The sequence below is a fragment of the Rhyacophila brunnea genome, unplaced genomic scaffold (genome assembly GCF_057557595.1).
Source record: "Rhyacophila brunnea isolate RB1 unplaced genomic scaffold, BYU_Rbru_1.0 scaffold_1, whole genome shotgun sequence".
NCBI classification, from domain to species: Eukaryota; Metazoa; Arthropoda; class Insecta; order Trichoptera; family Rhyacophilidae; genus Rhyacophila; species Rhyacophila brunnea.
In genome coordinates this window covers 28960671-29018601 of record NW_028232751.1, presented here as the reverse complement: position 1 = coordinate 29018601, position 57931 = coordinate 28960671, and the positions used below count along the sequence as shown (strand labels likewise).

The 57931-nt window shown below is 33.9% G+C and overlaps 2 protein-coding genes across 4 annotated transcripts; both read left to right on the top strand.

Annotated features, from left to right (window-relative positions):
• Nucleotides 1–5172: 5172 nt before the first annotated feature.
• rno (PHD finger protein rhinoceros) lies at nucleotides 5173–27621 on the top strand. Of its 3 annotated transcripts, none has more exons than XM_085942911.1 (9): nucleotides 5173–5793; nucleotides 6334–6369; nucleotides 6847–7033; nucleotides 8094–8273; nucleotides 9408–9602; nucleotides 10130–10327; nucleotides 16908–17124; nucleotides 17649–17838; nucleotides 19173–27621. In XM_085942911.1, the coding sequence occupies exons 5-9, from the start codon at nucleotides 9430–9432 to the stop codon at nucleotides 26477–26479; spliced, it is 8085 nt and encodes a 2694-aa protein (XP_085799037.1). In that variant the 5' UTR covers nucleotides 5173–5793; nucleotides 6334–6369; nucleotides 6847–7033; nucleotides 8094–8273; nucleotides 9408–9429; the 3' UTR covers nucleotides 26480–27621. The 3 variants fall into 3 exon arrangements, with proteins under 3 accessions (XP_085799037.1, XP_085799029.1, XP_085799033.1); XM_085942903.1 differs by having other exon boundaries at nucleotides 6766–7033; XM_085942907.1 differs by having other exon boundaries at nucleotides 6334–6378; nucleotides 6766–7033.
• Nucleotides 27622–40456: 12835 nt separating this feature from the next.
• Nucleotides 40457–56813, top strand: LOC147079658 (zinc finger protein 131-like). Its single transcript, XM_085943500.1, has 6 exons — nucleotides 40457–40650; nucleotides 40906–41086; nucleotides 45239–45409; nucleotides 48896–49089; nucleotides 51351–51433; nucleotides 56436–56813. The coding sequence occupies exons 2-6, from the start codon at nucleotides 40907–40909 to the stop codon at nucleotides 56684–56686; spliced, it is 879 nt and encodes a 292-aa protein (XP_085799626.1). The 5' UTR covers nucleotides 40457–40650; nucleotide 40906; the 3' UTR covers nucleotides 56687–56813.
• The last annotated feature ends 1118 nt before the right edge of the window (nucleotides 56814–57931 follow it).

The window sequence follows — 57931 nt, the reverse complement described above, 5'->3', positions numbered from 1 at the left end:
CTTGCTGAAAAATGTCATGAAGACTTTGTTTTACAAGCAGAAAAAAAAATCCATTAAGCGAAACTCAAAATGTATTTGGTTATTCGCTAAATCAAAAACCAACGGGTCTAATATTCCTAGAGAAATGTTCCTTTATGAAAAAACAGCTTCAGATGGCAAATCTATATCGTCGCTGCATATTCAATATATTGTATGTGACGTCTGGCACATTCTGAGATAATCGAAAACAACTTTTAAAAAATAACCAAAAATATTTTGTTATAATTTTTTTTATTAAATTAGACAAAAATATTTCACTCATTATTTAAGTCTAATGCTTAAACAAATAACCCTAAACCTAATTTACCGAGTTTTCGGCACGTATGACTTGACTTATTCCGTGCATAATTTGTGCACATAAGATATATTCTAGACCAGGGATGGCAAACCTTTTAGGTGTGCCAAAATTTCCCAAATAATATTTTTCGATTGTCTGACGTGCCTAACACTTTGCATCAATTTCTTCGTTTCCGCATTAATTGGTAAAAATAATATTAAAAACCGAAAAAAATACGCATAGCTATGTCGTCACTATGTTTTAATATTATAAATAGTACTTATATATATTTATTTGTAACTTTTTTGAAATTTTTTTTTAAATTATTAGGTAAGTAGGTATAATATTATGTATTTTTGTCTTCAAAATAAAACATTCGCGTGCCACTAGTGGTACACGTGCCATAGGTTCACTGTTCTAGACTGTGATACACCCCTGTTACAGGCGGGCTTCTCCCGGTGTAAAATAATCATTTAGTAGTCATAAGTCGAAACGTAACCCTGACCTCTAGAAACGGCTTCATAAAACATCTAATCTGATTCCTTGCTCAACTACGTAATTTAATTTTTTTTTATTCATGAGTAAAGGCCTTCGTCCGGTGCGTGAAAATCACTTACTGGGCGGAGGTGTAATTAAGATAGATTTTAAAGTATAAATGATGATGGATGAAAGAGATAATTTTAAGATTAAAGATAAGTACTTATTCAAATATAATAAATTTTACCGCGCTTGCCGGCAACGTTCAAATTTCCACGCGCCTGTGCCGGGGTGGTCCTCGTGATTCGTCAAATCAAAAAACATCCCGCGATAAAATTTGGCCAATCACGAGAGTCCTTTTTGTTGGATGGCGTGGGTACGCGAAGTTTGAAAAAGAAAAAAAAGTTAGTAAGCGTCCCTTTTCCAACATGTACGAACCTGCGAAACTTATTGTTAAAACAAAATATATAAACGTGTAAAAAAAATGTAAAATATAAGATAATACCAAGTTACGCACGAGACAGACGTGGTTTCATTTAATTTCTCCTCAATTTAAAATATCTTTTTTTGTGAATCCGGGGTTCGATGGACACCTGAGCTAGCCGCCGGAACCCCGGGTATCTCAACTGACACAATATTTTGGGATCCACATTAAAATGGGTTGACACTTTTAGTTTATTTTACAATAAATATCTAATATTATCTTTGTTACAATTTTAATAATATGGTGTATGCTTAAGAAAATTATAAGTACCTAAGAAATTATTTTCTGTCCTACGTGGAGCAAATTATGGATGTCTACAGAGTGGAGGTTATATTAATTAACAGACTTTATTTAAGATAATGGTTGTTACCTAATATTGTGTCTTCGCATTTGACCACACACATTGAAAAAACAACATGCATATTTTGCCAACTACGGGATTGAAGTCATAACCCACTGCTCGGAAATGGGTGTTTACCAATCAAACTTCCACGCATATGGCTCTATACACCACAATATATTTCATTAATAACATTTAATAAATGAAATAAAATCATTATTTTTGCATGGTCATACATAAAAATATAAATTTATTGTATGAATATTGTTTAATAAGAACATTTTAGTAATTATTCTTGCAAAGAAACACATTTCATAGTATTTCAATGTCAGTGACGTCCCGTGGGGGTAGGTAGATTGTTGAATGTCGAAAGTTGGCAATGTACAATCTTACAATCTATAATGTAACTGAAATTATTGCAAACTGCTACATGCGGGACGAAAGTCAAGCTACACGAGGATCCAATGAAATTGGCAGCTGTGGACCTAGTCGAATACATTGCATAAATGAAAAATATCACCACATTGAGCATTTCATTTTTCAACGCGATAATTTTGCCGGGCAGAATAAAAATAAATACATTGCTGCAATGTATTCATATGCCATCGCAAATTCACAACAAATTAAAACGATGACTCATAAATTTTTGATCATTGGGCATTCCCAAAATGAAGGTGATAGTGTCCATTCTACAACACTGAACAACAGAAAAAGTGGACCGATATTTTTGCCCAGCCAGATGATTGCCATTTTTCAAACAAGTAAGAAAACAGGACAACAATACATAGTTAAACCTATGACAACAAACAATTTTTACAACATAAAAACACAGCAGATGAAATCGGTAGAAATTACAACATTGACGAAAATAGAGAAAAAGTTTTGTGGCAGAAGATTAAAGTTATAAAAGTAGACAGGGACTATCCATATATCATTTTTTTTAAACCAGTTATGGATAATTTAGGAAATTGAATGTCAAAGAGGTAAACTTCAAGGTAAGTCTCAATTTATCCAAAGCATAGGTACCTATCAAGAACGGCCAAAAATAACGCCAAATAAAAAGAAGAATTTGCTTTCTCTGTGCACTGCTAAACATCATGAATTTTATTATGATTTTTGCTTCTCTCCTAAGTGATGATTAAAAATTTAAAATGATATATTATAAAAAATTGTATGTACCTAGAAATTTAATTTTCCCATTAAATAAAATAATTAAAGCTTTTTTTGTTTGAACTAATAATTTGTATGTTTCTTGTCTTTTTTTCAATAAATCGTTAAAGAATGCATTGAGTTTTAATATTTTAAAAACCTTCCATTACACTTCCTAACAAATTAGTTAAAAATATTGGAATGATGGCAGGGAATTTTACATAGAAAGTAGGTACCTATTGATTTGGTTCAAATTTTACTATGAAAATTTCTTAATAAGAATAACTCAGAAATATTCGAATATCTTCAATTTTGTCAGCAAATTTTGAAAAAAATAGGTTTTTTCCGTCTGCAGTGCTGAAAAACAGTACCTACTAACTAGATCTTTCGTAATACGTACCAAGTGCGTATCATATTAGGTATGTCTAAAGAAATTACATTTGCATAAGTAGGTAGGTATTTACCTACCTAACAAAAAAACACCTTGCACACTTCAATATTTTCAGAAAATTATCGCATGCTCCGGTTCATAAACTTTTCTATTTCGAGCGCTGCGAGATTATCTATTTTATATAGGTACCTACATAGTTAATTGTTCATTGCGATGTTAAATCGTTGATACGGAAAAGTTTTATTTTTCTAACTTTATCGGTTAAGTTCTTATTCAAAAAAAAAATCCTTAAAAAGTGGTTTCAAATTGAGCTCACTAGGTAATCTTTAAAATATCGTACTCTGTACTGCATTATTTTTTGTAAACCAGTTTACCAAAAAGTGTATACGAAGCAAATAAATAGTGGCCAGTGGATCAGGTTACGAAACATTATATTGAGTCAATGCCGACTCAAGTAGAAAGCCAATATATTCACAACGACTGGTCCTACTTTTTCCGCCCCTCCCGTTGTTGTCTATGAATGGGTGACCTGTCATTGTTCTATAGCAGGGTTTCCCAAACTGTGTTCCGCCGAACCTGAATAGGTGTTCCGCGATCATTTGGAAAGGTTTTATACACTGCAACACATTTAAAGATCTTCTACTAAGTAGAAGTAAAATAAATAAAACTAAAATAATTAAAGAATCTACTTCATATTGAAAGGCGAATGATGATTAATCTTAATTCTTTTTAAAAAATGTCGCCTGCGGCGCTGTTTCACTTCAAGCATACTAAAATTTTATAATATGTGGTTTTGCCATACTTTGCCATAATTTTTGATTATTGTCGATGTTTGACATGTCTATAATTATTGTGCATAATATCCACATAAAAGTGGGTGTATTAAAAATACAAAAAATCGCTAAAAATACCCATAATTTTACCTCGAACACCACTTGGAATATGCAACTGTAGATTGTCACATTGCCTTTAACCTTAGCGATAAGTAGGGGGTCCGCTTCGGGAAGTGGGGGCCATGATCTAGATACAGACGGAGGACCATCTTTTCTCACACCGTGGGCATGAATAAGATGGGGTATTTTGTTTTTAACTGACCGGCTGACAAGTCTCGTCAGTTTAACGACAATTGCCAAAATTGGCAGAACAGTTAGCTGCGCTGATAAATAACCTACAAAATATACTAAATGTTCCGGTAAAATTTTCGGGTTTGCGAAGTGTTCCATTGCAGAAAAAGTTTGGGAAACCCTGTTCTATAGAGTGCTCATACTGACGTGTCTGTTGTGTTCACAAAGTGAATGGTTTGATTTGGATAGATGAGTTACATGATAAACAATACACTAGCATTAACACACGTTCTAAAAATATAATGCATATATCAATGCTACATTTTTTTGGAAATCGATATTACCGCTGGTTTTTGTGTGAAGGACTAGTCTGACTTTGACAGCTGATGAATAACAGGAATGTATATTATTTATATCACTAATAGTTCATATATTTGATTTGAGAATTGTTTATAAATCAATTTGAAACGAGAAAGGGCGAATCAATATGTCAAGCAATCTGGTATCTGATTTTGACAGCTGAACAGTGGACCATTCGTTGTTTGTGGAAAAAGATATGCTCAGGCTTAATTAGTGTAAAGATGGCGCTGATTGAGTAGAAATACGAAACCGTTGGATCATCACAATTAGTGTCTATGACGGCAGATATTCGAAACCGTTGGATCATCAGTAATCATCACAATTGGACATAGTTATGCAGAAAGTAACCATTCCACAAAATTATGTAAGAGGGTTTTCTCTACGTTCTGCTGAAAATAGCCAAGCCACAAAAAAATTATTCTTGAAATAAAATACTATTTCTTATACTATACTTTAGTGTCTATGGTGGCAGATATTCGATACATACAATCACAATGAAGTGTGTCTGAAAACGCATCTTTTATTCACCTAGCGGCAAATCATCAAACCTCTGTATTGATATCGGAGTTTCTCTCATGGTCTATAGAGTCTATAGTCACGGGATATTGCATTCCTAAAAATAGTGTCAATAAGCAGTCTATAAATTTAATTGTTGTTTCATTTATCATTACACCTTTAAGTTATTCTCCAAAAGAAAAATCACAACAAAATTATTGCGAAATTGACAATCCCTTTTGATTCGACGCGGACGTTCTATTCTCTTTTAATTCATAATAAAATATACCTGACAGCAAAGAAGTGCCGTTCGGTTTCTCTGCGCAAGTGAATCGTAGATGGTCACGTGATCTTAATGTATTTACAACAATGGCGCCAAAGAGTTCTCAAGTGAAAGTCATCAGATTTTATGGATTATTCTACAGTTTTAGACTGTTAGTGTTTTTTAGATCGTATTGTGTATGAAAACCCTTACAAATGATGCATTCGTAATATAGCGGCACTTATCTATATTAACACTACTATTGTGCGTTTGTCTATAACCACGTCAGTCTTGTAGGCTGCGGTGCTGCTCTCTCTGTTGTCAGTTAATGCTCTGTGGGCTTACCGAATGGAGTAGATGAGTTCTGTATAAATATTTACTTTAAACGTTTTTTTTTTTACCGAAAATGGACGATTCTGATTGTTTGAGAATTTACGCACTCGAGTGGTAAAAAGGTGAGTTTCTCTCATGTTTGAAAGCTTATGTAGGCCTACTGTTTATTGCTGGGCGGGTATTTGTGTTTACAGTATACATCGTAACAAAATTCCCGTCAGTGGCCCGCCATACATTTTGCCGTTAGCTTCACACAAACGTCAAATTCACGTTTTATCAAAATATTTAGCATTCTATCACTTAGATTTTGCCAATGCTGTCTGTGTGCACTGATAAGACTGTCTCGTTAATGGCAGTATTATGACGGCTGACCACGGAGTTGCATACATAATATTTACTTGATTAAATTGACAACTTGCATAGCTCGATTAGGTATATTAACATCAGTCATATGTAACATAATTTTCATGATTTTACTTCTACAGGATCATTCCATTGATAACATAGATGTTTGTATTCATCATGTTCTATTTATTCATTATTACATTGAATAGTATTCGTGTGTATTTACATCCATTTGTCACATACATACTTAATTATACATGTTAAATTGCTATTTCAATGTATGTATTCATATATCAATCTATTTTGTTTTGTTTCAGATAATCCATACCTACACAAGAAAAGTGCGATATGTAGTAAGTAGAGTGAGTTTTTGTTTATGAGATCCTTGGGTACAGGATGGTTTATGCTAATTTGACTCTTTTCGGCTTGGTTAAAAGACTAATTATTACAATATAATAATATAGAACAAATTTAATAAAGTCATTCACCAATGCAACGAGACTTTCTACAACTGGAAAGCTAATCCATTCTCATTCAGATCATTTATAAAACGATTCATTCTGTGTTTATCCACTTTGTATTATTTAAAAATTGTTTCATTGATAAAAAAATGGTACTTTGTTGTGTCATACGAACACTGGTTCCAGTCATTTTATGTTGGTATTATGTTACATTTATTTGACACCTGCAGGTGGTCATTTGCATTTGTTCGCCAACTATCTTCTGTTATTGAATAGATACATGTTTAGGTTCACAGATAATGCACACTTTAGACTTATTAGAGGATCTTATAAAAGTAAACCCAACTCTGCAATCTATGCGGTTTAAAGGATTTTTAAGTGGATTGTGTTAATGACTTGAGGGTTCAAGTTGTCGTATAATTGTGTGTCACTGTGGCGGAAATAATGACTCGACTCCAAACGCCAGCTACTGCAAGGCCGAGCAAGAATGTGATCCTTTTCTGCCATGGGAGACTCATCCCAAGGCCATAACGGAGGTGGATGAAATAATGATAAGGTTTGTTTTGTTCCAATGGGTTCAACGATATCAAATTTTGCTGACTTGTTATCATCTCCCATTTCCTTTGCCGATGCGACTGTAGATCCTTGGCAGCCGACCCATTTGTTGTAATTGCGACCCATTAATATGAGTTTATTTTATGTTATTATATTGGCGATTTGTCTACGTGGAGTTTTGCTGTTACAAATGTTTTATATATGATTACGTATTGTGTCTTTCCTGTCGAGTTGACAGCATCTTCAGATTGCATTATAACCTTAAAATTATCATGGAAATGTATTGTTCGCCTATTGATCACAACTGCAAGTGGCATATAATTCACATTTTCTTTTTAGGGAATTGGTATACAAACAAATTCTGCCCTTTTACGACATATTTTTAGATGTATTTCTACAAAATGTGTGCGCTTGCGATATTATACATTTACTCATTTGGAGTGATATAATGACGACTATAATTTTGGTTTGTATTTACTGGAAATGAATAAAAAGCGTTGTTAAATTTACTTAGGGTAAATGATATCTATTTTTACTGTAAGCGAAATAGATGCAAATTATTGTCTACCTAATTAGTCAATTAGTAAGGATGATTTTATATTATAAACTAATATTTTCATTTAAATATTATTTATTTTGTCCATTTCAATTTTTATGTTACATTTTGTCATTGGTAATTCTATCTCAACCTGTGTACTTACTATATGCGATATAATATTTTGGTTAATCTATTGAAAATATAAAAATTTATTTCCCATTTATTTTTTAATGGCAGTTATGAATTAGAAATAATGGCCGCACTGTACTAAAAGTAATTCTTCAGTATCTCTTTCATTCAATTTGCAAATGTATTGCAAGAAAGGCATATTAAATTTCATCTCACCTACCACTGCTTACCTACTCATTTTCATTTTGTAGTATTTCTGTGTAGTATTTCCTTCGCGTAAAGACAAATGTGCATTGTTAACAAAAACAATAAATTTCATATCATTTTAGATAAGAGTGGCGCTTCTTATAACTACATTTTCTTTTATACAAGTAAGCTTTTTATACTTCCACAGGTATCAGTTACGACCAAAGTTCCGTCGGACAGTAACGGAGTGATATGCCCTTTCTTTTGATTTGCGGGATAAGAAAAGCCAATCAATGTGGTTATATGGCTTTGATACATTTGTTTGCAAGTCTGTGATACCTGCGACACCGTCACCCATTACAAGGATTCACACTACCTAATTTAAATGGTAAAAAAATAATTGAATTTACAATTTAAATCCTTCAGAATAGATTCGTGTATAGAAATGAACTTCCGCATTCCTGGTTGCGCCAGCCCTTTAAAACTGGTTTTTTAAATATGTTTAAGAACATTTTCCCGAGATTATGTATAGGTAGATTAGTGTAGGTAGATGTCAATGTTTGATTATTTAATTGATGAATCACAAATAGTCTAAATACTACTGGGACAAAAATAGATATGTGGATTTTCTAATACAATTTAAGTATATTTGGTTAAGTTTCCGCTTTGAGTTTGCATTAATTGTTAATGGACATTTGTACCACATATCTATTTTCTTTTACAAATAACGAGACATTGCGTAAATGCAGTTTATCTTAGAGCTGTGATATTTATTAGTAATTCTTAATAGTTTGATTCTATATAATATATATATATATAATTTTAATAGTCCAGTTTCTTGACATTTTTGTAGTTTGTACTGTAATTAAATATAATATATTATTGATAGTCATAAAATCTAAGCATCATGTGCATCTTTGTATTAAACCAATTAAAACCACTTGGCATTTGAAAGTTTGGGCTAACACGCTTTGCTCTTTATTCTTTATCCATTTCCCAAACAACCTTTGTAATTGATTTGACAATGTCGCTTCATTGCATTTTATTTAGCTTGTTGGTCATTTTTCCTTCCTGTCCTTCCTTTTAAATCAAATTTTGGTTACTATGATATTGTGATAATATTAAGTAAAGCCATGGATACACAACACCGAGATATATAAACAGGATAAAAAACACTCGCATAACACACATATTTTGACTGATACTGGCAGTAACATTTGTAACAAAATTATCACTATTGTAATTGAGATGACTACACACTACTCAGGTAGTTGGTAAGTCTGTTTGTTGCTATAGGGAAAAAAAAAATTGTACAAAAAATTTTTTTACGCTCAGTTAATGTTATTAAAAATTAGTTGCGTCCAAATGCCATCAGTTTGACAGTAACAAGAATTAGATGCCACAATTTAATTTAATGAAGCTAAGCTCTATCCACATTGTAAATATTTGTTATTTTCACATAATTTTTGAAGGTAGACAAAAGTTATAACTAGAATTATAATGTCGTTTTGTTTTTTTCCAGGGATTACACAACCGTTTATGCAATGTCGCTACGAGGAAATAAGCGGGCGACTAATCGTGGGGATGATCCGGGGGTGACGAAACGCCGCAAGGCGGAGGTAGAAGAGAGTATGCCGCCTTTACGGCATATTACCGACATGAAGATTACCTCTATTTATAACCGCAATGTCCCCGAACCCCCCGCCGAATTGTTTAGGTGTGTAACATCATGAAATCACTCATTACCATTTGAAACCATTACATTTAGCATAATTAATTTATTTACACACAAAAAATGTTATTTACAGTGTGATACACACTCCTTTAGGCTTCAGCCACACTGAAGTGTTTCGCTTAGTACTAAACTAGGTGCTATACTTGTCTACTAAAAACACTACTACCACATTGCATGCTACGTGGTTAAATACAAATTCAGTTGACATTTGGGAGCGCCCAAGTCAACAATGTCACTCTCATAACTAACCAGAAAGCTACTTCTGACAGAGAATTTACGTTTCAAATTTTTTCATTCTGCCACCCTAAAATGTTTAGTTATTATAGAAGATTGTCGTGATTCAATAAAAGTTAAGAACCCGTCTCTAGATCATAACATTATCTATCTATTTCAAGAATAAAAGCACTAGTATCTAAAGTTTTTGTAGGTAATGTGGTAATTTACCGACTGTATGATTAAGGATTTAGCTTAATTTTGAATTGAAATTTTAATTTCTTTCACCTTTACAGGAAAGATCTTATCAGCGCAATGAAACTACCAGATTCTGAGCCCTTGGTAGCTGATGAATATTGGGTAATAACCGATCCATGGAAGCAGGAGTGGGAAAGAGGGGTCCAAGTTCCTGTCAACCCTGATTCATTACCTGAGCCAACTGTCACTAAGATTGAACAAAACACAGCACTCACCACTGCAAACGAATTCAAATTGTAAGTTTTTTTTATTAAATCAATTAGAATTAGTATCCTATTTATTGTATATTCATATTCGATTAACATTTCTGTAAAGATACTACTTACTATTTATTATGGCGAAATAGATTAATCATTCAATTTCATAAACAATGATATCTATTGTCACTATCGTAATAATGTAATAACGTAAATAGAAGCGACTTCTGTATCAAAAGGTGCTTGCATTGCTTTAGCCATTGATAGGTGACACTCCTATTTATTTTGTTTACATATTCTAGTAACCTTGAAATTGCCTTACATCTGTCATTCTACAATTTTGCAATAGTTGTCAAATGCAATAAAGCGCAATCCCAGTGTAATTTACTAGTGTCAAATTTCAAAACAGACAACTTGTTGAAATTAGTAATGTCATTGACATTATTGTAATGAGTGCTTTTCAATCATAATATTGTGGACATGCACATATTCTAAGTTTTTGGTTACAGGTTTTTGTCTATATATTATTTTATCTGTTTTGAGAGAATTACTATCACAGTGTTTCTCAGTGCCTTCTTCCAATGATAATTTTATATACGGCTAGTATGTCATTAATAATTGCATATAATATATTTGGTTCCATCATATTTAATTGTGAAAAAATTAAGATTGTTTTAATCATTTTGTAATTAATTAATACACTTTTTATATCAACACAACCTTTTTATCAGCTGAGCCAACTTATCTATTTCATAATCGTTCACTGGTTGCATAGGGTAGGGTACAAGTGTTGCGGAAAATATTACATAGGATATCTTAATAAAAATCAATCGTTATTCTATAGGTCAATCAACAATAGTCTCATAGAGGACTGCTGAGTTGGTTGTAAACGTATTCAACAGGTATTTGTCATGATTAAAACCTTCTTTTGAGAGATTCCTGGTTTTGGATAAGTAGACATCACACGTCAGAAATGAAAAATACCATCTCAATTTTAAATGAATAATTTAGTCATTGTTATATATTAAAATATATGTATGTGGCGCGTACGAAGCTATAATGACAGCAATATAACAACACTACACTGTATATCAATGATATATTATGTTTGCAGCAAAATAAGCTCTAAAGGTTACATGTAATTAATTAACAGATAAAAGCATGGGTATACGTTACGTATATGCTTGGATATTTTTTCACAATTTCATTTAGTCAGTGAGCCGCAATAAATGGTATGTCTGGACGTAGATTGTGCACCATTGGATTAGATTGAAAGTAAGCTACATATAACTGGCTTAGTGTGCTAATGACTTGAGTATTTAACGTTAACTGGTCAACGGCTGGTCGGCCCCAAGTGGACACATTGACGCCAGTAGATGTGTTCATAGCAAAAGTTGGGAAATGCCAAACTACCAGCAAGTCCCATCTGCTGGCGTCCCCGCGGCAACCTCCGGGCAATGCAGCGTAAGCCATAGCTAACAGCAGGGGGCGAAGGGCAATAAAACTGGCCTTCTGGCTAAGGGAAGGAAATCTCGGATGACAACCGGCTCTGTAAACTGACGACCCAACATGGAAATGAGTAATCCTCTCTAACTCGAGAATGCGCATTGGGATTTACAATGTTCGCACCCTGCGTACCGCCGGAAAGGACCTGCACGTCACACATATCATGTACACCTACAGTGTGGACATCCTAGGGCTGAGCGAAGTGCGCTAGAAAGAAAGGCCCGCCGGGAGAAAATTGATTGAGGGTTACTCTATTGTCTACTCAGGTCAGGAGCAATATCATCGCCAGGGAGTGGCAGTATTGATGTCGGAGAGAGCGGTCCGTTACCTCGTGAAATAGGAACCAATCTCGGAGAGACTGATACATGCCTCCTTCAAGATGCCTGGTAGCTCCTTGACCGTCTTTCAGTGCTATGCCCCCACTGAGGATGCTTTCTACGATTCTCTCCACGCGGCAGTCTCCACCATCCCCCGAAGAGACCGTGTGATTGTAATGGGGGATTATAATGCTAGAGTAAGAGCAGACCCGGTGCTTGGCCCCACGGTGATGAGACGACACATCCTCGCGGCACACATCTGAATCCAACCTCATTGAGGCGGACTGGAGCCTCATAAAGAGTGCGATTGTGTCATCGACCCATACTGTCCTTGGTACCAGAAGGAGTGAGCAGCCAAAGTGGATGTCTGACGAAACGTGGGTTGAAATTGGAAAGCGAGCCAGGCTAAAAGCCCTAAGAGACAAGGAGACAGACCCCGACCAAACTGAGGACCGCCGGACTGACTATCAGACCCAAGATAGGGTAGTCAAACGATCCGTGCGGTTGGACAAGCGCAATTTTATGAACCGGCAAAATGAAGCGGCATAGGAGGCAGCAAGCAGAAATGACACCAGGAAACTCCTCCGAATCACCCGTGAAGTCTGTGGCAGGTAACCACTAACTCGCGGAGCTATTCGTAGCCCCTGTGGAGCAATAGAGTCTGACGCAGAAGGCGTCGAGAAGATTTGGAAGAATCATTTCTGCGGAGTGCTGAACCGCCCACCCCCTTTGGATCCCTTCGACATATCTGCGGAAGCTTCACTTTTGGGCATTCCCCGAGCGACCGACATTTCCGATTGCCCGCCCACGCACACCGAGATAAAATCAGCTGTGAAAGGGCTCAAGAACAGAAAGGCACCGGGGCGGAGAAATTCCTCAAGTACAGCCTGAGCGCAATCCTGTGCCCTATTTTTCATCTGATGACAAACTTGTGGGAAGAAGAGCGCTGTCCACACTTCACAAAAAAGGTGACCCTCTTAGCTGCGACGATTTCTGAGGCATTACGCTACTCAGTGTTCCGGGAAAGATTTTGGCAAACATCCTCTTGATGAGAATAAGGGACCCAATAAAGCACATCCTCAGGAAAAACCAGACCGGGCCAAATCTACAACCTTCGATGTTTTCTCTAGCAGAGCCATGAGCTGAACAGTCCGATGGCTTGCTGCTTTGTGGTTTATGAGAAGTCCACACCGCCCTTCCCTCCTGGAGGATACTGGGAGCATATGGGATCCCTCCCAAGATCATTGCCATAATCAAATGCCTGCATGAGAATAGCGAATGCTGTGTCAGAATTGGAGACACTGTCACGGAATGGTTCGTGGTCACGACTGGAGTCAGACAGGGTTGTGTCCTTGAACCGTTTCTCATCCACTTTGACTTCATTCTACGAAAGTCAATACCACCCGACCTAGGCATGGCCCCACAGTGAAGCTATGCGACCTGGAATACGCCGATGACGCTGTCCTATTCGATAACTCAATCCATGGCATTCAAGAGACAATCGACAGGTTGCATAACAACTCATCTCGCATTGGTTTGAAAATCAACGCGAAGAAAACATTTTGTGTAATTGATCCAGATTTCCCTCTGATTAGCGACAGACAAAACATCAAGAGCTTCGACAGCTTCAAGTACCTGGGGGTACACATCACGGGAGATGGCATTTTGAAGAGCTCGCTATCTGAGTGGGAATGGCTGGAGTAACAATCAACTCGATGCGGAATGTTTGGGACTCGTACTCGCGATTGTACTCGGTCAAAACCAAATGCCCCCTATTCGACGCTTGCATTCTGACGGTGCTGCTATACGGTAGCGAAACATGGCACCTTATGAAGGCTCAGAGCAACCGTATACCGAGCTTCGAAAACAGATGTTTGCGACGGATGCTGGGTGTGCGGTGGATTGACTTTAGGAGCAACGAGGAGATAAGAGAAAGCACCAAGCAGCCTCTCATCACGCTGAGAGTGAAGAGGCGACGTTGGACCTGGCTCGGCACGTGTTGCGGATGCCAGAAAAGGACCTGAACCTGGCTTGCCTGTTCTTCAAGCCGACCGGATTCCGGCGTCCTGGAAGGCCGCTAATTACTATCTATAGTGTATATACGGCGGAGCTACAGGATGATATTTGACCTGGAGAGCGTTAGGGATTCTTGGAGGTGCCGTGTGGTATCCATATGCTCCAATTAAAGGGCGGATATGGCCGAAGAAGAAAAAGATTTAACATACTCCTTACTGATAATATATAGGGAGCAATGCTGAGCAAATCACATGCGGCCGTCAACACACACGCAAATGTAAAACACATACACACGGGCCAAGCAGACCAAACATGCATTCAAACATTCACATTACATGAAGCGCCTAGTTTCAAAAGCCCCTAAACCGATTTTAGGTAGTTTTGAGAAAAATGAGAAAACTCATCTATTAAATCTGTGAACTTTATGTATTTATTTTTTAATTCGTTACATTCTAAAGAATATTTTAACTTTCCATTTTAGGGGTATTTGAAAAGCACACCCAACCATTTTAGCGGGTTTTTTTACTCTAATTTTTGATCATACATATTGACGGTTTTTGGCATTTTTAAAGTTCAATCTTTGGCCATCATATAGGTAACAAAAATATCCATCTAAATACATATCTAACTCAAAAATTTTCAAAAACCGAAACTAGGCGCTTCACATTATTCAAACTAATGAAGTGGTTTCTCACGTATACTTCAAATTAAAATTTTAATTAAGGGTACGCACTTGAAACTCGTCTATTTCTGAAAAAATCCGTATTTTTGTCTACTTTTTATTTCCATATTTGACATTGACAAAATCTTATGCCGGGTCCACACTGGCAACCTCGTTAGATTTTATGATATTTATTGTAAAATTTCTTAAGCAATTATGATAATTATTGTAAAATTTAATCAGGTTGCCAACAACTTGTTTCCAGTGTGGATACGGCATTAGGTTTATCAGTAGTATTTAATATATATTATGTTGACTACGAATATAAATAAGCTTATAGAAATTTATGTAAAGGTATGCTTCAATACAGCTGTTGTGGGCAGATAGCCAAAATTATGTGCATCTATACTTTGTTAGTCATTGCTAATCTATGGGTGATACGCACCCTTCGTAACCCGGAAATGCCACGTGCATCATGCTGACCTGTAGTATGGACATCAACTATTCCACCAATTGTTACAGTTATGATTGCTCCATAGATAGCCATAGGATTTCTCTTTTGAAAAATTTAAAAGCCATTTATTTAGCAAAATTTATGTGCGAGGTATAAGCATGGTCCACACATCCTGACGCAGAACCCAATGCCAAGATCATTGGCGGGCCCCTTACCTAACGGCATTCATAAAATTAAAAATATGTTCCTAATAGTATTAGTGACATAATACTATTAATGAAATTCAGTTAAATAAAATATATCGGCCGATTGCACAGTAATTACATAATATTATTATTCATATTTTTCGAAATATTGAGAACCAAGATCTACTAAAAGCTGTACAAGTTTTATCGATATTTGTCAAGTAGTTTTTGAGTTATAAACAAACAAATAGACACACCTACTGGCGGCTCTCGACTTTCCTATGTAATTGGTTCCTGAAAATGTGTTCAAAAGTAAAGGTGGGATATGCGTTCTGGACATGGTCGCGATAAGCGAAATTTCGCAATCAACCGGGGGATTCCCTTGTTTGGCCTATCTACGTTTATTGTGCAAAATTTGCGATTACATACTGTCAAGTAATGCATTATAGCACCGTTTTACAGCACTCACTCGCTCGTATTCTTTGTCGTTCACTTCTAAAAACTCCATGCATTGATTGTGAAGAGAAACGGCCTTTTCAATGGGTTTAATACTTGACTTTCGCACGGGAACAGGTTCGGAGACATCATTTTCTAGCGACGTATTGCAGTCCATTTCCTGCAGCTCTTCATTAGCTGTTATGGGTTCGCCGTGTGATTTTAACAAAGACTGAATATCATCTACATCAACACCTTCGATGCCTCCGGATATAGCTATAAGACTTATCTCTGATGATATTTTGAATATCATTTTCATAATTGCAGTGAACTTCAACAATTTCACTGAACAACCTTTTCCAAACACCCTTCATATACGACTGGGTGACTTCATTCAACGCTTCGTCGATGTTTCTGGTAGCTTTCATAATATTAAATTGTTTCCACCAAACCCGCATGGCATCTCTATCACCTCCATCAGTTTCTTCAATGAGTTGAAAGAAGATTTAGACGATCCTTGGATGCTTTAAATCCAGAAGCAATCTTCTCCTCTATGGAAATAAACATACGTCTTGGCATTCGTTTCCAATAGAGTCCCGTCTCATTCACGCTAAAAATTAGATTTGGTGAATAATTTCCCCTTTCCACAATTTCCATTTTTAAAAAAAGATCGCTATATAACGATCTTAAAAAACATCAAAAAGTGTACGTTAAAATATTTATTTATCAATATAATAAAACTAATGAGGTGTATTGGCAATCAGGTGTTTTTTTTATAAACTTGTCAATAGTGGTTGAAGGTGACGGGGAGCAGAGAAGAGTGGAGTGGACTGCATGGAAGTAGCGTACAGTTTTTGCATTATCAACAAAAATCTAATTTTTAAGAAATGTACGAAATAGAGAATTGTTCGAAAGTCCAAGGCTGTCTGTGTTTTATTATTGGTCTTATGATTATTTTATTATAATCTATACTATAGATGATTTTTGCTAGTCAGTAAGTTTGTAATGGTCCTCATGCTAATTTCAATGTAATTTTTTGTTACAGGCATAAGCAAAAGTATGTGAGATTAACACGTGATGTACACTTCAGTGACACAGAGCATTATCTCAGCAGTGCTGTGGCAAGAGCGGAGGCGGCATGTGCCTATGACATGGACGCGTGTGATGCTTCCTGGTTGAAGGCCCTCAACGGTGAACGTGCGCGGTCTGGCTTGCAACCCTTACGGGAAGAGCAGCTTGAACGTGTTATTGAAGAACTAGAGGTATTTATCTCATTGTAATATAGTGTACTATAATGAATTTTCCTATGAAGGCATATCCACGGTATGTTTATGAGGATGGAACAGTTTCTTTTTTGATTAACATACCTATTTATCTACCCCCATCCATACCTTCTAAATATTTTTCTAATAGATATGTGTCTAAGGGTCCCAAATTATGAATGTAGGCCAGTTTGCACAACCTGTGTGGCAGAGTAGAGTAAACCTTCGTGAGATAAATACACTATATATGGGAAGCCATTAAAACAGGTTATAGTAGCTATAGATAGATACATCTACATATTTTTTGTTAAGAGTTTGGTTGTATTTGAACTTTTTTTGGAAATATACACCTCAGTTATATTATATATCATCATCATACCTCATTATATTGATGTTGTTTATTGAATTGATTAGAAACTGATACTTACTGATATTAGAATATCATTTTGGAAAGTATTAGGTAATAGTAACTTTATTTATAAAACTGTAATAGTATGTTGACTTAATGCAATTAATATTTTCAGATTCGCTGTTGGGATAAGATCCAGGCCATCATGAAATCGGAAGAGGGTTTCGGCATCGAATATGATGAAAACGTCATATGTGATGTTTGTAGATCACCAGACTCTGAAGAGGGGAACGAGATGGTTTTTTGTGACTCATGTAACATTTGTGTCCATCAAGCTTGTTATGGGATTACCGCCATTCCTTCCGGTAAATATATTTGATATTTTGTAAGTTAACCTCTTCACCGCGGAGTGGAGCATTTAATTACTATTTAAGTAACATGCTAATAATATTATACTCAATACAGTATAACTCCCTGTGAATTTGAAGTGTCAAGGGACTTTGGAATACTGATTTTGATTTAGAGAATATATATATTTATATCTAATATATATTTTCATTAGGAATTTTGCTAATCGTGACCGTGTCAAAAACTATCCCATGTGATCAACAGGGGATACATTTTATACAGGCTTATCTAACTCGTGGTATGAATTTCACAGTCCTGTAATTTATTGTCTTGAATATTGCACGCGTATTTTTTGACATATTGTCAGTTGAAAGTCTACCATTTAACACAATGGATCGTTTCTTGACCGCACAATGCATAAAAATTTTACAATCATACTATGAAAACTACCGTTTTTGATACTTTTGGTGGATTTTTTGAAAAGAGCATCACTTGTACTAAAATAATCAATAATTAAAACATAAATTTCGTTACAATGGCGTTTGGCCTACTTTGATATCAAGCTACTCATATATTGGGAATATCGTCACTTACTCAGAATTGAAACAGAATTCGTTTTTACCACTTGAAGCGTAAATTGATTCAAATTTTTTATTTTTGCAATTCACCGCGTGCAAGGTACCGTCATACATACACCTACCGGCAGTAAAAAGGTTAAACAAATTCAAACTAGAACTTGGATTAACCTTTATAATCAATATATCGTCGCTTAAGAAACAACACCGCGGAAGTCAATTAATTAAAATTTTCAGGGGAAACAAAACACGTCTCAAAAAATTGAAAATTGATACCTTTTAACTTTTTTTTTTTGTGTTTAGTTAAAAAATTGTTTTTTTTAACTAAACACAAAAAAAAATAAGTTAAAAGGTACCAATTTTCAATTTTTTGAGACGTGTTTTGTTTCCCCTGAAAATTTTAATTAATTGACTTACGCGGTGTTGTTTCTTAAGCGACGATATCTAAAACTTCGAAGAAGAAAAAATTCATAGTTTTTTGTGTTTGGTGCGGTAATAAAGAATAAAGTTATATAATTTTATAAAACTAACTAACATCATCTGTAATATGTATTCTTAATTCAACGAAAACAAATAAGTCAGGATTTAATTGATTTTTAAAAACTTTCTGCAAATTGTATTCTTAGTTGAATGAAAACAAACCAGCTTTTGAGTATTTTTCAGAATAATAGCTAAGACAAGTAAGGAATATGGATTTATGACATTAACCATATATATATATATATATATATTTAATATTTATTGATGAATTCTAACTGAATTATATTGGTTTCCAGGACAATGGCTCTGCAGACCCTGCGAAGCCGGTGTTCGTCCAGTGTGCGCTTTGTGTCCCACTCCCGGTGGTGCCATGAAAAGCACGCCGTCTGGTGATGAATGGGCGCACGTAAGCTGTGTCCTGTGGGTACCTGAAGTATCTATAGGATGCGCAGAGAAGATGGAGCCGATCACTAAAATCTCTGCAATACCGTCATCGCGATGGTCGTTGTTATGTGTTTTGTGTCGTGAACGTTCTGGTACTTGTATTCAATGTTCAGTGAAGACATGCAAAATTGCATATCATGTGACATGTGCTTTTAGACATGGCCTAGAGATGCGTGCTATAATTGAAGATGAACTCGCCGATGATGGAGTGAAGCTTCGATCGTATTGCCAAAAGCATAGTGTCACTATAAAGAAGGAACGAGGCTATGTTGAAGACGAGGATGAATTGAAGAGAAAGAGACGCAAAGATATGACATCCGAAGAAAAGACTCAAGCTCGTGCTATTCGTTTGCATGAAATTGAAGTTGAATTCGACAAACATGTTAGCATCAAAGATATCAGCACTCACTTATTGGATGTTGATCAAGATGGCATTTATTACATTTACAATTATTGGAAATTAAAGAGAAGGGCCGGCCTAAATCGACCCCTTCTGCCACCCAAAGCTGATGAATCAGATATGCTTTCGCATCGACAAGAGCAAGCAGATTTGGATAAGATGAAAATGTTTGTACAACTGCGACAAGATCTTGAAAGAGTGCGTAACCTTTGTTACATGGTAAGTCGCAGAGAGAAGTTATCTAGATCATTTTTCAAGATGCGCGAACAAACATTTCACAAGCAAGTGGCAGTTCTGTCTGGAGAGAATGCATTGTCACCACAAGGTATGACTGCTGTCATTGAAGCCAATCATGGTCCTTCAATATATGACAGACTGTATTCACACCCAGGAGCTGTCCACCATACGTCTGATTTACATTTCTTGGCACAAATTGCCGGAATAGAGTCAGAAGATGAAAAGAAGAAAGACCTCAATGGACTAGTCAAGAATACAAGACTGTCAGAAAATCCATACAAACGTCCGTATTTGAATGGCTCAGCTAGGAGAAGTACCAGTCTGTACAGTGGACTGTCTAGTGGTGCTGAAAGTATACCAGAAAAAGATTCACAACTCGTATCCAAGTATCATGGATCGATTTATTCAACAAGCGATGATGAAACACCGAATATAGTCCCAAGGAAAAAGAAAATTTTTGTTAAAGAAAGAGAATCTGCTGAAAAGCCAAAGGCCTGTGAAAAGAAGAAGACCAGAACATCAGTGGCCTCTCGCAGTAAAATAGACAGCTCAAGTGAAGAAGATATAAATGTCCCTGCTAAGAAAGATTGGCCTAGAAGCCGAACATTACAGCAGATGGAGAGAGAAATGGGAGCTCGTCCCTTATCTGGAACTGACAGTGATGAACTAATGCCGATAAGAAGAACGAGGAAATCAAAGCTTACTGCTGATATTTACTCTGATAGTGAAAATGATAATATTAAGAATGAGGATGATGTGAATGAAGACAAATCTTCAAACGCTACAAGTGATTCACAACAACATCCATTTCGTACGAAAGCTGCTGTCAAAGAATTTATTCCATTACAGAAGACTGCTGGGAAGACACGATCTAAAAAGCTTCTGGCTAAAGATAAACAGCATGAATCTGATGAAGATATCAAGGATAAAGAAAACTTTAAATCTTCTAAGAATAAGGATTATCCTACAGATTTGATAGTCCCACAGCGGCAAGCTGCAAAGAAAGCTTCAGAAAATATGCGTTCTAATACAGTTAATGTCAAAAATAAAGATCAGATTGATGCCATTATAGAGTTAAAACTTCCTCCACCTGTTGAAGAAAGTGTTACTAAACCTAAATCTAAGCAAAAGGTAAAGGAGAAGAGAAGGGATACTAAAGATTCAATAAACAAAGATACTCCTAAGAAGGACAGAAAAGTTTCTACCTCAGGCAATGACGTTTTTGAATTTGAGAAAGATCCCGAGAAGGACAGCCCTGACATATTGGCATATGTACCCCAAAGACAAGCTGCCAAAAAAGCTGCAGAGCACATAAAGAGTGGAATGGCCAAGGGTCCAGGAGCTGAGCCTGTGGTAGAAGAACCAGGAAAGAAGAAAGAAGTTGCCGATGTTGCTAAAAAATTGTCACCGAAGAAAGATGAAGATAAGAAAAAGTCACCGAATAAATCTAGTTCTAGTTCAACTTTCGGCACCAGTAGCAGTAGTAGTTCATCTAGTACTAGTTCTGATGAGGATGTAGGAAAGACTAGAAAAGTTTTAGATAAGAGAAGTATGGTAAAGTCATTGTTTTCACCTCCCAGAAGGATGAGTGTTGACCTGCCCTTTCTTGACAAGGGATCAAAGGTTGCCTCTTCATCCAGTCCATCCAGTGATTCTGAAGCACATAAAGATGTGCACAAGGCCCCCGTTTGTAGTTGGTCGCCTCGTAGGTCCCGCCAAAAGAAATCCAAATCCCCGTCACCTATTCCGAATGCTACCAAAGCAGGTGGTGGCATTATCCGCAAGGCCCCGGACAAGAAGCTCAAAACTTCCGATGGGCAGCCTCACTGCGGGATTTACTCACCGCCTGCTGAGGGAGAGAAATCATCTCGAGCCCGCTTTCCATTGCCTCGGTCTTCAGCACGTACTAGGACCCGAAGTACTACTGCAGGGCCGCGAAATCTGCCTCACCGGAAAGATGCAGGGCAGGGAAAACCAAACAAAACCGAAAAAACCTCCTCCACTACTCAAAAAGATTCCAAAGAGAATTGTCAGTCCAGTAAACTTTCATCTGAGGAATGGAAAACGGACAAGAAGGTAAAACATCAGTTGAAGCGTTCGTCAACTGAAGTTCAGGAAATAAAGAATAAGCAACAGATTGTGCCTCAGTTAGATTTTGATGAAACCAAACAGTTTGTTGATTCTAAAGAAAAATTGTCCAAATATGAACCGGATCCCAGTTCTGATAATTTAAAAGATCAGAATACTGGTAAGGATGATAAAGATGAGTTATCAAAGAAATCATCTAGCCCTATCCCAATTTCTGCAAGTCCTATACTCAAGCCAGAAGTTCGTAAGTCTCCAGAAAGTGATTCTGAAAAACATGTAAAACCAATAATATCCCAATTGATATGTGATGTAGAGAAATCCGATAAGGTTGACGCAGACAGTGGGTTGAAGATTGAAAAGGAACCAACTACTGCTCACGATGAAAAAAGTCCTTGTAAAAGTTCAAGTAGACTTCTTAGCGGCACACATATAATCAAATCACCAAAAACACCACTAGATGTAGAACACAAAATGTCGGAACCTTGCGAAGGCCAAACACCGAAAATGTACAAAGACATAGGTAATAGGGATAATTCAAAAATAACTCAACTCGATTCAGCTGTAAAAGTTTCCACTTTTGAAATAGTTCCTCCTGAATTGAATGAAATGCAGGAGAATGAGCAAAATAGACCAAGTAATAAGGCATCTCTCCTGGCATCTTCATATTCAAATCGTTCAATTTTTTCACCACAGCCTGTAAACAAAGATACTTCCTGTTTAGAACTACTAGACTTTGAGAATGACATATTAGCAGTAGATGAAACAGTGAATGATGATGGGTTTAATATATCACAAGGAAGTGAAGAGATGATGAAAGTAACCACTCCCCTCACTTCAATGTTTTGTTCAGAGTTTTTATTCAAAGAAGATTCAAAGGAAGATAGAGGAGCGCGTGAAACTCTCGATCTTGTTGAAAAGCTAAGATTACAGTACAATTCCAAAAAATCTGGACCTCAAAATCAAAATGACACATCTTTTCAAGATGTTTGTGAAATTAAAGAACATGAAAATATTTTACCTTCCTTCGCTGATGAGCATATGAAAGACGATATTCTTGAGCCGCCAAAATCTTTAAATTTACCTCATGAAATCGACACTGATCATAACAAAGTAGAGGTTATTTTTAAAGAATCCCACCAATCACCAAGTCTCTGTGTCGTAAATAATATTGATGTTTCTGAAAAGGACAAAGATTTGCCCGATATAGTTATGGAAAAATTAGATGTTGTTAAAAATGATGATGAAAGTGATAAATGGACTACGAATCACAGTCAAAGTCAGTTTACTGATAATGAGACGTGTTTGCCAAATGAAAAATTGATGCCATATAATATGGATCATACCAATAGTCAAGATATAATGCAAAATTCATCTGAGATACATAAGGAGTTACTTAATAAAATAGAAACTCAAGAAATGCTATCTGTAGAGAAACATTTTGAAAGTCCAATGGAAAGTAAACAGGACAGTGCCGGTGAATCATTACAAGCAATAGTACCAGGTGAAGGTCAAGATAATAGTATGTTGAATGAAAGGCTTCAGGCCCATTCTTATGATGGTGATATTGGTATGCAGCCTCCCGAATCCACACCAATACCATCACCATACAATAGCATGAGACAACAATTGAAATGGACTGATAGTCGAATGTTGCCTGTTCGAAGATCCTCAACAACCAGTTCTGAATCTGACTCTTCAGCGAGCTCTCCGAAGCGTGATGATGTACATTCCAAGCCAGATGAAAATATGCAGCCTCAAACACATACTGGGATTTCACAGAATTACCCAAGAATTCCCTATTTTTTTCAATATCCATCAGAAGCTTCTCCATTTGTTGGCAATTTGCCACTGTATCCTCCTGTAACTATTGGACAACAGAAAACTATAACATCACAAGTAGTTTCGTATCCCCCAAATTTGAATATGTCTTATCAAGGTGCCAGTTCTTTATTATCACACATTCCGAAATCCATTGACGAGCAATTAGTATTTACAACAAATTGCTCGGCAGCATTTACATCTTCGTCTCACAATATGGCTTTGACGACAGCAATGGTTGCACCATCAACGCCAAAGCCGTTGAGTGAAAACTCCCCGATACATGAAGGGGAGCCTGTGCTCACACCGCCTAATTCGTTTTCTATGGGAGAATCGCCTTTACATGCAAATGATGACTTTTCATGCACTACCGAGTTACAAAATCAAATATCGGAAAAGCCGTTGACGGTAAACGAAGTTTCTCCTATTCAAGGGAAGAAATCTCCCACCAAACCAACAAGAATGTCATCAAGGTTTATTAGTCAACAGGGTAAGTCACCTGGAAAGAGTCCTGGTAAATCACCTAAACAGGTAGAGGTGTCTGCAAAAATTACTTCAAATCGGAGAGGTGTAGCAAGAAATTCTCGTGGATCAAGAAATAGAGGACGGCCCAGAGGTAAAGGAAGCCAACAAATGCAGAATTACTCTCACATGGACATAGATTTTCTTGGCAGTAGTATTTGCAATAAATTTGTAGGTACTGTTTACGATTTTGATGAAGACATTGCGAATGATAGTATGGGTGACCTAAAATCAATGAGAGACAGAAGAAGATCTACTGATAATCATGAGCGTAAACCTGACAGTGCGTACAGAGACGCTTCTCAATCACCAACGTTCACAAGTCCTTCGCATCAGCAGCCAAGTAAACGAACATCTTATTCAGCAGATGTTAGGGATTTAAGACCACCATCTCCTGTTGTAGAGCGGCAAAATGTAGAACCTGCAAAATCTTCTCCTGTCAATATATCAGTGGGGACTGTTGCACAGGCATTTACAAGTATAGTAGTCCAACCAGTTTTACCAGGACCCGTTGACATGCGTACATACAGTGCATACGAGCCATCCACCACAGATGCATTCAATAATCAGCTCTTGGGTGCTTTTGCTAGTGGAACAGCAGATCAACAGTTGGCTGATATTGATGAAGAAATGGAAAAGGAATTGCATTCAGCTTTGATTGCTAGTAGCAATAAGTCACAGGAACCGCATATATCGTCACCAAAGGTATCTTCTGAGCCTAAAGAAGCAATTAGCGAAGAACCTGTTCAACAGACTCAAGACTTAGCTACTCCTAAAGTTTCGCTTACAGATTCTCGAAATCAGCTGAAAGTGAAAATCAAAGGTCCTTTCTTAGATGCCAATTATTCTACTAGCTATGTCGCTCCGGTGATACAACAACCTAGTCTCCCTAATATAGAACAACAGCCTGGCGTCCACATGCTTGGAGCACCGAGTGCTGTTGGTTCGATCACTGCTGCAATGATGTCGGGTACCTCTAATTTACGGCGAATGAGGAAAAAAGAACTATTAAGGCAGTACTGTACTCAGGATATGAATATGGATGATCCAATGTCCGGTAATGTGTTCAATCAGGCGACGCCACCCGTGCCTCCCATCACTTTCAATAGAACTATAATTACAATTCCTAAAGCTGTCGCATCGATGACTAGTATACCGACAAAAGAAGATTATAAAGCTGTTGTGGATGCCAATATGGAAAAGAAACGGCGGAAAGTTTCTAGTACATTAGTCAGAGAACCCAATGAAGTTGATGTACAGGACATACGGAATACTTCAAGTGGAATGCTGACGCAGTCACAATTGGCTCTGTCTTACAAACGTAGAGGGAGATTGACGAAACCTTTCCCTCCAATGAGTGACTCAAATAGTGTCCCCTCGGCACCTAAATTAAAAATTAAAATAGGCAATTTATTAAGTAGCGAACCTATGGGTGTTAGTGATCCTGATTGTGATTTCCAATTCAAACCACCCAAAAAGCGATTGACCAGTATTCCAAAGCCTACTGTCGAGGACTTAAGGCGGGAAAGTATGAAATATAGACGCAAGGTGATGGCTGATTTTGAAGAAGGTGAAAAGGAGAAAAGGAAACGGTTGAAAAGTCAAAAAAGAAAAAAAAAAAGAGAGAAAAGAACCCAGCAAATGCATATTGTGAATAAACAAAATGAGAATGTGAATAAACTCATAATCCGTATTGCAAGAAAGAAAGATAGTTCCAGTGGATGTAGTAATGCCAATTATTCTGAAGGTGAAACATCAAATATGCAAACTGAGAAACCTGCAGAGACACCTAGAGCTGCAACTGCCACAGGCGATCCTTTCGATTACGATCCGTCTGCTCCTGATCCCTTAGCACTCGATTCTCCTTTAGCGACCGATTCCTCTTCTGGCAATTCTCTGAAAGTTAATACCACAAAAGTATCTCCTATTCGGTTAAAATTAGCCAGAGGTGCTGGTGGCTCCGGCTACGTAATGAAAGACTCGCCGGGACTTCCTCGTGAAGAATCTTCCAGTATCCCTTTGCTGGATTCAGCTAATCCAGATCCTCTCGGTTGTCCTCCTTTACCCCACAGTAAACATTGTGAGGTGAGATGATAATCATAGTTTATAATAATAACCTTATTTAAATTTTATTTTGTATTAGTAGTGCATTTATCAATCATAGGTATTAAATTATTATATTATGACAACAAGAAAATATGATGTTTAAGGTGAGAAAACCTGTTGGATTTATATGCCATTACTTGAGGAGTTTAACAATTAATAGTAGCCACTGTGAGTGAATATTTTTCTTTATGAATTTGTCTTATAAAGCCTACCAAACGATGCAGTCAAATAGTTTGTTAAGTAACCTTCACCCTAGTAAAACGCATTCCTAATACATAACATTACTCATTTGAAGAACTGTTATAGCAATAATTATTGTTCAATAATCTTTAATCCTTATATTTTGTAGAGAAATCATAATAATTAGTTGGTAATTTTGCAGAAATATGTGTTATTTATTATTTTTATACAGCCTAATCAAATAAATGTAATGTTTAAAGGTAAAATTTCTAAAGATTCACTCTGTGGTATTTTTTGCTATCATGGCTATAATGAATTTTAGTCTGATGTCTATATTTTTTTATTCAAATTACCTAATTAATAGTTTTATAGTATTTTAATTATTTATTGACTCCCTTTAACACACCTATAAATCAATTTTAGATTTTTTTAAATTTATATAATTCTGTATGTTAACTGTTTTTATTTGGTTGCCTGCTCGTTTTGATCGTCATTTATATTTTATTTATTTAATGTGTTTCAAGTATGTTTTTTTTTTAAATTGTTACGTTGTTAATTTTGTATAAATACATATATCAGTATTTGAAAGCCTGCATAATTATCGCCCTTAGTCCATAATCATTAATTTTCAAAAGACTGATCTAGGCTACTGTACATTTATCTACTTTCATAATTTTAGAGTTGGCAAAGTGGACAAATTGTAAACTGCCTTTATAAGTTAATTAATAGTTATTTTTTGTAAATTATTACTTGCTTATAATTGTGTTATTCATATCAAATTTAGAAGGATTCTTTCTGATCATAATTAGAAAGTAATTTTTATCAAACAATGGACTAGGGCTGGGATGATGCACCCATAGTACCTGTAACAGCATAATATGATTTGGTTTTGCATAGTACCTGTAACAGCATAATATGATTTGGTTTTGCATAGTACCTGTAACAGCATAATATGATTTGCTTTTGCAGACAGATAAATTTAATTATAACTTGCTTATTTTTTCATAGATTATATTTATTTATACAATTCTTAGTCTTAATCAAAGAGGCTGACATTTACGTTTGAGTATTCTACATGAAAAAGAAAAATAATCTCACTGTCATCCTATATGAATTGTGTGGAAAGTAGAATGTTTGGGTGTTTTAATGAATTTTTCAAGAGTATTGTAATGTCAGCCCACTTTACTCCCCACACTGGTCTAAGTAGAAGTTGGGAGGCAATACATCTTAAACACTCCTGCCCTACTGAGTACAGTAAAGATATACAGTGAAACCCCGATTCTACGGTTTTCAAGGGACCCTAAAAAAACACGATAAGTGCGGGATATATATAAAAAATAAAATAAAAATAAAACTCATTTTTCTCCTGGATTTTTTTCGACATCTTGAATTTCAGTTTCTCAGCTAGAGTTCTATTTTTTTCATGGGGAGCATTTTAGTTGCGACATATAAAAATTCGTGATACGAGATGCGAGGCAAGCCTGACCGCCGACCGACCTATGCAAACAAAGCGACGTGACTGAAAGGTCTGTATATATGTATCATAAACAATTCTACTAAATCGAAATGAAAAATATTCAACAAAAACGGTCAATCGGGATAATATTTTTGACGGGACCATAATATTTAGACGATAGATCGAGGAAAACGATAAATTGGGGAACGTATAATGCGGGACTATTTAACATTGTTCTTATGGGTGTTTGGTGGGACTTTCAAAAATGAATGATCCGTGCGAGAAAACGATTTATGCAAGAACGGTAGATCGGGGTTCCACTGTACCGTTTTTTTACACAACAGGATTACAGTAAAAATATTTTGAGACACATTCTTTTAAAAATAATTTTAATTAATAAATCAATTTCTTTTTATTAATGTTATTGTATAGATACAAGAAATACTTCCTACATGCCTTAGCTGGTAGCTGTTTTACTAATAGCATATTAATCACTATTGTATTGTACAAATACTTTGGCAAAATGATAACGCAATAAATGTATATTTTAACTATCATTACCAGCCACCCATATTTGAAAGAATGATTTTGTATTATGGGGAACAATTTTTATTAGAATTCTATGGCCGCAATACACTAGCTGGAGGCAGATAGCAATACACTGAAACGTTGTGAATAATGTGATTTTATTTGAATACATCATCCTTAATTTATATTATTATTTCAAAAACGTATAAGCTAGTTTTAAATTAAACCCAGTGCATTTTTGTTAGTAATGAACTTTTGTGTAAGAATAATGAATTATATATTAATATCTACACTTTTATGGGGCTTGAGAAAATAGTTTTTATTAGACATTATGAAACAGAGTATAATTATCTATGTTTTAAATCAAAAGTTTTCACAATTTCTGTGTATGTAGCATCAATATAAACATAAAGCATAAGCATCCATTTACATTCTTCATTTTCTCTTTATCTATGGCAACCGTTACTGTTGTTATAAGTGCAATACAGAAGCCATTGAAAGGAAATATTTTGTTCACTGTCTACCATTTTCACACATTTCTACAGATATCCAAAATTAAAACATTTAATTATGTTTATATGGTAGAACTTGATTATAATGGTTTTCAGTCAAAGCTTTTTATTAATTCTATGATAATATAATCGTCATAATTAACAAAAATCTTTGTTTCAAAACCATTAAATATTGAATATTATTATTAAATTACTTTTTTATATTCAGGTTTATACCCTGTAAAGAGTATAAACATATACATAACTGTAAATTTAGATACAGAGAAGATACTATGAATAATCAATTTAATAAATGTCTAATTGCTGTATAATAATATTTATACAAAAGTTTTTAATATTTTAGTATTTTAATTTGGCCAGCTGATTGGTGCAATCAAAATATTTGTCATATCGTTGCCGTTTGCAAAATTTTTGATTGATTGCAACCATAATTTATTGTAAATGGAAGTTCATACTTTTATGTCAGGATATTGTAATATATTTTGTGAATAATATTTATTTATTGCGTATTAAATTCTGATTGATTGAAGTTTTCTATTATTCTATAGAAACCCTACTCTTGGTTGGTTGAAAGTTTTAATTTTGAATCTCCACTGCAGATTGTAGCTTAATGGTTAATTGTATTGACAATACATCTTTGTATATCTTACTACCAAACATATATGTGGAGAGGTTTGTTTACTCTTTCTATCTTGTTACATTGTGTGTTAGAAGAATATGGTCTAATGATTATCATAAAGATTTTTCATTTACACTTGGACCAAGACTATACAGTCTAATCATTTGATTATATTTTGCTAGTGGCTTGATTGAATATGAACAAAAATTAATATTTTGTATTAATTCATTATTAAAGATTACAAACTAAATTGATTTGTGAACTGTGACTTTCTTTATAAATAGGCACAGATTTTGGAACTTTTAATTTTACTTTGTATTTTAAACTAGCCGCAGCTTTTTCATGTGTTTATCTTTAACTTATTACTGTGGCACGATAGTCAGATACGCTCATTACAAAAAAAAATCAATATAGGTTTATAAATGACTATATATATTATATTAAAATGTACTAAAAGTACCATTAATCATAAAATTAATTTTATTATAATTAGGGTATAAAATATTGTCGAATACGGGCTGACAGATAAATTAATGTGGTTTGTTACATAATAAGTCAGATCAATGTAACATATTTTTTTTACCAATGAAATGCTTTTGCCATTTTCAGTCTTTATTAATCGATGCTATGAATTTGTAGTCATTTTACACTATACATTTTGTCTTGTAATGTCTAGATTTTTTTGTTATTTCATCACAATTTTTAGTCAAATCTGCAATAATAGAAAACTGGATAATTACATCAAAGGGTCAATTATTCTATAAAGTAAAAATATTTTTGTATAAATGTAAATAGTATTTTAGTAAGTGCATAATGTTTTTAATGTTAAAAAATATTAACTATGTTTAAATTAGTTCATAAAAATCATTGCATGATGGATAAATTATATCCATTTTAAAATAATGTATTGCAAGTTGGTACCAACAGGCTAATGATGTTTTAGTTAATTTTAATGTGATGTTCGATTATTTTTATGTAGTAAAAAAAATATTTATGTTCTATAATTGTGTTGGTAGACTGGTTAATAGACTTTGAGGGATTTTAGCTTGTGTTATTAAAAGCAAAAAAAAACTAATATTGTTTGTATTATAGTAGTTGCACAAAACTCTTGCATGATCTGTGATGCACAACTATAAATTGGTGTACTAACTAACACACCCCTCCACACAGACTATGTAAGAGATTTGTGTTCTACCTTAACACCAATGGTTCTGTAACTTTGATAGCCTGGGTCTCAGTCAATAATCGATCCCTAAATAAAGTATTATAAAAAAATCACATCTAAAGCTAAATTAATATTAACTCTAGTACGACAATTTTATTTATTTGTGTATAAACTAGTTTTATTGCCTTTTAAATTTACCTGATTATTATAGTATTATAATAAATAGCTCAACTATATAATAATATTATTATGACATCACACTGTGTTCTTCTAGTTGGAATGAATGTAATATTATCATGCATTGCACAATCAATAAACCAATATAGTTCTTTAATAGAATAGATAAATTTATATCAATATATTTTTGACCTTATTATTTCAACGATTATGTTTGATTAGTACATGGGTTATAATAATATGTAATTATTGATTTTTCAAATATGTGCTGGCATCTGCGAAATAACAATATGACTCTTAAAATATGTTTGTTAATGACTTAATGAATGAAGGGCTCCGTTGTTATTGATTGCTTAATGCTTAATAGTGTGAAACTAAATCCTTATGTATATAATATTTTTGCTTCATTTGAAACTTGCTGTCATTCCAAGAAGTTTGCTAGTTTACCAAGCAACCTGTATGTAGGTAGTGCTATTTTTAAGTAATATTTTTTAAATAAAATTATGGTATCTTTTATGGTAAATATTATATTTGAGATTTTCATAGTATATTGTAATAATATGTACATAATTAAATATATATTCGATTATTTGTGAGCACATAACACAATCCAAGTTTACATTGAATGCATAATATTTATTTATATTTTGATTAGATATATCAGTTTTTCTGATGTTTACTTGGAATTACCAACTAGTGTAGTGTGATAATATTATTTTTAAATGAATTTCAAAGATACTCACTAACAGTAAGACATCATTATAACAAGCACATCATGAATTAAACACGTGTAATAACTATGTATAAATATATATTTAAAAACTGTATTATTTTGTTTTGTGTTGGTCTATCTGGTGTCAACTTGCAATTGCCAGCTTTTAAGTCTGGTGTCAACCTGTGGATAATACGTATTTTTAAACTTATTTCATCGATACTCACTAACAGTAAGTGTGTATTGTTAAAATACACTAAAATAAATAATTATAGACAATTGTCGTAAATTATTAAATATATTTGCATACGTAGGTAGTAAAAAAATGGTGAAAATAGGAAACATCAATTATTCATTTATCATTGGGAACTTATAATATCTCGCCTATTATAGAATTTGAAAAACCCTAGATTTTTCAAATTACGCATGGTAATGAGAATATAAATCTTTTATAAAATATATTTTGTTTCATCCTTTATGAAAGTATTTGAGTATTTTGTTTTCAACATTTATTTTCTTACCTGCGTATTCGATTGACTTCTGTCTTGTACAAAATACTTAAAACTGTGTACAGAAATAGATAAAACTAATTGTTTAATAATAATTAATGTTTTTAAATGTTTTAGAAGTTTTGGTATATTGTAAATAGTGTACCTACGATTAATGATTTGAGGTGGGATTGTATTATATTATAAAGTTTCCATCAATGTGCACATTGTCGACGTCATTTTATGATAATAAAGAACTTTTTTAGAATCGAAATAATGTCTTTAATTTTCATTTGATACTCTTCTATAATTATATATAGTTGCAGACTACCAAAACTTATCGGAAGACCGGCCATCTCATTAAATTAAATTATTATTAATTTAAATTTCAATGTCGTGTAAATAAACGACCAACACATGACATACAGTCGAACTTGGTTATTACGAGGAAGATGGGACATCAATACCGACAGAATTTGCTCGTTATAGGTGGTACTCATTATATCAGAGAATAGGTATTTTTAAATGAGCGGTCACATAACAAAAAAAGTCAAAAATAAAAAATCTGAAAACCATCGTAAGAATCCCCGAAACAGGCATGGCCTTCGTAAACTTCGAAAGAAGTTTATTGTAATGAACGCTGGTAGGTACCTACGGACTTCACAAACCTTGGATTTTTCAACCATGTGCATGGATACTTTTTCATTATTGAATATATATCGAAATCAACAATTAGACACTTAACTAGTGTCATAAACGTGATCCGTCCCCGAGGACATCCTGTCCGATCGGATTTTATTGCATAGGGTTGAAATGTTTTTAAACGATCGACACATTAACAGTATTTTAGCTCGGTATATCCAATAAGTTGCTCGTTATAACAGTGAATAAATGTATGGAGAAAATCATAAACCAAATGTCAACGAATATTTCCTCATTACATCCAAGGTCTCGCTATGTCCGAGATCGTAATAACAGAGTTCGACTGTATTATGTTTAGAGTCCTAATGATCGCTTTAAATGATCCTTTGCAATGATATAGGTCACAGCTTTGGTTATATTATTACAAATGTTTTCTCTAGTTCTCTTTCTGACATTATTTTATACATTATTATGAACAGTAAAAATTTTGTGATTGTTATACGAAAACATAAATTATGAAGAGAATCCAAACACCAACACAAGTTTTGTTATTAACAACCAATTGAGCCCATATCCGGAAATCCGGGTTTTTTGGTAAATCAGCTTAAATTACGCGGCATACACCTATGCATGCACTCACCAAACATTACTTTGATATTCTAACAATAGGTGGCAGTAAATAGTCCAAGCTGACCATGTGTCGCACGCTTTTTTTTCCGTATACCACGACATACAGTCCAACCAATTTATCTGAATAATGGTCAAAAATGGAACTGCTGGCCCTGGAACCTGGAACCCATATGGATGCCATATTGAATACGCCGTTCCAATATCAGATTCTGCCCAGTTACGAGTTTTGATTGGGTAGTTTTCGACTGTGGTTCCACGATCAATTCTTCAGATAAGTTTACGGCACTGTACACACAATTCGTGCTTATGGACGTTCGCGGCATTTCCATTTGTTATTGCGATAAATATTTTTTTACTCTTCAGAGTATACAATCTGAATCTATTTGTTCTAAAAAAGGCATGTCACTGATGAAACTAATTATTACATCAAAAACGAATAGTGGTCAAAACTATAAAACTTTTAAAGGAAAAATTATCAAGAAAATATCGTCACCGTTCTGGCAGAAGACACTTATTCGAAAAAATTACATATTGAGTTAGTTATACCAAAATTGTCCTTATTTCAAACTTTACCGTCTGGAAACCTTCTTAATAAATAAACAGTCTTTATTTTAAAGTAATCCTTTTTACGATTACTTAATAAACTCACGTGATAGACCATTTCAAACATTTTAACAACTTCAAAGTCAAATTACTCAAAACTAGTATTCTCCAGTTAGTGTGTTCTGCCAGAACAGAGACGATATACTTTGACGTATGAAAGTGCTGTCAAGTTGTGCAATACACTTTTTTTCAGCCAACGGTATTCAAGTAAATAGAATACATTTTGTCTTGTCGCCTTTTGTGAAGCTAACAAAGTGCTGATTGGTTAAAAAATATATTGGAATTTATCCCAATAAATGTTAGAAATGGACATCCTGATGAAGACATCACTTAAAGTGACACTTAAAAACTTAGGGTAAAGGATGTTACCATCAAAATCAGAGTTGTACGATTATTTTATGTTATACGGAAAAACAGTGTTAAATTTGTTAACATATATTTTATTATAAACATGGTGGAATAAAGTTTTTTTATTTTAAACCGTGTTCTCAATTAGTCAAACTACCTTGGTTTATGTACAGTTTCACCTACAGTGGTTTTAAGATAACGCTCATTTTCCGGATATGGGCTCAATTATAACAGCCAATCTCAGGAAATAAAAACTAGAATTGAGATCACAAGGAGTGCCTTTCTCAAAATGAGACCCCTTTAGTAGACATAGGAACTGAGTCATTTAAAAGTGTTTCGGAGACTTAAGTTCAACTATAGATAGTGACCTGTTCGGACAGATTCATACAGTTGCGACCACGGTCTCTACTACAGAGCTGACAGGGCACTACAGAAAATTGAAAAAAATCTGATTACGAAATACATAATGTATTGACATCTCCCGTCAAGTTGAGAGCGATAAGATGCATTCCTCTCCTTGCTCAGTATCCTGGTGCTTCGTCTGTTATTGGGACTTGGGAGTGAACAATAATAACACCTCGGAATGATGGTTTTCGAAAACGGTAGGGTTTATTAAGTTTGTAACTTATTACTACTACATTTTTGAATAAATTTGTTATAATTTTTCGAAGCAAGTTTGACACGTTTTTATAGTTTTGATGTCTCGGAGCGTTTGCCCGCCAAAACATGTTTCCGCTTTCGACCGCTCTCAGTGAAAAAGCGCTTTTGGATATCGGCTTCAGTGATCTCTTCCGCTAAAAGCAATGTACAAATGCGGTGTTGCATTTTTTTTTTGACATTCGGACAAACAACGTTGCCACATATTTATTTTATTATTTTTTTTTCGTAATCAACCATTACTATGTGTTGGCTTGAAAATGGTTCAGGCCTGTTTAGACCCCCAGAGGAAACATCCCCAAATGGGAACCATTTGGGGGTGAACAGTGTGGTAAAAGAACAGTATCTACGCGTAGACAAAAAGACATTGCGAAATTTGACGGTTGCATCCAATAAGGTGGAATACATTTTTTATAATAATTTCGGAATATATTTCTTCTATACTAGTTTTCAATCATTACAACTGTAACTGTACACATGCAGGTATGAAACTTCCCACCTACGATTTTTTACAACTGTTGGCGAACGTTAAGATTCGGTCGCTTATCGCGAACGATATCCGATACGATTCGATAACGAACCATCCAATGAAATCTCCCTCCCTCGTTTTTACTATACTGCATCCGCAACCAAGCTCGGCGAATGATAAGATTCATTCGCTCGACTCCTATCCTGGTAAAACTATCAAAAAAAAAGTGTGTCACGAATCGCAATCAACATTTCCAAACTATGAAACGAAATGCTCGATTGTCGACATAGGTGCCACATGGTGAGTGAGCGATTAATAGGCTGGTTAAGGTTTCGTTTATTGTGATTAGGTCGTTCGCAAACGACGTATGTTTACTCCTTAGCAATTGAAACCTTAACCTAGGTCTAAAACTGCGTATGTTATGTTCTCTCAATCCTTTTCTATGGTATGGAGATATGGATGCTAAACCGAGAGATGTCACGGGGAATTGAGGCTTTAGAGATGTGGCTGTATAGATGTGAGTCGTATGTTCCTATATACGATAAGTCCACTTTTAGTCAAAATTGAGATAACGATGACATTTTTTTTTTACCGGCAGCGCTCCACACTAATAAAATGTTGATCGGTTCCTAAACGCTATAAATTCATATGAAAAGAGAGTTTCAAAATCACGATGAATTCCATAACTTAAAATCAACTGAAAATACGAAATTCTTGAAAACGAAAATAGATCAAATGTATTTATTATTTATACATAAAAATATATAGTTTTCGATTTAAATTAAATTTAGCACAGAGAAATATATTCATTCAGTGTCGCCTACTTGACATTAAACATGCCCGTTTACTGCTGTTTTTTGCTGACGAAAAATCACTCTCATTGCTGGAAATATTTAATGACGCTGACGCCGAAGCACGCGGCGCAGCATCTCTCGTATTGAACCCAAAGTAACTGACTAGTGGCGCCATGTATGTAAGTATGTATATCTGGGCGGCATCTGGTGACAACATATGTATGCACCAATGGCGTGCGGTCCATTGCAATGCAATTTTTTGATAAATATGTACATATGTATTTTTATTCTTTTTAGTTTTTTAAACGGTGTTAAAGCAAAAAAATCAGTGTAAATAAAAAATAATCAGTCCTATTTTGAAAAAGAGGATCGGGTGATGAAAATATTTAGTTTGCCAACATTTCATCAAAATGGACTTATCGTATATAGGAACTATACGACTCATGTATCCTCAAAATTCCTTGGATTAACCAGGTGACAATTAATATTGACATTCTCAATCGAATTGGAAAGGACTGAGAAGAGCTGCGTAGTATCAAAATCAGAAAACTACAGTACCTCAGTCACATTATGAGAGGTCAAAGTTTTTCATTCAAGGAAAGATAAACGGTAAGCGTAACAGAGGACGACAACGCATTTCGTGCCTTAAGAACCTCCATAATTGGTACGAGTGCAGCTCCGCCGAACTGACCCGGGTAGCAGATAAGGCAAATTAACCCTGGCGGTAGTTGACCTCCTCTAGGGCAGTGCTCCGCAACTTTTCTCACCCATAGCACACCAAAGGTCTTCCCAGAATTTCGCGGCACACCACACGTAAAACAATTTATACACCAAAACATGGATCCCACGTTCCTAATGGGGACCCCAGGCCAGGATCTTTGGTATCAATGGTATTAATAATATGTTAAGCGATTTTTTTGTATTCATTAATACATGCACTTGAATAATTATGGTTAGTTGTCAGGTTAAAAATAATAAATTATTTGTCGAGTATTGATATAATAATAATAAATTGTATCCTACAATCGCATGTTTTAAAATATTAATACCAGTGCAATAAAACAGCGCCGTAGGCAACTTTTCTTTATTATTAGAGCAAATTCGTAATTTTTGTTTATCTCGTTTATCTGGTTTTATTTAGTTAAGTTTTATTTATTTTGGCTTGATATTTGAAAGAGCAACCCGAAGTTCTTGGGCAAGACCATTTAACCAAGACTGCTTATTATTTTTGATTATAACACGAGTTAAAAAAACTTTGCTCATCTAAATATGTCTGACGATATTCTTTATTAATCGAAATCCAGAAATTAGCCAATGGAACATAAGCAAAGTTCAGTTTTAGCTTCCCATCGTTTCTCAATAAAACAAATTTCTTTCAAATTTATAGGGAAAGCGCTTTTATAGAATTTTCGGCACTAGTTGCAAAAATTAATTGTTTGTTTTCAATGGTGGTCTGGTCCTTTGGTACATTTGTAGAGATCCTTGTCTTATCTCCTAATTTATCAGAGCATGTCAATATATTTTCATTCTGATCTTGGATTGTTTTTACGTTCATGCAGGTGCTTAAATATATTACCAGCCATGTACGCAAATTTGGCTATTAAGTAAGTATTGTATAATATACACAATTACTTGTGTTTTTTTTTTTGGAAGCAAAGCTACGCGGTACTCCTAGCATCGTCTCGCGGCACACCGGTTGTGGAGCACTGCTCTAGGCGAAGGCACGATAAGAAGATACTTATATGAATACGTGTAATTAAGGCGCTAAGTACCAAAAACAAAAAAACTGACATTTTTATAGAAAAGTGTTTTACATACTAACGCCAATAACTTCAACTATGGTCTAAGTGCCTCAATTAAGTCAAAAAAATACAGCAAAATATTTAAACCTATCGACGTTGTAAGTCCGTTGGCCTGTTTTATTTATAATGGTGTAAATAGCACTAGAGTGGTCAACCTCATTCAATATAAAATGGCTGACGATGGTGTGTTGACACTTGCAAGTTCTTAATACCTAAAATTATAGAAGCTGCCGTGATTGCTTCACATTGTAAAACCACATTTTTCAAAAGGTCTGCTTCATGAAATTTTACTGCAATGACACTGTATTTTGTAAATACAGGCAATACTAATTTTTGGTACTTAGAGCCTTAATTAATACACGTATTCATATGTAGAGCTCAAAGGACAAATAGCTGAACCAGCAAAGTAGTATAACTTTCCTATTATGGTTGTCTTCTGTGTGGCATGAATTTCAGGAGCAAAAGTCTTTCCTAAAAGACATTTGCCATGACCTTTCCAGTAGATTTTTCCATCTTGAATTAGTTAGGGGTGGGGTATGTCTTGTGTTTCCGCTGAATAAACTATATTATGGACTCGGGATCTCCGAGTATGAATCACCAACGATTGAAATAAATATTGAAGAAATCCTCCTATAGAGATGGAGCCTAAGTGTATGAAAATGAAGCAAAAAAAGATTTTTTTTGGTCCATCAACTAATTTAGCTACAAGTCAATCTTGCAATTGCAACAGGCCCACACTCAGGCATAAAAACACCCATGACTTGTCTAAGTTCTGCAAGTTTGAATGAAATTTCTATTTAGTATATTGTGGAATAGTGGTATTCAGTGGTACAATTTTTTTGAGAAATTCAATAATTCCACAGAATCTCAACTTAACGCGTCAATGTGCATTCATAATAATAAAATTGATTCCATTGTTGTATCCTTCTAAGATCTAACTCCCGGAGTTAGATATTTTTTGTAGGAATCACCTATAAATAGACTAAATAGAATATCGTAAAATATAGTATATCAAATTTCTGACAACATTAATAATTTTCCCCACCAAGCATCGCACTACAGTAGACAAGTCAGCAGTGGTTATTCGATATAACCTATCATTTGAATTGAATAATACAGTAATGCACAAATTTTACCAAAACCCAAAGAGTATAGACCTGATAATATGTACCTACTTAAACCAAATTAAAATTAGAACTGAAAGGGGATTATAAACTCCAGATGCTTATGATGATACCTTTGTAATTGATAATTACTTAGGACATTTTTTATGATTTCTGAGCATTAAAGGTACACAACGGCGTTTTTAGGGCTTTGCACCGATTTATAATACGGAAATTACGAAATTTTAGTACTTTTGGCGAACTTGAATCTTTAATATAAGAATACATTTTTACCGATAGTCAAAATTATAGTATTTTGGGCGTACTATAGATACCTTTTTATATCGTACATAGTACGCGGACCAAAATTATAGTACAAATACTATAATTATAGTACGGTTGGCAACACTGCGTCTACATTTTTTTCGATGTTGCCTGCCATAATAATAATATACCCGTGTCACTATTGCATTAGAGATGTGCAATATGAATGTACGATTAAGCCATTTTATTGAAACAACGGTCTTGAATAGAACTCGAACTGATTAGGTACCTTCATACATAGGTAGTAAAAAATATAAAATTTATATTCTTAATCATATCTTAAACAGTGAAAAAGTGGCACATTTAAAACAATTTAATGTGTTTTTTCGACAAATCTCTCAATAATGTAATCAGTGAGATGTTGAATATTTACTTTAACAAATATAATATTTTTTTAATAGGTACTGCTATTTTATTGTCAATAATATTATTTTTCAATATAATTAAAGGATCTCTGTATGGGGTACATAATATTATTGTATTTATTATTGATATTTATAGGTAGTTAACAATTTATAATATTATCATAATTGACTTTAGTAGAATATATTAGTCTAAAACGAGTTTAAAAGATTGTTTACATAATAATGAATGATGTAATGTAGATAAAAAATTTAGACATATTCAAAACCATATCATTATTTCCTGTGAAATAATATTATTTAGTAGGTAGTAAGTAAAAGTGGACGAAAGTTAATATATGGTAATAATACCGAGTACTCGATCGATGATACTATTTACCCATCCTTAATGTTTATGTGCACTGGATATGGATAACATTACAATAATATGTTGACGTTTGTGTAGTTATAGTTTGCTTTGCGTGTGAAATTAGATCATACAAGTTGGCGTTTATTTTACTTTTCGTTCCCTTTTGTTACGATATACTCCGGATCATTTTCATTTATTTTGTACTTTCACCCAGTTAACTCAAACAACACCCTACCTAAGTAAGTTTTGTATCAACTTATAATTGGGTTGATGAACTTGTGTATTTGTGAATTTCTTATTGTAATCAATGTCGTCTTCGATATGAATTTTTGTAACATCAATTTTATTTGGATACCGTACATAATTGATCGATATTGTACTTTCACACATTGTTGAAACAAAAACTGTTTTGATACCTACTTTCGATTATAATTTTTAACACAGATCTGTTTTGTTCATTATGCAAAAATAATTATTGCTTGTCTTTCTTTTAGGATGGATATATCATTGTCTTTGAAATGGGACCATCATTACAATGCACTAATGACAGGACTAAATGACTTTTTCACTGACCAGGAGTTTGTGGATTGCACTATATGTGTTGAGGGGTATTACTTTCAAGCCCACAAACTTGTTCTGTCAATATGCAGTCCATATTTTAAGCGAATATTTGAGGTTTGTTCTAATATCTACATCTTAAACATTTAAAGCAACTTTTAATTACTTAGAACTATAATGAGGTGAATTAGAGTAAGAGTGACTTAACCCAGGTCCTGATGAGTTGTTTTTTGTTGATCAATCTTAGCATGACAATTGTGATACAAATTGGATTACAGGTTGATTAGGAACGATGTAACAGCACCGTTTAAATGCAATCAATCCATATATATGTATTATTAGTATTCCAAAAACAAAGGCGACCTGTGTACATAAATGAATTGCCACGTGAATTAACTGACTGCTGAAAACTTTTCATCAATCTTTCAAAACTTAACATGAGTGACAGTAATATAAAATATTTAAAATTATAAATGCCTTAATTTATCTGTTGAATGCTTCAACTCTACTATGCTTGAAGAAAAGTTGAAGGAATCTTTCAATCAAAACTTATTAATGCAGAGCTTACACGTGTCAATTTTAGTTGATCAACTGTCTGTTGAATGAGATTTAAAACTCAATTGATAAGTAGGAACCACATCTTAACAAATTTGATCAATTTATAAGTGGAATTGAATGAAGTTGAGATCCTTTGTGATTTTAGTCGATTCTACTGTAAAATATCATTCGAGACGAGAACGCATCGCCACGTAGAAACACAATGTGATTAGTTGACTGTTGTGTGTCATATAGTGCTCGTGTTTAGTTGATTTTCTTGACTATGACTATTGATTCGACTTAAACTGATATGTGGGAATGTTCTTATTAATTTATTGTTCAACATTCAACATATAATTGATCAATGATGATATGTGAGAACGCGGTATATTTTTTTTCAATTCAAGAAAAAGTTGACCAACTGTGTGGAATGTGACTGGACTTTCACAGTTAGTTCTTCAGCAAAAAATCACTTCATAAGAACACTCCAGTATATAAATTAGTTAATTACCCTTGAATATTAAAAATATTAGTAATATTTGATTAAATTAAATGAATAGATGTTAAGGTTAATCATAAATACAGTGGCTGTTATTATTATGTGTGTACAATTTTGTGGCATATAAACCTTTGATAATAAAGGATTAAAAAACATTAAAATGGAGGATATTTAGTACATTAATTAAGTCTTACTATCAAAAGAAAGGTTGCTGTAAGAAATAATATTTGTTAATATATCACTTCAGCGTGATAGGGTAGTCATGGAAGCCCATTTATAATGCCATTGGTGAGGGTTCAAATCCAGGGTCTGGAAGACATTACATGTTTTTCAATATGTGGTTAATTCAGAGACAGAACTAAATAGCTTGAATGAATGGCTAATAATCATTCCTTGTAAAAAGTCAGTTAATATACCTTCAACTCACTGGAGACAATAGATATTCAATTCTTTCAAAAAGATCCATTCAATTCGTGTAATAAAAAAATCATACTTTAAAATATAGATTATTTTAATTACAGTTATAGAAATATGTTTATTATAATATAATATCAGGTCCAATAATTTCCATTACATAAATTTTGAATTGTGATTGATTTTTTTCTCATTATAAAACAACCCTGAGAAATAGGAATTGAATTAATAATTTATTTGTTGATAAGGAATGCAATAATAATTCATAAGTGCCTAGGGAAAATTTAAAATAGTAATGTAAGAGAAATTTAAAATACAAAATTCATTTTCTAAAGAACTGATTTTAATTGCACGTACCTAGTGGTGAATCATATTAATATGCTACACTTAATTGACAATTTATCTTTTTGAAAAATCACTGAAGCCAACATTATTATAACAGAATAAATTGTGTATTTTTAATGTTGTTTTAATTTTCTACTTTAATTTCGGCTACAACTCTCAAACTGTTGCACATACATGATTTATCTGGTTATATATTTTATAATCCATCTACTTCTCTTATATTATTATTTATTATTAAATTGCTATTTCTTTCTGCGATTAATTTAAAAATAATAAATCTACAGACAAATGAATTGCGCATGCTTGGGATGTCAGCAAATCTAATCAACACTCCTGTTTCGGATTAACATTTTATCTACATACAATAAGAACTATTTCAAAACCTTTATAATTAAGTTCTAATTTGGAAACATCGGTTCATTTTTAATAATAAATATTATTTATTTATTTGATGTCATATCTATTAAATTTAATTGCAATATAGAGACTACTAGTATGGCTACTCTAGCTTCAAATCAAATCCTATCCAATAAAATAATGCCTGAATAATAAATTATAAAGAATTGCAGTGCAGAAAATATGGAATATTTGATTATGAGTCAGCTTGTCAATAATATTGGCGAATTTAGGGGCGGATTTACCTAATCGGGGTCGTATTCGCAGCACCGATAGAGGCCCCCATAGAAAAATATTTATTGATATATTAACCACAATGTATTTACAAGTGACGAATTGCACGATAAACTGTTTTTCATACTTAATTACCTTTCAAATTCTTAAACGTAGATACATCTAATATAAGTAATTTATCCTCTCCAATTCCACAATTAATGTATCAGATTTTGTGTTAATTTCTTCCAAAATATATTGTTTCCCTGGTTCCAAAGTCATCAAAAGCATTGAATATATTTTTACATTTTATTGCTTTGTTCTCTTTTGAGCTGTAATGTGGATTATGTATAAACTCAGTAAAAGACAGTTAATTTTTCCATTACCTATGCAAAATTATTATTTCGGCAATAAAAGTATGATAATTTGACAGCCATTAATAAATACCCATTTTTGCAGTTATCTACTTACCAAATTCATTCTTTGCACTGACTGATCCATTAATATTATAACAGCATTTTCATAGTTTCCAAACAGTCTTGCATAAGAATATCGCAAGTTTTGCATAGAATCAGAGTACTGGTAAATCCATCCCTGGGCGTATTCAAACAATCCTCGAAAATTCCACTCGCCAACTAGCTATTGCCAAGTATCAAAAGTTCTTTGGTGAATAAATTACTTTATGATTGAATTAGATGCCTGGTAAATGTGTAAATTTAAATGGTGTACACCTGTTGTCTGGTAGGTCAGGACAGCAGGTGAAATATTCCAAAGAATCGGCTGCTACATTGTAGGTACTCATCAATGTACCTACATTGGTTTTCATTTTAATTTATAGTATTACGATTGTGGAGAGTGAAAGTTCAATCTGGCAAGTGTGCTTGTGCTGATTTTCGAGTGTTGAATTTCATAAAGGGCACATCCCCTACCAATAAATCAATTGTGTATTTAATAGTTTTATTCTGGCAGTTGGTGGATGAGTGAGTGTATTCTTTGATTTGTGTTTGTACAAACCCTCAAATTAAGGAAACCCTATGTAAATCTTTTACTGAGTATGTATTTAGGTGTATTAATTAGACCGCATTGTGCATTTATAGATCAAGTTAGAGAAATTACCCAAAATATAGGTCCGCCTTCCTCTGAATGTGTTTTGTATTAATTATTTGAGAGATTTAAGTCTATTTATCTCAATTCCATGAACACATCGCTTGTGTAGCTGCATGATGCAATCTATTATATCTTGTGTCTGTCGAGTGTCGGTACTATGTATTTTCCTATCGGTGTTGGTTTGCTGTTAATTATACAAATGTTGAGATTTTGGCGATCTTGCGCGAAATAAGTTATCAAAACATTAATAATTTTATTATCGGTATATCAGTTATTTATAAAATATTTAACTTTGAAATGGATATATTGTATAAGAGTTTTGCATAGAGTTTTGTATTAAAAAATGTGACTATTTTGGATATCTGTTTTTTTATTTATGTGAACTTAAAGTAAATAATTTACAATGAGCAAAAATATTTACTTTAAAATTACTCGTATCCGTTAAGTAATGAATGAAATAGATTCATTAGAGCAAGTGAATATTTCTCTGTGTTGTATATATATTTTCAATTACATTTATTCAATTTTTACATTTAATTTTATGAATTATTTTTACCATGTGGATGCTTTTCTGAGGTATGTTTTCGTATATATATATATATATAAATATTTTTAATTATCGCTGAAAGTGTTTATTTTAAATTATTTTAACTCTCTGTGAATTTTATTTTTGCCATAATTATGCTGTTTTTGCTATGTACTATGTTGTATTTGTATGTATGTGCCTATATTTGTTTTACTCTATTTGTTCGATGCAGACTCACCAATCTCACCACCCGATGGTCATTATACAAGATGTAAAGCGATTTGAGTTTCAAAATCTACTAAAGTTTATGTATTCTGGAGAAGTGAGCGTCACAACATCAAATATCTTTAGTTTCTTGAAGACTGCTAAATTTCTGGAAATCAAAGGTCTCACCGAAGAAAAGGTGTGTTTGATACTAAATAACATTGTTGTAATATATTACTAGAATATTTTATTTTCTAAAAGTTGAGTTAACTAGTTAACAGATATTTATATTTAGTGTACCTAATTTAATATTGAGTTTTTATTATTTTAAATTATTTATACTGTCTGCATTGAGTTACAATTAAAATCATACAAACTAACATATGATTAACCTGTTATACGTTCACATCTTGACTTATATGGTCAAAATACTTATTTAGTGTTGATATTAATTTAATGAATATTGAAATTTCGACAATATATTATTAACACGTTGATCGCCATGGGGGTCACCGGTGACCGGCATTGGATTATGTTCAGGGGGCCATGGGGGTCACCGGTGACCGGCAAAGAAGACCTGCGTAGAGTTGTTCTACAGCGCCGGCGGGCACGCGCGCAGTGCATTTTTCGATACGCGGTGACCGGCATGGCCCTTCTGTATATTACTGCCACTTGGCCTGAAAATATGTCTTCCCAGTCACAAAATATAGGCTCACTAATGTAAAGAATGTACATAATGAAAAAAAAAGTTTTCCTTTTAAATTTTAAATGTGTTTTTGTTGATATAAAAATAAAAATTAAATAGATTATAAAAATGTAAGTTATAAAAAATATGTAAATAATAAAAAATAGAATAAAAAAAATGATTATAAGGTATGTATACGTATATTTCCAGTTTATGTGTATCCAGGTATTATACTACCCAATTTGAAAACTTTTATTCCGTATTTGTGCCTTTTCTGTTTATTATACTATCTAAATCTAAATATAATTCGACCGCGAAATGGCACCATGCTCTCGTCAACACATATGGACAGGTGACCGGCGAAGTGGCCGGCCCGGCGCAATAGAATAAATTAACTTGTTGGCGCCGCGACGGACACATGTGGCCGGCACATCATAAAAACCAATATTTACGTAAAAAAATCATCAAAATGAAAAAAAACATTATATTCTTTCATTACCTATCAAATAATACCTTAGAGACAAATAATCATTTTTTAACTATTTTATGTAAAACTAGTTGGCGATCAATGTGTTAACCAACTGTATAGTAGTGGCAGGGTGTCCGTGTCTAAAGCGGTGGATCACAGGTTCTAATCCCACATTGCATGTTGTTTATGAATGTCTGAAGCAGAGCATGTAGTCATTTGGTTGAATGAATGGATAACAACTATTCCTCCTAAAATAAATCTGTTTGGATACCATCCACAATAGCTGCCCATACACGGCCAGTTTGAGTAACAGGTTGAACCTGGCACAGACAATAACTGTACGTTAGTGGGCACAACACAGATCAGTTCAAACCACCCCATTTAAATCTTTCGAACTGTGAACAGACGTGAACTTATACGTACAGTTATTGTCTGTGGCAGGTCAAATGTCAGACTGTGGATTGTTAGGTTTGCGGAGATAATACACAGGCGTAGTGTTTAAATTGGTTTGAAGTAGGGTATACTTGAACCATGGCCCCCACATCCTGAAGCCGGCCCCCGGGCCGGAATATTTTGTGGCCCCCTAAATATCGCCAGGTTAAAGGCAGTGTGACACTCAACACTAGTGTTTTCCAATTAGTGTTCGAGGTAAAATTAAATAAATTCAGTGTATTTTTTAATACATCTATCTACTTGTTTTATCGAGTTGTCGACACACACACACAATACAAAACAATCAAAAATGCATTGCACAACCTCGTATTTAAAAACATTACCCTGAAGAAAAATAGTCTGCAGTCGACATTTTCTTACTATTACAGTTGCACAACCTCGTATTTAAAAACATTACCCTGAAGAAAAATAGTCTGCAGTCGACATTCTCTTACTATTACAGCAAATTTGGAATGTGCATTGTCTCATTTATCTTGTCGAACCGCTATGCTGGGCCCCCCTTGAGCCCGGCCCCCCGGGCTAGGGCCCTGTGAGCCCTCACCTTGTGGGGGTCATGACTTGAACGATATTGATACACAAATAATTTTACTTTGCTAATTATTATAACTATACTTATTTTTATTAGAAACAAATTGACATAAAATACCTACACACTATTGACGTTGGTAAAATAAACCATGATTTCACTAGTGTTGCGTATTTTATCGATTCACCAAAACAATAATTATAATCGTATGAATATATTATGATATAGATTCTTATCTTTTGAATAAATTATTCCCTTTATGAAATGGGCATATGAATCAGTATTCATCTATTTGGTCATATTTTTAGAATACGGTAAAAAAAATTTGAATACTCGAGTTATTAGTCGATATTTTCACAATAGCTTAATATTTATAATGCTCTCTAAAATTGTAAACATTTATATTATATTGTATAAAATAATATGTTTACCTAAATAATTATAACTTTGTTTTACCCCCCCCCCCCCTCATAAAAATAAATAAAATATATTTGCGATCTCCACGTACATTAATAATAAATGAATTTGTATTTTATAACAAGCAACACAGCCGCTGCCATATCGCGCGGTATATTCTACTTAACGACACAAACATCTAATGTCACCCGAAAACTTTCGGCGAGTCGAAATTCCAACAGTTTTACAAAAACACCGGAGTGGGGGTCGCCGGCAGCTTGAACCTGGCAGACTGTTCGTCTATGGGCGCAGCAGATATATCTACCAAAGATAACTGTATAGTCGCTATTACGTGGCATGTTGACATATTAATTGGCATGTTCAACCTGTTACTCAAATTGGCCGTGTATGGGCACCTAATGTGGAGAGTCATATACTCTGGTTATGAGCGAAAATGATAATTTACATTAATAATTGAGATGGAAAAATTATTTATTGATCCATTGAATTTTTAGTCTTTTAAATTGTTTATTATGTTGCGAGTAGTTAAAGAAAGTTGCAATGCCTTCCAAGACTTTTTTAGTGTTCTTTTCAATTGGAATGTCATCAATTTATGAGTAATTGCTTCGTCTTAAGGCGAAATGCTAAATTTACTAAAGGCATCCAAAATTTATAAAAGATGCAATTTATAACATTTGACTGATCATTTACATTGTAAACTGTTTTAAACAATCAAGTCATAATAATATGTATCTAAAAACGTCAAGTAAAATGATAAATATTTTTTTTGAATTCGATTTTATATTCAAATTTATATTCGAACACATTCATCTAATTATGACATATTTTATGTTTATTTTTATCATTGACATTTAGTTTATTTAATAAGTTCATATTATAAATTGATAGTGTTTGACTTGAAATTTTTTTTATTTACGTCATATCAAACTTTGGTGTGGTCACAATTTTTAAAAATGTTTTTAGATAAGCAAGTATTGGTTATTGAAAACACTTTAAAATGTAAATTTTCAGTAAATTATAACTTGCATATTCTATCACTGCCTCTAGTGGTACTTCAGTCCCCCTTAAAACAAAATCTGACCTGATTTCCCTTTATTGTGGCAGTTTTTATATTGTATCATTTGTCTTATTTCAGCTCAACGAGCGTATTTCACAAACTACTCACAATATTCAGACGGAAAGCGCTGAACCTGTTTCTGAGGATCTAAAGAAATCTGTCAGTGATGAGGAACCTAGTGCCAGTGGTTGCGGAGGAATGATGCCTGTCTCATCTCATGAAGATTCTGTACAGCAGAGCCTTCATAACATCCATGTTATAGATTCTGATGGGTAAGTCAAAGTTAACAAACAATATTATTTCTTGTAATATACTGAACATGGTCATACATACTGGCTGAATTTATCTTATATAATTACAAGATAAAAAGAACTTTTTATATACCACGTTTTTAAATTTTCTGTTGAATCATATAAACTTGACAATTCTATGTATTGATAAATACTTTTTTTTGTACTTGATAGAAATACTGAATAAATATAGAATACTGAAATGTCATTTTGACATTTCATATTGATTTCCATAGTAACGCACGTATATATTAATAATTTAGTTGCTAGGACCTCCTTAGCAACCAATAATAGTGAATAGTAAATATTACTTTTAATGAATTTTTTCCGAAACATACAAAACAGAATTAACTGAAAATGAATTCAATTCTGCTTAAAGATAGCCAAAAGTATTAAAAGAATGCATTGTCGTCGTGTTCTGATATATTCTAAAAGTTTCAAATGTCTGGCTAGTCGGGAAGTTAGTTAAAATCTTCAATCGTCTAATACAAATTTAGGACAAACAAGAAAAAATTTGTACTGGATACACAAAAAAAAATCTGTACCGGACAAACAAGAGTACGAGCTAATAAAAACGTGGTAAAAAAGTAAATTGTATGTTTATAAACTCTGTGCCATATCCTGTAATTTTTTTGTAAGGTTTTCAAAGTTTTTCAGTTCACGGAGGTCTTAGTATGTAAAAATTATTTAACAGTGTTATTTTTTTAGTTTACATTCTCAATAACAAATTCTCTCCACAATACTAGGGTTGTTTGTTGTGTGTTAAATTACTATGAGATGGTGCCACAAGTCATAGAATAAAATCACTTCTGCCAAGTATCATTCTTCAAATAACAAGTGGTTAACATTTGACGGCCATCTGAATTAAACATTTGATTAAGTTAACAATCGCCAGATCAAAGCCAACTTGAATGAAGTTTATGGAGACTGCAAAAGCGTTTGAAGCAGTTTGTTTTTAGATACATGAGTTTTACAAGCATTTGTGATGAAATGCGTTCTCTATGCCCAATTGAGCTCACTAAGATATAAACAAGAGCATATAATGCAGTCTTATTTGATCGTTTGAAATAGGAGTTGAAGGAAAAACTATCAACGATTAGTGCACAAAAAAATGTTCTTACCAGGATAATGTGGCTTTTCCCAAGTCAGTCATTGTAAAGGCAAAACTACTCCAATTGAATTGGGCTTTGAATGAGAAAACACATTTATTATATTTCCTGGACTTGGCCCCTTGGAATTTCTTCCTGTTTACAAATTCTAAAAATTTGGTTCAGTGAGAAGAAATTTTTGTTGAATCGGAGGATGTCATCGCTGCAATCAATGACTGTTTTTCAGACTTGGCAAAAACTATTGACCAAGAGCGGAATGCAGAAACATTTGTCATAACTAAAATTTCCTTAGCAGAAAACACTATGCAGAAACATTGTCCTTAGTTAAGATCATTTCTATTGAAAATAATACCATATTTAAAAATTCTCATTAGGTAAATTAGGTAAATTATTTTATAATTGTTAAACGATGACAAAAATATGACAACTTTATTTTATAAATGCAATAACTATAAATACATATTAATATTTAATTATAATACTCTTATGTTTCCGTTATAAGTCATTATACGTCATTCCACAGGCACCGCAAGATATTTTTTTAACATGGTAACACTAGCCTCAAGTGTCATTCTCTACCTGGCATTTTGTATTTCTGCGGGTTGGCGTATAAAAGTAAATAATATTCTGCAAGTACATGCCATACCAATTAACACTATCAATATCCATATTGAGATACATTGTTAAATGAATTTGAGTGTATGGACTGTGTTATAGACATGCAAATTTATTTTGACAGCAGCTGTCAGTGGTAAATGGTAATACAGAAGGGGGCGTGTTCATAACAAAAGTAGTCTATGTTTAAGGATTCCTTAACTCTATACTCAGGATTGTCTATAGTTAAGTCATGCTTTTCGGCGACTTATCCTTAGGAACGAAATCTTAGGTTGTGCATTCCGCTCCAAGGCAGTATAAAAAATTGTAAAATCGTAGGATTAATTTTGTGGCCATAAAACAGGCTGTACTAGTACAATTCTTTTGTTTCAAAAAACCAAACTTCGAAGTATTGTAAAAGAGCCTTTTTAGTGTTGGAATATATTTTTTGAACAGCACAGCCCTAAGGGCCACAGATTGAATACCCCTTCCGCAAGACTTAATTAAAATTTTGCTAATTGTTTTATTTTGATATTCCAGTGAGCAAGGTGATTATTCTCAGGAAACACAACAAGGTGATATGGATAACGATAGATTGGGTGCTATTCCAGAAATTCAACCTCGTAAGTAATTTTTTTTCAAATATTCTTTCCACCTGTACCTATCCATAGTGACCACTTTCTAGTTTGGTACCCTAAGTATAAATCGTTAGTCCATCTAGTCAGCAGCCATTGTTGGATCGCTTGACATTACTTTCTCTACATGTTAATATGACCTCACCAGCGTAGTTGTTTCCAATTTTTATACAGATCATAGATTTCAGCATAGTATTTTCTCCTCCAAACGTTACTGAACCTCATCAGACCCATAAATACTGCCGAGACATTTTTCTTTCAAAAATGTTCATGTGTCTTTAACCTTTTCAAAGCGTCAAGTATCCTCGCTGTAACGTACAGTATAGCGCGTCATGATTTCAAGTATTGATAAATCACAATAAATGTCAATAGAAATAGTCATCAAAAAAATTTTAAGTGTTCAAAGGTGATTATGAACATTCGTAATATTTTTAACAACCCTAAAAATAAACATTTGTTACTTGAATATGATAAAGAATGACAAACAAGACGGCGTCATACAGAACGTGTAATTTACATTTCACTCGCCATGTCGGTTGACACGTTGACGCCGGACAAGTACATCGATGACAGATGCTTTAGAGCATACTTCAGTGAAACAGCAAATAATTTTCAGCAATAGGTGGGACGTAATTTCGCACTCGTTGCCAATCGGAGAGCGATAGTCGACCAGTGAGCACGTCAATTTGTTTTCTGATGGCGTCGGAGGAATTAATTCTTAAATCGTGTAAAGATGACTAAAAAACGTTACATATTTACTCAAAAAACAAAACATGTCAATGAATATATTATTATTATTACTTAAATAACAATAAACATAACATTAAATGGACGCATGTGGAATTTTTATGACAAATTATGTTTTGTTCGTCACGCGTCTTTTGCACAATCTGCGCGTCGCCTAGTCACAATCTTTTTAGACCATGCCTCAGCTGAAGTATAGCATTAACACTTCAGTTTTTAGTTAATGCACATGTAATCCCAGACCACTTAATAGATTATGAGAATTCCTTTTTACATCCCACTTCATAATATTAATGGTTTATTTTGATAACATGGCAAGACACTATTCACTAAACAGAACGCATTATCTACATAGTTTCGAATGTTATTAATATAAAAATTTCAACTTCGTCTAAGATGTAAGTAGGTCATTATAGTATTTTTGAACCACTTACATATTTTAATAGTTCACCTTTTCATGGTATTCTCTAAAGCATGGATACACGCATAACGGCACGTTACACTTGGAACACAATGTGTTCCGAGTGCATCTGGAATATTTTTTGGTTATCGGTTTTTTTTTGTATTTGCACAAAGATGACACACTCTGCAAGAATTTATCCGTTTATTTGTGGGAGGAATCATGTCCGGCTTATGCTTTGCATCGCTCTTGCTGATAAGCGCAGTGGATGGTCGACAGGTTGCTGTGCGCGGGATGTGGCTGGAACTTGAATTTTTCAAATATTTGCCTAATTACTTTTAGCTGAAAATCTGCTAGACGTGTTTTTTTGCCTGTGATGGTACTAAACAGAATATATGAATTTAATAAAAATAAATCTATGATGTGGAAAGCCACCTTTTTGTACCATTTAATGGATTTACGCTTACAGCTTAGTGTACTTAACATCATATCAGCTTTATCTACAGATCCCATACATTTGTTATATTGGATAACACATGTAGATTTCTGTATAGGCTCTCCGGTCTGCCTATTGAATTTTCCTGCGGGTGTAAATGAATCATTGTGGAGTGTGGTCAACAGATGGACTTTGCGCTGGTCGTGCTATTTTATAGCCAATAACGAGCTACTATTTTCGACTTCACTTCTCCTTTCTTGAGCTTCCTAAATGTTGGCAAATTTTTTCGGACTGTTCCGCAAGCATTTGTTTTAATAAGTCTGGGCTTGAATACCAGTTGTCCGTCCACATAGTATGACCTTTACGAAAATATTTATTAATTAATGTCGTTACCACAGCTCCCGAAATGCAAAGTCCTTGCTCATCGACAATATCTGTTCCTTCCCCGCAATATATTATGAAATCTAATATGTACCCAGTCATCACATCGCAAAGAACGAACATTTTTATGCCGAAACGGTGGCGTTTTGAAGGACTGTTTAAACAGCAATCTACCTTTGAAAACAATTATGCTTTCGTCGATGCATAAGTTCTCGTGTGGCATCATTGTTTTTTTTGAATATTTCTCGGCAATGGTCGATCAGAATTCTAATTTTATGGAATTTATCTCCGGGAATTTGAATATTGGGAACCGAAAAGTGCAACATCCTCAAAAGCAAAGTATATCTGTCTCTTGGCATTGCTTTCCTGAAAATTTGGCTGGATAAGAGTGGATCGGTTGACCAATGTTCCTCATCAACATACTTACAGCAAAAAAATGTATATTTCTAGGACGTCTGTGTTGACCCACTTATGCATTTGTGATTTCGGCGATGGTTCTTGTCTTCTAATGTCTTCTGTATAATAGTTATTTCTTTCAATTACGATTCTGTCCATTATATTTGAATTCAAAAAATGTTCAAAAAAATCTATTTCTTTAGAGCTATCTGATAAATTTGTGTGCGGGCTGAATCCAGAAAAGAAATCATCAAATTCATGAACAACCGGTATTAAAGACCCAGCAGTCCACGAAGACAGATCGTCAACATTACTATTTACGTTTGAATTAGAGGCCGCGGCAGTAGCACTTTCTGATGGGGCATTGGAAGTATCTGAATCATCGTAGTACTCATTTTCATTCAACTCATAATCTGAATCAGGATCATGAATTGCTTCTCCCATTTCATCGCACAAATTAGCAGGGATATCCATTTTAAAATAATCACAAAAAATTGAACACACAAACTATGTTATCACAAAATGTTTTTAATTTTTCCGATACAGAAATTTTCAATTGTGTGAAAATGTTTATTCACTAAATTCAATTCACTTAATGTATCTTTTCTTTATAAATGACTGATAACTAGGGTAAATAAACAATTTTTGTTAGTTTTACGTAATAGTATAACCAGAAAATTGTATTTAAAAATGTTAATCAACGATAAACAAAGAGAAATATTAAATCGCGTACTCGTATATTTAAATTACACCTTGTTCAAATTGTTTTCCGAAACTATTAACTCGCGGATAATATACTAGCAATTCCTTTTGTAAATATGTTTTGTAAATTCACTTTGATTAATGTAACTTTCGAATATTCTGTTTAACAGTTTACGCGCTTAGTAGTTTTTCAGTCACTAAAAAACAATATAACATATTAATTATATCGCGAACTCGTATGGTTACAAACTCGTCAGTGAAATGTCTTCGGCGCACATGCACTGAGAGCGATCCGGCCAATATACGCGGCAAATTTGAAGTGACTCAATGAGTGATATTTTTTTTATCCGAGACACGCTCCCAAAAAATATTTATTTAAATTCTTCTTTCGACCATGTCCGATCCTAATAGGATCATATGGGCCTCCACAGAGTGGAGGTTTGTATTGACAGATTTTTGTTTTACGAGAAATGGGTGTCAGCCACTTGCTCAACCTATTAGGTCCATACTCTGACTCATATACAAATTGAAAAACAATATGTGTACTTGCCAGACCCAGGATTCGAACCTGGGACCCTCGACTCTATAGGCCGGCATTTAAGCCACTCGGCCATCGTGGGTGTTAGATAAAACAAAAGTCTAGGCTATACATCGACAGATGTCAGGAGAAGGATGATTTCTGAATAAATTAAATCAATATTCGAATTTTTCGCGCCTGGCCGAAAGCAGTACTAGGCAAACGAAAATCGAAATGACTTTAGTCGTCATCTGTCACGCGGATGACGCGTATAGTCTGACTAAAGTCAGTTGCCGCGTAAGAAGGGTTAATTAGTGTTTCTGAAGTAATAATTGTCTTGTTAACGGCCCACGTGCTCGTCGTAGGTCAAAATTGAGTTTTTAATGTATTTTCAAACCATTGACAAACTATAATTGAAGTAGGGAGTAAAATGATATTGTTTGAACATGTACCGTTTAAAAAAAAATAAAAAAAAATTCGGTTAGGTACATGTTCAAACGCGCGTTAACGCGCGTTAACATAATTTTACTCCCTACTTTAATTATAGTTTGTCAACTTATGGCTACGGCCGTATGTTGTAGCTTAACCACTAGGGAATGACAAAAGAAATGGCGTATTTCAAAAAAACACTACCTTATTCATAGGTCAATAATTATTATAAAGCAATCATTATTCATAAGATGTTTATCACACTTGAATGGTCAAAGACATAGCTTATAATAAGTATCTTTAGAATCATCTTCAAATGTGTTAATATTGCCGATTTTTTGAATAATAAAATGCCTAATTCTTGTCAAATTTGGGATCACAGAGATTATCAATATAATTTTTTATCGTGAATATTTTACAAAAATTATCTCGTAATAAATTATACCAATGGTTTCATAAATGCGTTTAAAAATTAATAAACGTAAAAAATCTTAACACCACTGCACAGTTATGTACCGAAATATGACTATATTCTAAAACATTAGAGCGAGAGGTTTAAAAGAATACTATTTTATGTAACAAAAATATTTTATGCAGTCATCAAATGTTTAAAATAACTATAAAGGATAATAAGGCTTCAAAATTATATAAATAGATTATCTACAACGTTTAAGGAGTGTCCAGGATCATGGTTTGAAAACAATAAAAACTCAATTTTGATCTTCGACGAGCATGTCCCCCCTTAACCTTGTTTTTAGTCCAATGACATTCATAGTAGGCAGGATTTAAAATATTCTAATAGATTTAAGTACCTAGGAAATGTTTGCTGACATGATTTTCTGATTAATTTCCTCTGTGATATCATTATGGTTGTTCACAAGAGACCCACGGTAGATGAATTTGTTGACTGTATCAAACTTGTACGCTCTGATAGGCCAATATTGTTAAGCTTAGTATGTAGTAAATTCAAATTTCACAATTTCAGATCACAAAGTCGGCGGAGTGAAATGCCCAAGATGTCAGAGATTCTTCGCCAACCGATACAATCTCAAGGTGCACGTTCGCGATAAACATGACACAAAAGAAGGAACTCTCACATGTATGATTTGCCAGAAACACATGCGTAATCCGTCATGTTTGCGTGTTCACATGTACCACCACCGAAAACAAGCCGCGAGTGTTGCTCCGATCAAGACTGATACCAGTCCACAATCGGACTATCCTCTCTCATCATGAGACATAAAAGAGATTAATTGTTTTCGTGAGATCAATAACAGGAATACATATTGACAGTGTTTGTGACATATGTCACTCTTTATTAAACAGGAATTTAATCTCTACATTAAATTAAAATTTTCAAATGAAAATCAAATGAAAAAACATTTAGCATCTCCAATTTAGAATATGTACTGAAACCATTTCAGCTCTCACAAATTTAAGGTAATATGCTCTTAATACTGATTATGCCAGAACGAAAGGCTGATAATATATTATACTTTTCTTATACCTAAATGTTCAAAAATTGTGTCCTGGAAAGATATTTTATCAACCACTCTGTTATCGGATAATGCTCAGATCTCTTCTTTGGACACCTCAAAACATTAATTTTAATTACTAACATTTTAAATCAATGTGTCAAACCACTGCATCCACCATATCAATCATCTAATATAGTTTTTTTTGTGTTCTTTCTTATACAATAACTATGTATCTGATGATCACAAAGTAATTGTGATAATTTTCCAAATAGACAAATATATTTGTCATGTCAGAAACATACAATTTACAGATTGTAGCTTTAGGCCGATACTGTATGGGTGTTTTTCACTAATGTGAAATTCTTTCATTTTATGGATTTAGTATCGGCTTCGTTATTTATCTCCTAATTTCATTCCATCCAATAAAATTATAAGCTTGGTGTGTTAGAACTGTATTCAAATTGTTAATTTTTCACACTATAATAACTGCAGTAACAATTTGTCATTCTGTTTTGAGGTGTGTTTTTTGAATATGAATTTTTTATGCTATTTATTTCATTATATAATGAACTGAATGTTTTTGTGTTGGATGATATTGTCATATAATTTTTACCTTTCCATTTTTTTATTTCTTTGTAGTACTATTTTATTTGCTTCCTTCTATTGTCGGTATAATGAGTTCTTTCTCTTGTTGTAAAAATCACATTTCAATTGCATTGACCCTAATGAAAGAATTTTAATTAATTAATGCATTTATATGTTAATCCTTAAAGAGGTCAAAAATACCACCCTATTTTAGAGAGAATACAACATACTGTTGTTTTAAATCATGACTGTAAGAAGCCAGTATATTGTTACAGGTGAATAATTGTTGAAATTGCATTGAGCATCTATAGAACAGCAGTGGCAAAGACTTTTCACTAAACGGTTATTTAATATACCATTATTTGTAAAACAAACATTAAAAACGAGAATTTGTTTAACACATTATTACTATGCAATA

Excerpts from the sequence above, each read along its gene's own strand:
- rno (XM_085942911.1), top strand. The coding sequence starts at position 9,430 with ATGTCGCTACGAGGAAATAAGCGGGCGACTAATCGTGGGGATGATCCG. Across the intron at positions 10,328-16,907 it reads ACTGCAAACGAATTCAAATT|GCATAAGCAAAAGTATGTGA; the intron begins GTAAGTTTTTTT and ends TTTTTGTTACAG. Across the intron at positions 17,839-19,172 it reads GATTACCGCCATTCCTTCCG|GACAATGGCTCTGCAGACCC; the intron begins GTAAATATATTT and ends ATTGGTTTCCAG.
- LOC147079658 (XM_085943500.1), top strand. The coding sequence starts at position 40,907 with ATGGATATATCATTGTCTTTGAAATGGGACCATCATTACAATGCACTA. Across the intron at positions 41,087-45,238 it reads ATTTTAAGCGAATATTTGAG|ACTCACCAATCTCACCACCC; the intron begins GTTTGTTCTAAT and ends TGTTCGATGCAG. Across the intron at positions 49,090-51,350 it reads CATGTTATAGATTCTGATGG|TGAGCAAGGTGATTATTCTC; the intron begins GTAAGTCAAAGT and ends TTGATATTCCAG.